Below are 72,089 nucleotides of genomic sequence, written 5' to 3' on the forward strand. Positions count from 1 at the left end.
CGTCACCTCTCCCTCTCCGCATCGACACCTCTCCGCATCGACACCTCTCCGCATCGCCACCTCTCCGCATAGCCACATCTCCCTCTCCGCATCGACACCCCTCCCTCTCCGCATCGCCACCTCTCCCTCTCCGCATCGCCACCTCTCCCTCTCCGCATCGCCACCTCTCCCTCTCCGCATCGCCACCTCTCCCTCTCCGCATCGCCACCTCTCCGCATCGTCATCTCTCCCTCTCCGCATCGACACCTCTCCGCATCGACACCTCTCCGCATCGCCACCTCTCCGCATCGCCACCTCTCCCTCTCCGCATCGCCACCTCTCCGCATCGCCACCTCTCCCTCTGTCTCCCCTCCCTCTCCGTCTCGCCACCTCTCCCTCTCCGTCTCGCCACCTCTCAGCATCGCCACCTCTCCCTCTCCGCATCGCCACCGCTCCCTCTCCGCATCGCCACCGCTCCCTCTCCGCATCGCCACCGCTCCCTCTCCGCATCGCCACCGCTCCCTCTCCGCATCGCCACCGCTCCCTTTCCGCATCGCCACCTCTCCCTCTCCGCATCGCCACCTCTCCGCATCGTCACCTCTCCCTCTCCGCATCGACACCTCTCCGCATCGACACCTCTCCGCATCGCCACCTCTCCGCATCGCCACCTCTCCCTCTCCGCATCAACACCCCTCCCTCTCCGCATCGACACCCCTCCCTCTCCGCATCGCCACCTCTCCCTCTCCGCATCGCCACCTCTCCCTCTCCGCATCGCCACCTCTCCCTCTCCGCATCGCCACCTCTCCCTCTCCGCATCGCCACCTCTCCGCATCGTCACCTCTCCCTCTCCGCATCGACACCTCTCCGCATCGACACCTCTCCGCATCGCCACCTCTCCCTCTCCGCATCGACACCCCTCCCTCTCCGCATCGACACCCCTCCCTCTCCGCATCGCCACCTCTCCCTCTCCGCATCGCCACCTCTCCCTCTCCGCATCGCCACCTCTCCCTCTCCGCATCGCCACCTCTCCGCATCGTCACCTCTCCCTCTCCGCATCGACACCTCTCCGCATCGACACCTCTCCGCATCGCCACCTCTCCGCATCGCCACCTCTCCCTCTCCGCATCGACACCCCTCCCTCTCCTCATCGACACCCCTCCCTCTCCGCATCGACACCCCTCCCTCTCCGCATCGCCACCTCTCCCTCTCCGCATCGCCACCTCTCCCTCTCCGCATCGCCACCTCTCCCTCTCCGCATCGCCACCTCTCCCTCTGTCTCCCCTCCCTCTCCGCCTCGCCCCCTCTCTCCCTCTCCGTCTCGCCACCTCTCCGCATCGCCACCTCTCCCTCTCCGCATCGCCACCTCTCCCTCTCCGCATCGCCACCTCTCCGCATCGCCACCACTCCCTCTCCGCATCGCCACCTCTCCCTCTCCGCATCGCCACCGCTCCCTCTCCGCATCGCCACCTCTCCCTCTCCGCATCGCCACCTCTCCCTCTCTGCATCGCCACCTCTCCCTCTCCGCATCGACACCCCTCCCTCTCCGCATCGCCACCTCTCCGTCTCGCCACCTCTCCCTCTGTCTCGCCACCTCTCCCTCTGTCTCGCCACCTCTCCCTCTGTCTCGCCACCTCTCCCTCTGTCTCGCCACCTCTCCCTCTGTCTCGCCACCTCTCCCTCTCCGCATCGCCACCTCTCCCTCTCCGCATCGCCACCTCTCCCTCTCCGCATCGCCACCTCTCCGCATCGCCACCACTCCCTCTCCGCATCGCCACCTCTCCCTCTCCGCATCGCCACCTCTCCCTCTCCGCATCGCCACCGCTCCCTCTCCGCATCGCCACCGCTCCCTCTCCGCATCGCCACCTCTCCCTCTCCGCATCGCCACCTCTCCCTCTCCGCATCGACACCCCTCCCTCTCCGCATCGCCACCTCTCCGTCTCGCCACCTCTCCCTCTGTCTCGCCACCTCTCCCTCTGTCTCGCCACCTCTCCCTCTGTCTCGCCACCTCTCCCTCTGTCTCGCCACCTCTCCCTCTGTCTCGCCACCTCTCCCTCTGTCTCGCCACCTCTCCCTCTGTCTCGCCACCTCTCCCTCTCCGCATCGCCACCTCTCCCTCTCCGCATCGCCACCTCTCCCTCTCCGCATCGCCACCTCTCCCTCTCCGCATCGCCACCTCTCCCTCTCCGCATCGCCACCTCTCCCTCTCCGCATCGCCACCTCTCCCTCTCCGCATCGCCACCTCTCCCTCTCCGCATCGACACCCCTCCCTCTCCGCATCGCCACCTCTCCGTCTCGCCACCTCTCCCTCTGTCTCGCCACCTCTCCCTCTGTCTCGCCACCTCTCCCTCTGTCTCGCCACCTCTCCCTCTGTCTCGCCACCTCGCCCTCTCCGCATCGCCACCTCTCCCTCTCCGCATCGCCACCTCTCCCTCTCCGCATCGCCACCTCTCCCTCTCCGCATCGCCACCTCTCCGCATCGCCACCACTCCCTCTCCGCATCGCCACCTCTCCCTCTCCGCATCGCCACCTCTCCCTCTCCGCATCGCCACCGCTCCCTCTCCGCATCGCCACCGCTCCCTCTCCGCATCGCCACCTCTCCCTCTCCGCATCGCCACCTCTCCCTCTCCGCATCGACACCCCTCCCTCTCCGCATCGCCACCTCTCCCTCTGTCTCGCCACCTCTCCCTCTGTCTCGCCACCTCTCCCTCTGTCTCGCCACCTCTCCCTCTGTCTCGCCACCTCTCCCTCTGTCTCGCCACCTCTCCCTCTGTCTCGCCACCTCTCCCTCTCCGCATCGCCACCTCTCCCTCTCCGCATCGCCACCTCTCCCTCTCCGCATCGCCACCTCTCCCTCTCCGCATCGCCACCTCTCCCTCTCCGCATCGCCACCTCTCCCTCTCCGCATCGCCACCTCTCCGCATCGTCACCTCTCCCTCTCCGCATCGACACCTCTCCGCATCGACACCTCTCCGCATTGCCACCTCTCCGCATCGCCACCTCTCCGCATCGCCACCTCTCCCTCTCCGCATCGCCACCTCTCCCTCTCCGCATCGCCACCTCTCCCTCTGTCTCCCCTCCCTCTCCGTCTCGCCACCTCTCAGCATCGCCACCTCTCCCTCTCCGCATCGCCACCTCTCCCTCTCCGCATCGCCACCGCTCCCTCTCCGCATCGCCACCGCTCCCTCTCCGCATCGCCACCGCTCCCTCTCCGCATCGCCACCGCTCCCTCTCCGCATCGCCACCGCTCCCTCTCCGCATCGCCACCGCTCCCTTTCCCCATCGCCACCTCTCCCTCTCCGCATCGCCACCTCTCCGCATCGTCACCTCTCCCTCTCCGCATCGACACCTCTCCGCATCGCCACCTCTCCGCATCGCCACCTCTCCCTCTCCGCATCGACACCCCTCCCTCTCCGCATCGACACCCCTCCCTCTCCGCATCGACACCCCTCCCTCTCCGCATCGCCACCTCTCCCTCTCCGCATCGCCACCTCTCCCTCTCCGCATCGCCACCTCTCCCTCCCCGCATCGCCACCTCTCCCTCTCCGCATCGCCACCTCTCCGCATCGTCACCTCTCCCTCTCCGCATCGACACCTCTCCGCATCGACACCTCTCCGCATCGCCACCTCTCCCTCTCCGCATCGACACCTCTCCCTCTCCGCATCGACACCCCTCCCTCTCCGCATCGCCACCTCTCCCTCTCCGCATCGCCACCTCTCCCTCTCCGCATCGCCACCTCTCCCTCTGTCTCCCCTCCCTCTCCGCCTCGCCACCTCTCCCTCTCCGCCTCGCCACCTCTCCGCATCGCCACCTCTCCCTCTCCGCATCGCCACCACTCCCTCTCCGCATCGCCACCTCTCCCTCTCCGCATCGCCACCGCTCCCTCTCCGCATCGCCACCTCTCCCTCTCCGCATCGCCACCTCTCCCTCTCCGCATCGCCACCTCTCCCTCTCCGCATCGACACCCCTCCCTCTCCGCATCGCCACCTCTCCCTCTGTCTCGCCACCTCTCCCTCTGTCTCGCCACCTCTCCCTCTGTCTCGCCACCTCTCCCTCTGTCTCGCCACCTCTCCCTCTGTCTCGCCACCTCTCCCTCTGTCTCGCCACCTCTCCCTCTGTCTCGCCACCTCTCCCTCTGTCTCGCCACCTCTCCCTCTGTCTCGCCACCTCTCCCTCTGTCTCGCCACCTCTCCCTCTGTCTCCCCTCCCTCTCCGTCTCGCTATTGAACCAGGTTTAAGAATGGGGAAAATGGTGGGAGGTATAGAACCAATCATTGTGGGTGGTCGATGAACCAGTTGCGGACCAGAGCAGCCCGGTGGAAACTCACATTGTCCCAGATGACAACATACCTGGGCTGCTCTGGTCCACCCCTCTGCTCAGCTGGAAGGAGGAAGCCATGTAGTGTCCAGGAATGTGAAGAGAAAGGCGGTGTTGTAGGGACCAAGGTTGGCATGGTGAAGGAGGACGCCTCGCTGGCTAACGGCTGCGCACATGGTGATATTCCCTCCACGCTGTCCAGGGACATTCGCAATGGCACTGTGGCCAATAAGGTTCTGTCCTCGTCCCCTTCTTTTGGCAAGATTGAAGCCAGCCTCATCAATGTAAATATAAACGTGCTGAATTTCAGCGGCATCCAGCTCCAAGACACTCTGAAACAGACAAGACAATATGTGACATAGACCCAGAGCAGTCAATATGGTGAGGCACAATACACTGGATTACAGTACTGTGATGTGTCTATACAGTGCTGATATGATAGTAGATTCACAGTATAGTACTTACTTGCACATATTCATAGTGCTGTTCTTTAACCCTCTCTGAGTTCAAATGGCACCCTGTACACCTGTTTCATCTGGCTTCGGTTGCGCTGTAACACACGGCCCAATGTAGACAAGCTCACCTGGTGACTGTTATTGAATATTGTGTTGTCTGCAATTATGTGGTTCAGGATTTCTCCTAGTCTAATGGTATAGTTTGCCACCATCATGTTCACCATTAGCCGGTCTCCTGTTCTGGTGCGAACGGTGTCTTCCACCACGGCCTGGCCGTCTCTCAGTTCTGCAGAAGATCCACAATTAGGATATGATTGATTACTGTAAGCTAAAATAATCTATTTTCTTTCCATGTGAAATGACATTACTGTAACATTGGCCAACCATCACTGAGTAACAAAGGCCTACTGATATGTCAGACTGCAGTATACTACAGTATACATACATAAAGAGCATAGTGTAGATGGTAGGTAACTTACCGGTTCTCATTTCTGAATGTACAGATGATAGATGCAACCGTGTAGCGGCTCAGGTTGGGCTGAACTCTCTGCCCAGCCTCCCTCATACTCAATCCATGGTTGAGCACATGGTCAAACAATGTGGCCCTGATCTCATCTGAGACAACTGTCCTCGTCTCACTCCTTCACCTCTAGCTCTTGCTTCACCATTGACTTCCATTTTCCTCCAAAACAGGAGAGCTCATCTGTGGCCTTTTTATAGTGCTAAAACTCTGATTTCTAAGTGAACAATTCAGCAACTAGTGTTTACACCAGTGAGGAGTGGAGAGTTGGAATATGCAAGAAACACATTTTTTTTCCCTTTTTTTTAAAATACAAAACATACAAAGAAACAACAACATTATACAAACATCAACTACATCACACTTGCCCAGGCGCACGCGCACACACACACACACACACACACACACACACCAGCTCCACTTTCAGCCACATGGCCTGAATCTTGAACCATTTTGTTTCTCTCCGTAGCCCACACACTTTCAATATTAAATCATTAGATTTTTCCATTGTGTTAATGATGGCAGATTGATTGATTTCCATTATTTAGTATACATTTTTTCAAGATGAGCCCATTGGGTATCTCATTACAACCCCCCACATGCCATGTCTTGGAATATGCAGACAGACGGATTAAAAGTATGTTTACATTGTAATACTTCTGACAGACAACATTCTAGCTCCGCCCACAACTTCAGGATTTTATAGTGTTCCCAGAAAGCATGGATTATGGAGTCTTTATTAGTTGTATACTGCCGTTGTGCTATAGAATGTGTGAATTTAGTCTTGTCTCATTAATGCTATACATTAGCTGATACTGGAAGAAACACATTTCCAATACACACTTTTACAAATATAACAACGTCACCAAATTATATTAAAAGCCTGTAGTGGTCAGTCTTGCCACAGTAGAGCAGGACAATGTCTCCCCCTGCTGTCTGTCTGCTTGAATTGCACTCCTGAACTCTCTTCTAACATATATATATATAATTATAGGCAAGTCAGTTAAGAACAAATTCTTATTTTCAATGACGGCCTAGGAACGGTGTGTTAACTGCCTTGTTCAGGGGCAGAACGACAGATTTTTACTTTGTCAGCTTGGGGATTTGATCTTGCAACCTTTCAGTTACTAGTCCAACACGCTAACCACTAGGCTACCTGCCGCCCCAATAGGTCCACAGACGATGCAATCGCCATCACACTGCCCTATTCAACCTATATAGTCTACATTTCCATATAGTTGACATTTCCAGTAGCTAGCTCACAAAGGACATTTTCAATTAGTGTATTTCGAAAGTGAGTAATTTGCATGCACCGAGACGGTAGCGTTACAAGCTTACATCTGACTTGCTGTGGCTAATATTAGCATAGCTATCCTAAAAAAAAATCATGGAACTACAGTCTGCCACACTGATTCCAGACCTGCTCTTTTAGTTGTACATAGAGGATATGGGGAGGGACGGTAGGGTAAGTAACTGATCTTGACACAGGTCTTGGTTGTGGTGGTCAGCTAGTGAAGAGGTCCCTACATAATCACGTCACGTAGCCTAGTCGTCTCCCTACTGAATTTGAATCTTGGGAAAGACACAAAAATGGATAAGAAACTGCAATCGAGTTTGACATTTTTCAAGTCCAAAAATCCAGAGAAAGATGGTGAATCGAACCCAGAACGAGCCAGAGACTGTCAGTGACGGAGGAGAGGAGTGTGGGGCAAACTGTTCCTGATGGCAATGCCTTAGCTAGCAGCGCTGCTAATCCCACCAGTTCAACATCACCACCTCCACTAGCTAGTAGGTCTACTGGTGAGTCAGACTCAGCGGGAGGGAGTCGGGGAGCTGGGGGGGGGGGGGGGGGCAGTGCATCCACCAACAAAGTGCTCGGAGCAGGTGCAATTTGCAGCTCAAGAACAAGCAAACGTTTGGCTTGTCATGCAGAATTTAAAGTTGGGCTGTACAACATGTAAAAAGGTCGGGAGTTTGGGTCTAGAAACGACTGGAGGGATTAAACTAGCAAAAGAGTGGGTGGAATGTACATTAAATTAACATCCTATGATTGAGATGTAAAAAAACCAACAAAGAGCTCTCAGAAAAAAAACTGGTTTTTGAACATGCGTGAACCAAGGCGCATTTGGTGGCAACAAGCCTGGTAGACAAGGCTAAAGAAGACACCCAGGTTAACACTCAAAATGAAGAAAAACATAGATACTTTTTATTTTTTACACTACAGCCAGTCTTCAGAACAGCTTTAGAAGGAGGCTAATCACAGCCACATGCCCAGTCAGTCTTCAGAACAGCCTTAGGAGGCTAATCACAGCCACATGCCCAGCCAGTCTTCAGAACAGCCTTAGAAGGAGGCTAATCACAGCCACATGCCCAGCCAGTCTTCAGAACAGCCTTAGAAGGAGGCTAATCACAGCCACATGCCCAGTCAGTCTTCAGAACAGCTTTAGAAGGAGGCTAAACATCACAGCCACATGCCCAGCCAGTCTTCAGAACAGCCTTAGGAGGCTAATCACAGCCACATGCCCAGTCAGTCTTCAGAACAGCCTTAGAAGGAGGCTAATCACAGCCACATGCCCAGTCAGTCTTCAGAACAGCCTTAGAAGGAGGCTAATCACAGCCACATGCCCAGTCAGTCTTCAGAACAACCTTAGAAGGAGGCTAATCACAGCCACATGCCCAGCCAGTCTTCAGAACAGCCTTAGAAGGAGGCTAATCACAGCCACATGCCCAGTCATGGCTTTGAGCAAGAAGTTGACTCTCAGGAGTTAAATTGACTTTACATGGCGAGAGTCATTGGGGGAGGTTTATTTTAGGACATTTTTTTCTTTCTTTACCTTCACAGAACAAGTTTGTAATCTGAAAATGTGCTTCATATTATCACATAGGCAGGAGGTTTATATATTCTCATGTGTGTGTTCTGCTGTAGCCTACATTGATTTATTTTATTTCAAGTTATATCCCGAAACTGTGATATTTGCTCTACTGTTACATTGTCTTGAAAATGACATAAAATGTGGGTCTTGTAAACCCCACAGCTGAGTATGTGTGCATATGGCAGGTGTTCTGCAGTGTCGTCTAAAATTGCTGTTGTACATTGATGTCTAGAAAATGAAGCTATGAGAAATTCAGACTTGTGTAAAGCCCTGCAGCTATACTTAAGCATGTGGGCATACTGCAGTGATGTCTAAAATGTTTTGAATTAATCAGCACCTTGGAGAGTGCTGTCCGGTTCACCACCATAGATGGTAGGCTACTGGGCTGTTATGTTGTGATGGACACTTTTTTTCCCCTCAATGTGTTCCGATATCTCAGAGCTCAGACCCCGGATAGACCCCCCCCCCCCCCCCCCCTCCCCCTCTCCCGCCCATTGTGTGTTCCGGATGGATACACTTTCTGACTGTGGGCCTGATTGTTCATGCCGTGAAACTGCAGGAGCAAACCAGCTGGGTACAGGAATATACATCATTTTTTTTACATGGTATTCTGATTGCATAGAGAGTTTGATTTTTGAAATCAGCCTAAATTTAACTTCCTAGTTGCTTTGTTCCTTCTGAGTGCTAATCAGGCACATTTCTGGGGTACAGCTCTAGCCAGGGAAAGGTCACCAGAAATCAGGGATGTCTGGTCACCTTACCCGCCTACCCAAAACTCGTGATTTGTTGGGAGAGTTGACTGTCTGAAAAGGACCCTCTCCAAACTGGCCATGGAAATCAGACATGATTCCCAGATCTAGTGTCGTTGCCCTCGGTCTGGGATTTCACCGTCATTCTAAAGCCCTAGTTATTTTTTATGAAGATTGATTTATTTCATCTGATTAGTGATTCATTTACATCTGCCCCTCATTTTAAGGTCAACGCTTACATGAACTGAACTCTTCTTAATGGTGAAACTATTCCTTTTTTACATAATTTTTTTCAAAGGAAACAAACATCTAATTATCCAAATCCTAGTGTAAAAGCAGATCAGTTCCTTCTACTTAGATATATATCTATCTATCTATCTATCTATCTATCTATCTATCTATAAAGGCATTTACAAAATAAATCCTCAAAATACTTACTTTGGCACAACTCCCATTGTTAGGGTGGAGACAAGACCATCTCATCATTAAATATTGTAACGTTCGTCGTTGGGAGAAAGAGAGAAGGACCAAGGTGCAGCGTGGAAAGTGTTCATCTTGTTTTAATAAGAAATACTGAACAAAACAATAAAACGACAAAACGAACAGTCCTGAACGGTGAAACAAAACACAGAACAGAAAATAAACACCTACGAAAACAAAGTGTGGGAAAAGACTACCTAAGTATGATTCTCAATCAGAGACAAGTAACGACACCTGCCTCTGATTGAGAACCATACCAGGCCAAACACAAAACACAACATAGAAAACAGAACATAGACAACCCACCCAACTCACACCCTGACCATACTGAAACAAAGACACATCAAAACTAACTAAGGTCAGAACGTGACAAATATAGTATCTCTGGTTAAGGAAGGATCACATAATTCCACCCAGGTCATCAGGAGGGCTAAGCTAATGGGCTTGTTGGACATTGCAGCCGACAGAGCAGCCGACGTTTCAGCCGACAGAGCAGCCAATGTTTCACCCGACAGAGCATGCGACTGCCAACTGGCTGATCTTCAAATCACCTTACATCATCAATAAAGACTCGTTATAATTATTTGTAGATCAGTCAGCCACAATTTACCCATGATACATCACAGTTTTGATGCTCAAACATTCTATGGCTGCGGTTTAAACTCATTATTAAAGACACACCCTCGTCCACTTACCCTCGCCTTATGCCCTTGGGGAATCCCCATCACCATCTTGGAGGGTGGTCCAAATGATTAGCCAAGCAAGGGAAGTTTGCAACGTAAGGCCGTCAGCCCTCGTTTAGTCGGCGTTGCGAGTGTACAATTATGTTCACTTCGTGGCCTGAAACTCCCCCATGATTCAATTTGCGAGGATTGGCAGTAAGGATGCGTTCAGTTTGTTTACCAACTCATACAAGTAGTAGAAGAAGAAAATGGACTGCTTCAAAATGGCCGTGGCCTCAACACGGCTTCCAGTGTGCTCACAAACGCCATAATCTGACAGATGAATTTAGAATAAAGAAGAAGAAGAAGAATTTATTAACTAGGAAGGTATCTTGGCTGCGTAGATAACATTTTGATTTTGTAAAGCAAAGTTTGAAAAAAATTCTACACATTTTTTCATTGAACTGAGAGAACATTTTGCATTTTTAAAGCTAATTTCCAGTAATTCTATGCATTTTGCCATGGCTAATGCTGTGTTCCTCTGCTCAAACATTAGAACAAAATCAATGGGCATGTTTCCTGAATACCCAGGAATGTTCTATTCTCCCTGACTGTCTAGCTTATATTTTTATTTGTATTATTAAAATTATAATTTATTATTATTGATTGTTAGTTCTCAAAGATGGAATTATTACAAAATATATAGTTAAATATATTTTCTGCATGCTATCTATCTGGTTATAGTTGTTCATGTTAACACAAACTGTTTTTCCATCCTGAAAATGACCACTTAGACGACCATGCCGAATTTTCTACACAGAGAACACCCTGTAATGGGCTCCAATGACTGTAATTTCCTCCGTATTAAAGAGATAGTTCAAGTTTTTGGCAATGAAGCCATTTAACACACAAAAGTATGTGGACACCTGCTCGTTGAATATCTCCTTCCATTTGACTACTTAAAAATGGTGGAAGCATGGTGGGAGCCCTCAATGGCGCTGCCGTTGCTACAATGGCTTTTTGGCCACTAGAGCTATCTATCATTCTCTATGGCTAGAACATAACTTTAGCACACAGGTGAAACAGGTATACCTTTTTACAGATGGTCCCTCCCTATTGGAGCTCTGCTCCCTGACCCTGACAGACCCCAACTCTATACATCAGGTTAGTGCCTGGTCTTTCATCAATAACTAGGGTATGGGCAGGGCATCACTAAATTGATCACTAACATTTTGAAGCCGAGCCATTTGCTCGTGCTCTGCTGCGCAGTACAGTCATGTCTGACTAAGATCATAACATGGTGTCAGAAGTGCTTCAACATTGCCAGAGTTAACAGGAGAGATTATTTCACAGACAATAATAACACTCCTTGAGTTGTTGGTGTTCACAGTGACGAAAAGTAGCTAGCTAACAGTTAACTGCTCTCCTAAGTCCATCATTGAGTAGCCCAAGACAAAGCCATTGATACGCATACTCACCTCATTAACATCAGGATAGAATTCCGTTGGCCATACATCATTTTCAAGCAGTCTTGCTCCGCTACTGGTTGGACAATGTGAGACACGATGACCACGATGCCAGAGAAATAAATGTAATTTCATGTATAAAATGTCAACTTAATAATAATAAACTTTATTTGTATAGCGCTTTTCAATACAAGTATTAAAGGGCTTCACATCATAATAATTGTAAAAACTGTTCACAGATCAGGGGATGCTAACATGTCGCTGTTAGGGTGGGCACCAACAACACGCTCAGTTGTCTTGAACATCATTATTTTGTTGTGGCAGATCTTAGAGATGAGGAAGACTCAAGAGCTTAAATATAGTTAGCTCTTGAGTCTTTAAAACTCTAGCGTCAATGTCATCACCTCTGGTGGAAGTCTAATTAGCATATTAAAACATTCCTGATCAAAATCTGTCTGTTTAAGCTATCGAAATCTGTCTGTTTAAGCTAAAGATATCTGGGTTTTGCATGGGCTGCATCTCATGGGTTCTCCCTGACCTCTGCCTTGTTCTTGATGACAGAGGAGAAGCGGACGAGTTTTATCTCCTTGGTGTCCCGTCCTCTAGCGTCGTCCCACACATATTCAGGTGACAGCAGCTTGGTGGGCTTATTCTTCACCAGGTACCAGTTCAGGTGACTCTCCTCCTGCCACACAGCCTCAACACCCACAGACTTATCCACCTAGAGGGGGGGTGGGGGTTGGGGGGGAGAAGGGCGGGTGGAGAGGAGGAGGAAGAGGGAGGGATGGGTGGATATAGGGGGAGAGAGTGAGTGACTGCATGTCTGCCTGCATGCGTGCATCTGTCTGTGCGTACGTCTCGGAATGCATGCCTTTCTGTCTGCATGACTGTCTGTCAGGTATGAATGTGTGAGTGTGCGTTTTGCCTGCCTGAGTGCCTACCTCCAGGTGCTCCCTGCACGTCTTGGTCAGCCTATGAACATCCTCCAGCACTCCTCCGAATATGTTGGCCTGGTAGTAGAAGTCTCCCTGGTCCTGAGGTACAGAGGCTGTGGACACAGCCCGCCGCTCGTAGGGGTACTGGCTCCGGGGGTACATATAGAACCTGCAAGATACAAGACCATTTTGTATTGTTACTTTATTTAACCAGGAACATACCCTTACTAAGGTCACGGTAAAACTTTATTTGGATAGTCTGTAGAGCATCTACAAATGTACTATCAGTAACATTTAAACTAACTAACCCTAACCCTGATCTTAGCCCTTACCCTCACCCTAAACATAACCCTTACCCTAACCTCAACCCTTGCTTAGCAACAGATTTTTTGATAGTTTGACCATCTGTAGAGCATCAACAGATCGAAAATCTTGTTGCCAATCCGTGTCACATTTTCTGGCCTTTTCCAGACAAAGAATCGATTTCAAACTGCCTCTGAGCGATGAGCCCAGCCTAGGAGACTGTATATTAAAGGGGACAGTCTAGCGAATTCAGCAATTGTGGTTCTATCTAGCTGTGGAATTCCCAGCTGGATTTAGAGCTCTCAACATGAAAAAAATCTGAAATAATTTAGTAGATTTGAAACACAACCACAATTCTCGTGGTCACAGAGGGACGAAAGCTGAAGTTGTAAGGAGTCTGCAGACATACAAATGGTGTTTCTGCGTCGCTCTGAGGACTCTGGGTAGAAAATGCTCTGTCGTCAGTTATATGAAATGGGGACTAATTTGTACTGTTACTAAATATGATCATATTTGTATATGCAGTAATAAGAATGATCTGAAGGGTTGTCCACATATGTTTGTATATACAGTTATAAGAATGATCTGAGGCGTTGTCCACATATGTTTGTATATACAGTACATTTGGAAATGATTCAGACCCCTTCCCTTTTTACACATTTTGTTACGTTACAGGGGGAAAAAATATATTTTTTAAATAAAATAAAAATTCCTCTTTAAGTAACTATTAAGTGTTTAAGTAAGTATTAACAGGTGTAGACGCTGGCCCTTTAAGTAAGTAAATAAGTAAGTAAGTAAGTAAATTTTACCAGGGGTGGATGCTGGCCCTTTAAGTTATTAAATTAGTAAGTAAATAAGTAAGTAAGTAAGTAAGTAAGTAAGTTTTACCAGGAGTGGATGGCGGCCCTTTAAGTAAGTAAGTAAGTAAATAAATAAGTAAGTATTACCAGGGGTGGATGCTGGCCCTTTAAGTAAGTAAGTATTACCAGGGGTGGATGGCAGCCACCAGTCTCCCCAGCGCCTCGGACCCCACACGGCCATGGAACCTCATGTCTACGTCCAGGCAGAAGATGTAGTGCGCCTCCTGGTGGATGTGATCCTCAATGGCAGTCTGCTTCCAAATAGATGGTTGGTGGATGTTCAGTAGAACTTCAAGCAATCAAACAAATCAATCAAAGTTGATTGTCCTCAGATGTAAATTTGGTTTGCAGGCAGGGTTAAAATTATTTAAAAAATACACAGTCCATACAATCTACTGTCAACAATATTTAAACTAACTGGTATGCACTAACCCTATAGGTATAACCTCTTAACTGTAACCCTAGAAATATGTTGCCTATTATCAACAGTTGATATTTTGTTGATAGTTGGGACATCTGTAGGGAGTTACTACTATATTTTCACATTTAGTCATTTAATGCCTAGTTAAATAAAGGTTCGAATTTTTATTAAAATAAACTTTAGCAGACGCTCTTATCCAGACCAACTTACAGGAGCAATTAGGGTTGTGTGCCTCGCTCAAAGGCACAGACAGATTTTTCATGTAGTCGGCTTGGGGATTCAAACCAGTGACCTTTCAGTTACTGGCCCAACGCTCTTAAACGCTAGGCTACCTGCCGCCCTACTACTACTAATAATAATAATAAATAATAATCTAATAATAATAATAATATTAATAGTTATTAATAATAAACTAAAGAACTCATAATGTAGTAATGATATGAATAAAGTGTGACCTGGATGAGCTCCATGCGGCGGAGGGATATCTCCTGCCAGCGGTCGAACTTCGGCACGCTCACGATGCTGAGCAGCCTGCCGACACCAAGAGTCACGTTGCTAGGCACATCGCCGGGCAGGTCGGTGAACACGTAGTAGTGCACATCCAGCCCCACCTGGAATCACATTTCACTTCAATTGAAAGGGATGGAATTTGTAATGAATTGAGTTACTTTTAGTACATTTAATGTAGTCAGCCAGCAATTGTACAAGTTCTCCCACTTAAAAAGATGAGGCCTGTAATTTTCATCATAGGTACCTTTCAACTATGACAGACAAAATGAGGGAAAAAAATCCAGAAAAATCACATTGTAGGATTTTTAATGCATTTATTTGCAAATGATGGTGAAAAACCATTAGTAACACAAGTCATGGATTAAAATCCTGCAGCGTATGCAAGGTCCCCCTGCTCAAGCCAACGCATGTCCAGGCCCGTCTGAAGTTTGCCAATGACCATCTGGATGATATAGAGGAGGAATGGGAGAAGGTCATGTGGTCTGATGAGACAAAAATAGAGCTTTTTGGTCTAAACTCCACTCGCTGTGTTTGGAGCATGGAGGTGGAAACATCATTCTTTGGGGATGCTTTTCTGCAAAGGGGACAGGACGACTGCACCGTATTGAGGGGAGGATGGATGGGGCCATGTATTGCGAGATCTTGGCCAACAACCTCCTTCCCTCAGTAAGAGCATTGAAGATGGGTCGTGGATGGGTCTTCCAGCATGACAACGACTAGAAACACAGCCAGGGCAACTAAGGAGTGGCTCCATAAGAAGCATCTCAAGACCCAGCCACAACCCATCTTCAATGCTCTTACTGAGGGAAGGAGGTTGTTGGCCAAGATCTCGCAACACATGGCCCCATCCATCCTCCCCTCAATACGGTGCAGTCGTCCTGTCCCCTTTGCAGAAATGCATCCCCAAAGAATGATGTTTCCACCTCCATGCTTCACGGTTGGGATGGTGTTCTTGGGGTTGTACTCATCCTTCTTCTTCCTCCAAACACAGCGAGTGGAGTTTAGACCAAAAAGCTCTATTTTTGTCTCATCAGACCACATGACCTTCTCCCATTTCTCCTCTAGATCATCCAGATGGTCATCGGCAAACTTCAGACGGGCCTGGACATGCGCCTGCTTGAGCAGGGCGACCTTGCGTGCGCTGCAGGATTTTAATCCATGACGGCGTAGTGTGTTACTAATGGTTTTCTTTGAGACTGTGGTCCCAGCTCTCTTCAGGTCATTGACCAGGTCCTGCCATGTAGTTCTGGGCTGATCCCTCACCTTCCTCATGATCATTGATGCCCCACAAGGTGAGATCTTGCATGGAGCCCGAGACCGAGGGTGATTGACCGTCAACTTAACCTTCTTCCATTTTCTAATAATTGCGCCAACAGTTGTTGCCTTCTCACCAAGCTGCTTGCCTATTGTCCTGTAGCCCATCCCAGCCTTGTGCAGGTCTACAATTGTATCCCTGATGTCCTTACACAGCTCTCTGGTCTTGGCCATTGTGGAGAGGTTGGAGTCTGTTTGATTGAATGTGTGGACAGGTGTCTTTTATACAGGTAACGAGTTCAAACAGGTGCAGTTAATATAGGTAATGAGTGGAGAACAGGAGGGATTCTTAAAGAAAAACTAACAGGTCTGTGAGAGCCGAAATTCTTACTGGTTGGTAGGTGATCAAATACTTATGTCATGCAATAAAATGCTAATTAATGACTTACAAATCATACAATGTGATTTTCTGGATTTTTCTCACGGTTGAAGGTGTACCTATGATGAAAATTACAAACCTCTACATGCTTTGTAAGTAGGAAAACCTGCAAAATTGGCAGTGTATCAACTACTTCTCCCCACTGTATAAACACACACACACACACACACAGACATTGTTATCCCTGGACCTTCTTTATATTATACCAGTCAATCCATTTGATAGATAGTTCTGGATTCTCACCATGAAGTGCTTCTCAGATGACTCTAAGAAGTCACGGAGAAAACGAGTGTATCTGTAAGGAAGAATAGAGATGAAATACATATACAGTACCAGTCAAAGGTTTGGACACACCTACTCTTTATTTATACTATTTTCTACATTGTAGAATAATAGTGAAGACATCAAAACTATAAAATAACACATATGGAATCATGTAGTAACCAAAAACATTCCCAGGACATAGACATATCTGATATTGGCAGAAAGCTTAAATTCTTGTTAATCTATCTGCACTGTCCAATATACAGTAGCTATTACAGTGAAAGAATACCATGCTATTGTTTGAGGAAAGTGTACACTAATGAACTTGAAAAGTTATTAATAAACCAATTATGCACATTTGGGCAGTCTTGATACAACAATGTGAACAGAAATACAATGGTTCATTTGATCAGTCTAAAACTTTGCACATACACTGCTGCCATCTAGTGGCCCAAATCTAAATTGCGCCTGGGCTGGAATAATACATTATGGCCTTTCTCCTGCATTTCAAAAATTATGGTACAAAAAAAATATTTTACAAAAACATGTTTTTTTCTTTGTATTATCTTTTACCATATCTAATGTGTTATATTCTCCTACATTCATTTCACATTTCCACAAACGTTAAAGTGTTTCCTGTAAAATGGTATCAACAAAATGCATATCCTTATTTCAGGTCCTGAGCTACAGGCAGTTAGATTTGGATATGTCAATTTAGGTAAAAATTGAAAAAAGGGACAGATCCTTAGACATGAAGGTTTGTCAATCCGTAAAATTTCAAGAACTTTGAAAGTTTCTTCAAGTGCAGTCACAAAAACCATCAAACGCTATGATGAAACTGGCTCTCATGAGGACCGCCACAGGAAAAGGAAGACCGAGTTCTCTGCTGCAGAGGATAAGTTCATTAGAGTTACCAGCCTCAGAAATTGCAGACAAAATAAATGCTTCACAGAGTTCAAGAAACAGACACATCTCAACATCAACTGTTCAGAGGAGACTGCGTGAATCAGGCCTTCATGGTCGAATTGCTGCAAGGAAACCACTACTAAAGGACACCAATAAGAAGAAGAGACTTGCTTGGGCCAAGAAACACGAGCAATGGACGTTAGACCAGTGGAAATCTGCCCTTTGATCTGATGAGTCCAAACTTTAGGCTTTAGGTTCCAACCGCCGTGTCTTCGTGAGATGCAGAGTAGGTGAACGAATGATCTCTGCATGTGTGGTTCCCAATGTGAAGCGTGGAGGAGGAGGAGGAGTGATGGTGTGGGGGTGCTTGTTGGTGACACTGTCAGGGATTTATTTAGAATTCAAGGCACATTTAACCAGCATGGCTACCACAGCATTCCGCAACGATACGCCATCCCATCTGGTTAGCACTTACAGGGACTGTCATTTGTTTTTCAACAGGACAATGACCCAACACACTTCCAGGCCGTCTAAGTGGCAATTTGATTAAGAAGGAGAGTGATGGAGTGCAGCATCAGATGACCTGGCCTCCACAATCACCCAACCTCAATCCAAATCAGATGGTTTTGGATGAGTTGGACCGCAGAGTGATGGAGTGCTGCATCAGATGACCTGGCCTCCACAATCACCCAACCTCAACCCAAAATCAGATGGTTTGGGATGAGTTGGACCGCAGAGTGATGGAGTGCTGCATCAGATGACCTGGCCTCCACAATCACCCAACCTCAATCCAAATCAGATGGTTTTGGATGAGTTGGACCGCAGAGTGATGGAGTGCTGCATCAGATGACCTGGCCTCCACAATCACCCAACCTCAACCCAAAATCAGATGGTTTGGGATGAGTTGGACCGCAGAGTGAAGGAAAAGCAGCCAACAAGTGCTCAGCATTTGTGGGAACTCCTTCAAGACTGTTGGAAAAGTATTCCTCATGAAGCGGTCATCAAGGCAAAGGGTGGCTACTTTGAAGAATGTCAAATATAAAATATATTTGGATTTGTTTAACCCTTTTTTTGTTACTACATGATTCCACATGTGTTATTTCATAGTTTTGATGTCGTCACTATTATTCTACAATGTAGAAAATAGTACAAATAAAGAAAAACCCTTGAATGAGTAAGTCTGTCCTAACTTTTGACTGGTACTGTACATCTATGTGAAACGACAGAACTAAAGTTACTATATCTTCAATGATGGATAAAAAAATTTGACATGGAGAAAACAAGAAGGTGAAACATTCAGGTTGTAAATAATTTATAATTTGAAAGGTTCAGGTAGGACAAGCAAGCGTGCCTGCAGGGGGAAATGTGTATGTAAAAAACACAGCTAGAGACAGACTGCATTCTTGTGACATGAGATGGCCTTATTCGGAAATATGAATTCCATGTTGAGTTGTAGTGTGTGTCCCAAACATTAACCTATTCTCTATATAGGACTCAGGTCAAAAGTAGTGCACTGCATAAGGAATAAGATGCCAGTTGAGACACAATCATAATCCCCACTTGCGAACGGTTTGAAAAATGGAGACAGGCAACATAAATGAGGTTATGATGTAGATAACATCAACCAAAGATATTAACACATGAGGTGAATGCATGTGGAGAGGTGCATGTTGAATATGCATGTGGAGAGGTGCATGTTGAATATGCATGTGGAGAGGGAGGTGCATGTTGAATATGCATGTGGAGAGGTGCATGGTGAAAGCATGTGGAGAGGTGCATGTTGAATATGCATGTGGAGAGGTGCATGTTGAATGCATGTGGAGAGGTGCACGGTGAATGCATGTGGAGAGGTGCATGTTGAATATGCATGTGGAGAGGTGCATGTTGAATGCATGTGGAGAGGTGCACGGTGAATGCATGTGGAGAGGTGCATGGTGAATGCATCTGGAGAGGTGCATGGTGAATGCATCTGGAGAGGTGCATGGTGAATGCATCTGGAGAGGTGCATGGTGAACACTTGTGGATAGGTGCATGCTTGTGTTAGTGGCAGCAGTCTTGACATTTCTTGTAGGTGATACATACACACAAAGGAAGTGATGTAAACATTGCCTTGGCAACAGGTTTCTACACATGGAATCTGTGACTTACTTCCCTACAGCAAACACAGTGGTGGCAATGGTGAGGTTGTGGGACCTGAAAGCCTCGTCTATGACCAGGGGGTCGAAGGTCCCCTCCCAGACTATAGGAGCCAGCCATGGGGTTACAGTCAGCACGTCAGTCCTCCTGAATAGTAATAATAATAATAATAATAATAGTAGTAGTAGTAATAACAGTAATAATAACTATAATATTACATTTCCTGAAGAAACTGTGTGTGCTTACTACCTTGTTTTAAATTATTTATGGTTTTCAGTTTTTATATTATTAATTGTGTGTCCCACATTAGGTGTTTTGTGGTTGAGAAATAATTCACCATACCCATATCTTCCAACAACAATTTATATTTTTTTGTTATTTCAAATAATATTTGTTTTATTGCCGTTTTAATTTTAAGAATGTGGAAGAACAGTATATCTCCAGTGATGATTTCAGTTTGTGGAAGAACAGTATATGTGACATTTTGCATGACTCTTGTAAGATGTCCTTTTTTAACATCTGATATGATGTTTTAAGTACTTTCAAGTACCGATGCCCTTCATGTAAATAACTTAAATGCAATATGCAGTTAATTCATTTGTATGGAGGTTCATTTAAAGGTGGTCTATCAACTTTAGCAATGATGACTTTTCTTAAAAGTTGAGTCATGAAATCTTAGTCTCATTTAAAATGAAGCCCTCAATGTGAACATACCATAGAACTACCAAAATAGAATACAATTAAATTAATTCAATCAAAACAAGCACAACTTGTAAATATCAAATAGGGATAAATGTGATGTGCCAATATGCATGTCCATTATGCAGGTCCCGAAAGTCAATATTACAAAACGTTCAGAAAACCATTCTCTTTGTGTTTAACACTATGATCAGCAATTAAGTTGTGAATTGCATTAAACCCATGCTAAAGGCAAGAAATGTCCTTCTGCACTGAGGTGACAGCAGTAAATAAGTATTAACTGCTTAGAGTTAATGCTAAATGTGGTGACAGAGAGACAGTGTATATTGTAATGAATAAAAAAAGGGAATCAAGATCAAATGAATACTCACATACTGTATGTGATGACTTATTTGTTTTTAATTCATTCAGATTAAAAAAGGTTCAAATGATCACACAAAATAATTATCAACAGAACACATTGTACATAACATTTTCTACACTAGGAACAACATCTTAAAATTAAATTAATTCAATATATTGTGCTGGTTCAAATCATACACAAATTGATTCACATAGAAAACACCTACGATACATTTAATTTCCTACAATAGGGGTGACATGTCTTCTGAAATGTATACAGATTCAACATACTACAGTATACAGGTTCAGGGGATCATAAACTCACAGAAAAAACGTTTAATTATGTAGCTTGGTTTAACAACAAATTATTCACTCTGCAGTGATTCATAAAAAGAGCGTGCAGCAGCTGGCAAGTAGTTGAGCATGGTCATCAGATCTTGGTACTTGTTTTTTTTGATGGGCAGAGGACTCTCATATGCTCTAGGGTAGTGGCTTGCAAAATAGGGAGGTTGAGGTGTAGCTCCTTGTTTTAGTTTGGAGATCAGCCACGACTTCCATCCCTCAAATAGACTGTGGCTCTGTTTGGCGTACAGATTCCAAGGATCCTCAACTGAAATTAGAACAGAAACATTTTAAGTTCCTGACATCAATAACAACTTTCACAGTCAAGCATTAGGATATTTTATTGTTAGAACAACATGTTGCGTGTTGATGGGATGTTAGTAAACTATTCTCTGTGCAATACCTGTGACTTTTAACCACCTCACTGAGGTGATCTGTAGTCCAGCTGGTCGCTTGAGGACAGAATCTGGGAGGTGCCTGAAGTCTTCACATTGCATCCTCATCACCTTGAATGGTTTTGCTGGTTGTGCTTCAAGTATCATCTTTGAAACATCATCAGGTGTATGAAGGACTGACACCTTGCGCCTCTTCTCGATGGTGGCAAAAGATCGATCACAAGGAAGAAAAGAATGACCAGAGACCATGAACTTCTGCTCAACTTGGGTAAAGTAACCCATAGAGACGAGCATCGACATCAGATTGAGCATCCGCCAGTTGTTATTCTGCCCACAGCATCTGTCAGCATCTGTACAGAGAATACAATATGTTTGTAATTGATATTCATATAGACATTAATTCATATTTTCACTTGCCTGAAGACAGCTGTTGGTTAGCTGGAACACAGACATGAAAGTAACCTTGCACACATTCAATCTCTGGCCTGCTTGCTGTACATGGTATTTGAAGGTTTGTTTCCGTCGTTTGTTCTCCTTTGTATCCTCAGGTTTACGTCTCTGTTTCACCTCACGCTGCAATAAAAATTGACAATGATGAATTCAGAATTTAATATACTGTAGCACATTCAGGATATTGCTTGATCAGGACCTCCATCTTTCACACACTCCCAATCTATACACAGAATGAGTTTGTATTGCACCATTGTGTAACACAGCACTTTTAGAGTTAACGTTAATGTACGTATCATTACTGTCAAAGTTAAACTATGCAAGTGTTCAATATAGCTATTATAATAATAGGCGTTTTGTCTTATTTCTAACCTGTTCTAAGCCGGAGAGAATCAACGCCTGTTGTTTCTCGTATGGGACAGTATAGAACCTGTTGAACAGATGCAGCTTGCGTTCATCAGTCAACTTTCCACAATCCTTTCTGCACGTCGTGGAACACGCTCTTCCCTGCAGGATACAGTGTAACTAGCTAGCTACTGTAGCCATGTCGAATCATCCGGTGGACGGAGAAAAAGTAGCTAGCTATGTTTCTTCTATAATCTAACAATAACATTTGTAACGATAATGTATGAGTTAGTAGCCAACAAACTTTAGCTAATATGTTTTCTCTATAGTTACAAATTAGACAACCCAGAACATACATGTTAGTTACTGTACTCTATAGCTAGCTAGCTTGATTGTTTGATATACGGTTCTTTGTTTTACGTTTCTTTCCCACATTTCTGCGATTTTCATCAGCAACAGAAAGGTTGTGCGCTTGTCCGTCCATTCTGAGTGGTGCACATAAACGGTTATTCCACGAGAGCCTATCTTTAAATTTAAAATTATTGTTAATTAGCGCGTGGAAAGCTTGTGAAACCGGTTCACTATAGAAAAATGGTGTCCAATAATGATTTTTCATGTATATCTAATTTTTTTTTTTAAATGTCACATATGGTTCTTCGTCTGTAGGATTCATTATTGATGGTGGGTTTATATGCTAATTTATGCACATTTAAATAGGTATAATTATATAGTTTTGAAAATGTTGAAATGGCAGCAGTAGCATTCAAAATGTCTACCACTGTGTTCTTATGTTTAGCATTGAATCCATGAAATGACATGATCATTTATGAAAATGTACATTGTTTATAATATTTAAAGGTTAGGATAGCCTGGATATTTTAAAGTTGGTGTTGTAGCTTAAATGGCCAAGGAGCATTTTAAATGGTTATATTTGAAAAGGTATAGATAGATGGAACGCTTGAACAGTGCAAGAGTTACCATTACCAGCGGGGTATTGAATGCAAATCTGAAGTTTGTTTGGAGCTTTTGGAGGTATAAAAATCTCATGCTTGATGTTTAGGTGGAGACTGGTTGAGCTGCTCAGTTAGATTGTATGGACAAAAACAAATTAACAGTTTCCCCCGCTTCAGATAATAACACATTCTTGAACAGGAACGGATGTTGCATTATCAAGGACCTCAGCCACCCGAGCCACGGCCTGTTCACCCCGCTATCATCCAGAAGGTGAGGTCAGTAAAGATGCATCAAAGCTGGGACCGAGAGACTGAGAGACTGGCCATCAGACTGTTAAATAGCCATCACTAGTCGGCATCCATCCAGTACCCTGCCCTGAACAAAGTCACTGTCACTAGCCGGCTACCACCCAGTTACTAAACACTGCACCTTAGGACAGGGTTCCCCAACTCGTGGCCCACGAGCCGAATTTGGCCCGCAGGTTTTCTGAGAAAAATAAATAAATAAATAAAATTATTTTTGACTTTCATTGTTGGACATAAAAAACAGGAAATCAGCTCGAAGTGATTTTAATTTAAGAAATCTGATCCCAGGTATTCCCATGCTTTAAACCTGTTGGGGCTAGGGGGCACAAGGAGTTCCCTAAAGGGAACACCACCTCCCATTCAGCTGAAAAAAATATTATTTTGAAATATTTAACTTTCACACATTAACAAGTCCAATACAGCAAATGAAAGATAAACATCTTGTTAATCTACCCATCGTGTCCGAATTTTAAAATGTTTTACAGCGAAAACGTATTTATGTTAGATGACCACCAAATTCAAAAGCACACACAGCGATTTTTCAGTCACAAAAGCATAAATATAGATAAAATGAATCACTAACCTTTGATTATCTCCATCGGAGGACACTCATAGGACATCATGTCATACATGTATTGTGTGTTTTGTTCGATAATGTGCATATATATATATATATCAAAAATCTCAGTTTACATTGGCGCATTACGTGCAGTAATGTTTTGATTCCAAAACATCCGGTGATTTTGCAGAAATACTCACAATAAACATTGATAAAAGATGCAAGTGTTATTCACAGAATTAAAGATAAATGTATCCTCTATGCAACCGCAGTGTCAGATTTTTTTTTTTTTTACTTTACGGAAAAAGAAGCATCAACGGAAGCTACAAAAAAACACTATAAATATTCACTTACCTTTGAATATCTTCATCAGAAGGCAGTTCCAGGAATCCAAGTTCGACAATAAATGACTGATTTGTTCCATAAAGCCCACCATTTAGCCACTTGTTGTTAGCTTGTTCAGCCCAGCATTCAATCCTCAAAAAGCACGAGCAATTCCTCCAGACAAACTCAAAAGGTTCCGTTACAGGTCGTAGAAACAAGTCAAATGATGTATGCAATCCATATTTAGGATGTTTTAAACATTAAATCAGCAATAAGGTTCCAACCGGAGAATTTCATTGTCTGAAGAAACGCATTGGAACGCAAGAACACTCTCTCGTGACCGCGCGTAATGAGACCGAGGCTTTCTGCCAGACCACCCACGCAAAGAGCTATTATGAGCCCCTCCTTTATAGTAGAATCATACAACCAGAATCTAAAGACGTTGACATCTTGTGGAAGCCCTAGGAAGTGCATGCTCATCCATATCTAAGATGGACATCAAATGGCACTGTTTTCAAAATTGAGTTCTCACTTCCTGTTTGGATTTCTTCGCAGGTTTTTGTCTGGCATGAGTTCTGTTATACTCACAGACATAATTCAAACAGTTTTAGAAACTTCAGAGTGTTTTCTATCCACCAGTAATAATAATATGCATATATTCCCATCTGGGAAAGAGTAGGAGGCAGTTAACTCTGGGCACACCTTTCATCCAAAAGTGAAAATGCTGCCCCCTAGCCCCAACAGGTTTTAATAGAGAGACACGTGATTGTATACAAATGTAAGCAAGGTTTGAAATTATTGTGTTTTAGTCAAACATGATATCTGCTTGGGCTTCTTGCAGTCAATTTGCAGTCTACAAATTATTTATTCCTCAGAAATCTACACACAATACCATATAATGACAAAGCAAAAACGTTTTTTTTTTTTTTTGCAAATGTATAAAAAAATATATATAAAACAGAACTATGTCATTTACATAATTATTCAGACCCTTGGCTATAAGACTCGAAATTGAGCTCAGGTGCATTCCGGTTTCCATTGATCATCCTTGAGATGTTTCTACAACTTGATTGGAGTCCACCTGTGGTAAATTCAATTGATTGGACATGATCTGGAAAGGCACACAACTGTCTATATAAAGGTCCCACAGTTGACAGTGCATGTCAGAGCAGAAACCAAGCCATGAGATCGAAGTAATTGTCCGTAGAGCTCCAAGAAAGGATTGTGTAAAAGGCACAGATCTGGGGAAGGGTACCAAAAAATGTCTGCAGCATTGAAGGTTCCGAAGAACACAATGGCCTCATTCTTAAATGGAAGCAGTTGGGAACCGCCAAGACTCTTCCTAGAGCTGGCCGCTCGGCCAAGCTGAGCAATAGGGGGAGAAGGGCCTTGGTTAGGGAGGTGACCAAGAACCCGATGTTCACTCTGACAGAGCTCCAGAGTTCCTTTGTGGAGATGAGAGAACCTTCCAGAAGGACAACCATCTCTGCTGCACTCCACCAATCAGGCCTTTATGGTAGAGTGGCCAGAAGGAAGCCACTCCTCAGTAAAAGGCACATGACAAACCGCTTGGAGTTTGACAAAAGGACTCTCAGACCATGAGAAACAAGATTCTCTGGTCTGATGAAGCCAAGATGGAAGATCTTTGGCCTGAATGCAAAGAGTCACCTGGTTTCCTCCAGATGTACCGCTCATCACCTGGCCAATACCATCCCTATGGTGAAGCATGTAGGGATGGTACAGCACAGCATTCAGCAGCAGGGACTGGGAGACTAGTCAGGATCGAGGGAAAGATGAACGCTTTCATCCTTGATGAAAACTTGCTCCAGAGCGCTCAGGACCTCAGACTGGGGCTCACCTTCCAACAGGACAACGACCCTAAGCACATTTTTATTTTACCTTTATTTAACTAGGCAAGTCAGTTAAGAACAAATTCTTATTTACAATGACAGCCTAGGAACAGTGCCTTGCCTTGACAGGTTTTTACCTTGTCTGTTCTGGGATTCGATCTAGCAACCTTTCGGTTACTGGCCCAACACTCTAACCACTACGCTACCTGCTGCCCCCATAGGCAAGATAATGCAGGAGTGGCTTCGAGAGGAGTCTCTGAATGTCCTTGAGTGGCCCAGCCAGAGCCCGGACTTGAACCCGTTCAAACATCTCTGGAGAGATGAAAAAAGTGAAGGGGTCTGAATACATTCTGAATGCACTATATATACAGTCATGTGATAAAGTAACTACACCCCTGGAAAGTGGTGTATTTTTTTTTTACATATTCCAAGCAATTCGAAGTACATCATCCCACCGTCTGACGGATCATCTATACATTGAGAAAATTCCAGACCACACGCAATCTACCTAGGACAGGTCATCCTACCAAATTCAGCCCCAGAGCTGACCGAAAGATGCTCACAGTAGTCTCCAAGAACCCCAGGGTAGCATTAAGTGATCTATAGACTATCTCTTGCCACAATCAATGTCGAGTCAACTGTCAGAAAGAGACTGCACAAACTTGGCCTACATGGGAGGTCAGAAAGGAAGAAGCCTCTTCTCTTCAAAAATAATATCAAGACAACTGGCGTTTGCCAGACAACACCTGGGTAAAGACAAACTACTGGAACAATCTGGACAGATGAGACAAAGGTGGTGTTTGGTCACAATGCCAGATGCCATGTTTGACGAAAATGAAACACTGCCTTTGAACAGAAGAAACTCATACCAATCGTAAAGCATGAAGGTTGTGGCAATATAGTTTGGGGCTGCTTTGCTACCTCAGGGCCTGGCCAACTTCCCATCATTGAGTCAGCCATAAATTATATATTGATTGATATGAGCAACTTTTCTTACTCCAATGAAATGAAATGAAATGTTATTGGTCACATATACATGGTTAGCAGATGTTAATGTGAGTGCAGCAAATTGCTTCTGCTTCTAGTTCCGACAGTGCAGTAATATCTAACAAGTATTCTAACAATTCCACAACAACTACCTAATACACACAAATATAAAAAGGGGTGAATGAGAATATGTACACTGCTGTTCAAAAATTTGGGGTCACTCAGAAATGTCATTGTTTTTGAAAGAAAAGCACATTTTTTTGTCCATTAAAATAACATGAAAATGATCAGAAATACAGTGTAGACATTGTTAATGTTGTCAATGACTATTGTAGCTGGAAACGGCTGATTTTTTATGGAATATCTACATAGGTGTACAGAGGCCCATTATTAGCAACCATCACTCCTGAGTTCCATATGTGTTAGCTAATCCAAGTTTATCATTTTAAAAAGGCTAATTGATCATTAGAAAACCCTTTTGCAATTATGTTAGCACAGCTGAAAACTGTTGTGGTAATTCAAGAAGCAATAAAACTGGCCTTCTATTTAATGAAGCTGCCAGTTGAGGACTTGTGAGGTGTCTGTTTCTCAAACTAGACACTAATGTACTTGTTCCCTTGCTCAGTTGTGGACTGGGGCCTCCCACTCCTCTTTCTATTCTGGTTATAGTCAGTTTGCACATTCAGGGCTCGAAGCACCCAGTTTATAATATAATATAGAATTCAAACAATAGAATACAGCTCTATTGTAATGCTGTATTCTGCATGTGCTGCCACTTACACTGGTTCCATAAGCTTGGCTTGATTGCTCTGTAATCTGAAAAACACGGAGAGCACGTTTACTTTTTGCAGAGAACAGACTGGCACTGATATAATAATACAAATGTTGAAGGCTAAGACTTGTTTGGGGTACCAGTCTGTTTGTGCCATCATGCCACTTCTTGTCATGTTTGGGATGAAAAGGAGTGGCACGATTGCACAAACAGATCACGGACCAGGCTGTGGTTGGTTGATGAAGTAATGAAATGTTATTAATAGTATAAAGAGTACAGTGCAGTATGGTGCAGTATGGTGCAGTACGGTGCAGTACGGTGCAGTATGGTGCAGTATGGTGCAGGTTCAACAGGTGTTTACAGTCAGTATCCACACGTACTCACTCACCTGTGATTCAGCACAACCTGGTGATTCACCTGGTGCCATGTTAACCCCTCCACATACTCACCGAGACCCTCACTGAAAGACAGACAGCAGAGAAAGGAGAGAGAGAGAGAGTGGTTCAGTTAGTAGAGCATGGCGCTTGCAACACCAGGGTTGTGGATTTCTCCCATTCGTCTCTGCAGATCCTCTTAAGCTCTGTCAGGTTGGATGGAGAGCATTGCTGCACAGCTATTTTCAGATCTATCCAGAGATGTTCGATTGGGTTCAAATCCGGGCTCTGGCTGGGCCACTCAAGGACATTGAGACTTGTTCCAAAGCCACTCCTGCTTTGTCTTGGCTGTGTGCTTGGGGTCATTGTTCTGTTGGAAGGTGAACCTTCAAACCAGTCTGAGGTCCTGAGCGTTCTGGATCAGGTTTCCATTAAGGATCTCTGTACTTTGCTCCGTTCATCTTTGAACTGAGGGTAATTACAATTACCCACCCTTGACATTGAGGGTTATGGTGTAGGGGTTACTGACCGACCATCATCAACATCGCTGACTGTGGAGTCAAGCAAAAGTGACTGAATGGAGGTGGCGATGCGAGTCAATGCAATGGAGCCTGAGGTAACGCTAACCAGTCATGACTGTTGTTGGACTAGGCTAGCGTTAGACACCGGACAACATTGTTTCAACTCTAGTTGAAGGTAACTAGCTAATTGCGTCTGAGGTGTTTTGTGTAACACCTCCCAGCAAATAACGTTGCTAACTGCAACACAATTTATCCGTGTACCCCTGTTATTAGGTAACATTAGTTTACAGATTTTTTTTTGTATTGTTTTGTTAACTCCACCTTGTTTAGTTAGACTGAAGTTGACATAGCTGTTTGCTGAAAAATAAATGAGCCTGTATTTGCTGTGTGTTGTGTGTGTGTGTGTGCAAAGCATACAACAGGTAGCCTGATATATTTGGGTTCAGTCGTCTTAACAAAACGTGTGTTTGTTTTCAGGATGACGTCTCCATCTCGGAAAATGTTTTCATCCTGGAGGAGACTGTGCAGGAGGCAGGTGATACATGCCAATCCATGTTATTTCTAAGACTATTGTTTATTTCAAGTATATGCCGTGATTATTGAATATAACTATAGCGTAATTGATGCCTTAATCGTGTTCTACCAACAGGAAAGAACGGTTAGTACAGCATGCCAAACTGACCCCTAGGTCCCAGAGTGTTCCTGTGCTGCAGTGGAGAAGAGGTCCACTTGGACCATCACTAAAGAGCTCAGGGCCCAGCTAGATTGCGCTCACGACCATCAGTATACAACCGAGTCCTGCCCCTATACGCCATAGATGGAGCTGACGGAGAGTGAGATCAGTGAAGACCAGAACTCGCTGTATGAACCTGAGAGCTCAGAATCACAATCACAGTTCGAGTCAAGATACACTATTGATCCCTTTGGGGGAGCGGGCTGGTGTTCCCAAAAATTGGAGAAGGAGCAGGTAATTCAACAGCGAAATCAAAGATTCACCCTCCCATAAAGGGAATCGGAGTGGAATGGTTTTTCCATAGATTTGTTTTTTTACCTGTTTTAATGCATGTCCTACCTTGTCCGGGTTCTGCTGTTTTAATGGATGTTCTACCTTGTCCCGGTTCTGCTGTTTCAATGGATGTTCTACCTTGTCCGGGTTCTGCTGTTTTAATAGATGTTCTACCTTGTCCGGGTTCTGCTGTTTCAATGGATGTTCTACCTTGTCCGGGTTCTGCTGTTTCAATGGATGTGCTACCTTGTCCGGGTTCTGCTGTTTCAATGCATGTGCTACCCTATCCCGGTCCTGGTGTTTTAACAGATGTGCTACCCTGTCCCGGTCCTGGTGTTTTAACAGATGTGCTACCCTGTCCTGGTGTTTTAACAGATGTGCTACCCTGTCCCGGTTCTGGTGTTTTTCGAATCTCTCTCAACCTATTAATGCTCAGCTATGAAAAGACAACTGACATTTTCTCCTGAGGTGTTGAACTGTTGCATCCTCTATAACCACTGTGGTTATTATTGTGATGTAAAAAGGGCTTTTGTAAAATACGATTGATTGTTTGCTGTGCTGGATGCTGTGTATTCACTAACTTTCTGAATGTTGGAAATGTTTATAGTATATGTAACATATTTTGGTGTGTATTTAATCTGCATCTTAACTTAAAGTGACAATCAGCAGTAGAAACAATAACAAGGTGTCTCCCTGCTCCTCTTTCGGTAAAAAGCTGAGGGATGGGCCTGGATAAATGTAACCACTCAAATTCATAGACTGAGATATAGATGCAAGGACTGACCATCCATAATATCAACATTGTATTCCTGTTTCTATGATCTGTTTCCGCTACCATGTACCCAATTCTCCTTGGATAAAGGTGTCTTCTAAATGGCATATTATTAAAGTCTACTTTGACTCTGCCAACTAGTTGCCCGTGTGTGTACCATTCCTTTCCAATAGATGGCAGCCAAAGCTAGTTGAAGTCACTACTCTAGCGACAGGGACATGGGATTAGTGCGCACCGAAAGTAGTTCACTTCGAAGCAAGTTTATCTGGTTACACGTGAACCTGTTGTAATAGTGGACAAGCTAACGAACACTATTTTTTACATAGATCAAATGCCTGGGTTGTATGTTTTAGGCTAGGCTAGATTTACTAAATAACTTTTATTCAGCGCCTTATGGAAGAAACGGCACACGCAGTGATGAGACGCCGCACACCTCGTCCAATTATCCCTTGTGCCGATAAGTTGAACTAGCGATAAACTGTCAGCCTGGATGCTTTGCAAAAAAAATCATAAGAAAAATGTGTCTGATACCGAAACTAAATCACAATGTATTTATAATGAGCACGCCCCACTATTGTTTAAAATGAGATTTCATTAATCATGATGCTGTCTGCGATTCCAACTCTGGTAACACATTTACGTTTAGACGACCAAAGTGCCAAACAGCGCTGACGATAAACATCTTTATATGATATATATAAAGATGTTTATGTTTGTACATAATATATATATATATCATATAAAGATGTTTATCGTCAGCGCTGTTTGGCACTTTGGTAACACATGTACGTTTAGACGACCAGAGTTGGAATCGCAGATAGCATCATGATTAATGAAATCTCATTTTAAACAATAATGGGGCGTGCTCATTATAAATACATTCCTAGGGCCTAGGAACAGTGGGTTAACTGCCTTGTTCAGGGACAGAACGACAGATTTGTACATTGTCAGCTCGGTGATTCAATCTAGCAACCTTTCGGTTACTAGTTCAAACAATAACATGTTCACCAATTATTTAACTGTCATATCGTCTGCTGACTGGTTGTGTAACCTCTTCTGCCAGGAAGTCCTTCATAAGGATTAGTAACACAATAAATCGCAAAACAGACTGACAGGAACCTCTGACTGGATGTAATACGGCTACCATCTCTCTCCAACACACACTCATACTCTAGCCATTACCTGGCAGTATCCCCACTCTCACCATTTTGTGTTTACCTATGCCAACCCTCTAGCTGAGGTGTTTCATGCGGCATATCTGTGTTGTGACTGCTAGGAGAACGAACTCTGATCTGGGGCAACGATCAAAAATGAACGGCTTCAGTAGGTTTATTGGCTCCCTAACTAACAATTCTTTCATTCTCTGTAATAAACTCATTCTCAAACTTGGAGCTACTTTGTAAATTCAGCCATTTTGTGGTGTTCCAAAATGCTCTCTCCTGCCAGTGACGCAACAATGCCAATATGGCGATGTACACTTACAGTTAGCTGGCGTTCTATATCATAGTGTTTCCATTCCCCTTTAAAGACTGTTTGTACATAGTCCCCCATTTTAGGGGAGAAAAAAATATTAGGACAAATTCACTTCTATGTATTTAAGCAGTATAAAGTTATGTATTTGGTCCCATATTCATAGCATGCAATGATTACATCAAGCTTGTGACTGGTAGCATCCACATTAATGTAGAAGTGTTTAGAAACAAATTATACTCTTATTTATCATAAAAGTGACTCCAAAATGACACAGCACATTATTTACCATTCATTTCTATTGGGCACAAAATAATCTGAAACACAATTTAAACAGCTAATGCATCCAGCAAATGTGTAGAACTTTAGCAACACATTACAGTCCAGCATCCACCCAGCTTCAGCCACACCTTACAGCACAGCATCCACCCAGCTTTAGCCACACCTTACAGCACAGCATCCACCCAGCTTTAGCCACACCTTACAGCACAGCATCCACCCAGCTTTAGCCACACCTTACAGCACAGCATCCACCCAGCATTGTAATACATGTTTTCTTACTTGAGAGAGAGATGCGCAGGGTGAGAAGACAAGCCTTTGATGAGGAGAATAAAAAAAATTAAACAATAGTGATGACAATAAAAAGTTCAAATGTAGGCTACAGCTTCTCAAATGTCATTACCAGCAGAGAACCATTCCCCCAGCGATTACTAAAGCAAGTAGCCAGTGTTCACGCTCTGGAGAAGAAAAAAAGACTGTCATTAACAACCAACAATATTAATTTCTGCTAAATAAGAAGTACTGTAACTACAGTACCAGTCAAAGTTTGGACACACCTACTCATTCCAGAGCTTTTCTTTATTTTTAATATTTCCTACATTGTAGAATAGTAGTGAAGACATCAACTATAAAATAACACGTATGGAATCATGTATGGAATCACATATGGAATCATGTAGGGAATCACTTCACATTTTTCAAAGCAGCCACCCTTTGCCTTGATGACAGCTTTGCAGCTTTAATAGTGAATTGGTGGAATTTATTTTCTTATTAATGCGTTTGAGCCAATCAGTTGTGTTGTGACAAGGTAGGGGTGGTATACAGAAGATAGCCCTATTTGGTAAAAGTCCAAGTCCGTATTATAGCAAGAACAGCTCAAATAAGCAAAGAGAAACGACAGTCCATCATTACTTTAAGACCGGTGAAACTCTGTCCTTTGGTCTGATGGGTCCAAATTTGAGATTTTTGCTTGCAACCACCCTGTCTTTGTGAGATGCAGAGTAGGTGAACAGATGATCTCCACATTCACCACAGTCAAGAGTGGATGATGGATTAATGTTACATGTCAGTTACAATACTAGCTCAGCACTGCGAATATACCCTAATTTAGTTGTTTTCTGTTAAGTTAAACAGCATTTATCTTGCCAGTTACATCTGTCATCTAAATAGTAGCCAGTTTCTGCTCTGCTTGCTTTTACAACTCAGTGATCGAATGCACTGTATCTGTTGCGTTCTGAAAGTATTCAGACCCATTGACATCTCAAATTTACTTACAGCCTTCTTTGTTTTTCCCCCTCATCAATCTACACACAATACCCCATATTGACAAAGCAAAAGCAGGTTTTTCTAAATGTTTGCAATTTATTTGATTTATAAAAACTGAAATATCACATTTACATATGAATTCAGACCCTTTACTCAGTACTTTGTTGAAGCACCTTTGGCAGCAATTACAACCTCAAGTCTTCTTGGGTATTTCCTATTTGTTTTATGTAACCTTTATTTAACTAGGCAAGTCAGTTAAGTACAAATTCTTATTTACAAAGACAGCCTACACCGGCCAATCCCGGACAACGCTGGGCCAATTGTGCACTGCCCTATGGGACTCACACTAACTACCGGATGTGATGCAGCCTGGATTCTAACCAGGGTGTCTGTAGTGACGCTTCTAACACTGAGAGGCAGTGCCTTAGACCACTGCGCCACGCAGGGGCCCCATGACGCTACACGCTTGGCACACCTATGTGGGCTGTCATGTGCCTTTTACTGAGAAGTGGCTTCAGTCTTGCCACTCTACCATAAAGGCCTGATTGGTGGCGTGCTGCAGATATGGTTGTCCTGATGGAAGTTTCTCCCATCTCCACAGAGGCACTCTGGAGCTCTGTCAGAGTGACCATTGGGTTCTTGGTCACCTCCCTGACCAAGGACCTTCTCCCCCGATTGATCGGTTTGGCACAGGCAGCCAGCTCTAGGAAGAGTCTTGGTGGTTCCAAACTTCTTCAATTTAAGAATTATGGAGGCCACTGTGTTCTTGGGGACCTTCAATGCAGCAGAAATATTTTGGTACCCTTCCCCAGATCCTGCCACAGAGCTCTACGGACAATTCCTTCGCAACATGACTTGTTTTTTCTCTGACATGCACTGTCAACGGTGGAACACTTTATAGACAGGTGTGTATCATATCCAATCAATTGAATTTACCACAGGTGGACCAATCAAGTTGCAGAAACATCAAGGATGATCAATGGAAACAGGATGCACATGAGCTCAATTTTGAGTCTTATAGCAAAGGGTCTGAATACTTACAGTACCAGTCAAGAGTTTGGACACACCTACTCATTCAAGGGTTTTTGTTAATTTTTTTGTATGTTATACATTGTGCAATAATAGTGAAGACATCAAAACTATGAAATAACACATATGGAATCATGTAGTAACCCAAAAAAGGGTTAAAGAAATCACAATATATTTTAGATTTGAGATTCTTCAAAGTAGCCTCCCTTAGCTTTGATGACAGCTTTGCACACTCTTGGCATTCTCTCAACCAGCTTCACCTGGAATGCTTTTCCAACAGTCTTGACAGAGTTCCCACATATGCTGAGCACTTGTCTACTTTTCCTTCACTCTGCAGCCCAACTCATCCCAAACAATATAAATTGGGTTGAAGTGGGGTGATTGTGGAGGCTAGGTCTTCTGATGGAGCACTCCATCACCCTCCTTCTTGGTCAAATAGCAAAGCCTTAGGTGTGTTGAGGTGTGTTGGGTCATTGTCCTGTTTGAAAAACAAAATGAACATCCCACTAAGCGCAAACCAGATGGGATGGTGTATCACTGCAGAATGCTGTGGTAGCCATGCTAGTTAAGTGTGCCTTATTCTATATAAATCACTGACAGGGTCGCAAACAAGCACCATCACCTCCATGCTTTACAGTGGGAACCACATATACGGAGTTCATCCGTTCACCTACTTTACGTCTCACAAAGACACGGCGGTTGTGACCCAAAATATCAAATTTGGACTCATCAGACCAAAGGACAGAATGTCCATTGCTTGTGTTTTTTGGCACAAGCAAGTCTCTTCTTATTATTGGTGTCCTTTAGAAGTGTTTTTTTTTTGCAGCAATCCGACCATCTATTCTTCCACCCTAGAAATCTGCTCATTTTACTCTCTATTCCGAACACACTAGACGACCAGTTCTTATAGCCTTTAGCCGTACCCTTATCCTACTCCTCCTCTGGTGATGTAGAGGTTAACCCAGGCCCTGAAGCCCCCAGTATTAATCCCATTCCCCAGGCGCTCTCATTTGTTGACTTCTGTAATGGTAAAAGTCTTGGGTTTCATGCATGTTAACTTCATTGGGATAGGGGGCAGCATTGGGAAGTTTGGATGAAAAGCGTGCCCAGAGTAAATTGCCTGTTACTCAGACACAGAAGCTAGGATATGCATATTCTTGGTAGATTTGGATAGAACACTCTAAAGTTTCCCAAACTGTTAAAATAATGTCTGAGTATAACAGAACTCATATGGCAGGCAAAAACCTGAGAAAAATCCAACCTGGAAGTGGGAAATCTGAGGTGTGTAGTTTTTTTGCCTATCCAATATCCTGTGTCTATGGGGTCAGATTGCACTTCCTAAGGCTTCCAGTAGATGTCAAGTCTTTAGCAGTTGTTTCAGGCTTGTATTGTGAAAGGGGTTCAAATAAGAGCTGTTTCAACAAGTGGTCAGGCTTAAAGCCTTTAGTCTCACACGACAGTCGTTTTCTTTCCTTTCTAATGACAGTGGAATTGTCCGGTTGGAATGTTATTGAAGACTTATGATAAAAACATCCTAAAGATTGATTGTATACATCGTTTGACATGTTTCTACGAACTTTAATGGAATTTTGACTTTGTGAGCGCTCTTTGTGCATTTGGATTACTGGACTAAACGCTCAAACAAACAGGAGGTATTTGGACATAAAGATTAACTTTATCGAACAAAAATAACATTTATTGTCTAACATGGAGACCTGGGAGTGCCATCAGATGAAGATCAAAGGTGATTCATTTTAACGCTATTTCTGACTTTTGTGACACCTCTCCTTGTTTGGAAAATGGCTGTATGGTTTTCTGTGGCTAAGCGCTGACCAAACATAATCGCATTGTGTGCTTTCACGGTAAAGCCTTTTTGAAATCGGACACTGTGGCTGGATTAACAAGAAGTTTGTCTTTAAAATGGTGTATCATACTTGTATGTTTGAGGAATTTAAAATTATGAGATTTCTGTTGTTTGAATTTGGCGCCCTGCAATTTCACTGGCTGTTGGCGAGGTGGGACGCTCACGTCCTGAACGATCTCAGAGAGGTTAACATTAGAAGCCTCCTACCTAAGTTTGCTTTATTCACTGCTTTAGCACACTCCGCCAACCTGGATGTCCTAGTCGTGTCTGAATCCTGGCTTAGGAAGGCCTGCACCCTCCCGCCCGCCTAACATCACTACTCTGGACGGTTCTGACTTAGAATATGTGGACAACTACAAATACCTAGGTGTCTGGTTAGACTGTAAACTCTCCTTCCAGACTCACGTTAAGCATCTCCAATCCAAAATTAAATCTAGAATCGGCTTCCTATTTCGCAACAAAGCCTCCTTCACTCATGTTGCCAAACATACCCTCGTAAAACTGACCATCCTACCGATCCTTTGTGTGTAACTCTGTGTTCTTGTTTTTGGTCGCACAGCTTTGCTTTATCTTGGTCAGGTCAAAGTTGTAAATGGGAACTTGTTCTCAACTGGCCTACCTGGTTAAATAAAGGTGAAATAAAATGAAATAATATATATATATTTTTTTTTTAATTAAGGTCTAATTCACGCAGTCAAATCAAATTGTATTTGTCACAAGTGTAGACCTTACAGTGAAATGCTTACAAGCCCTTAACCAACAATGCTTTTAGAAGTTAAGATGTATTTATTTTTTAAATTAAGTAAAAAAATAGATAAGAAAACATTTTAAAATAAAAGTAACAAATAATTAAACAGCAGCAGTAAAATAAAAAGTGAGGCTATATACACGGGATACCGGTACAGAGTCAATGTGCGGGGGCATCGGTTAGTTGAGTTAATATGTACATGTAGGTAGAGTTAAAGTGACTATGCATAGATGATAAACAGAGAGTAGCAGCAGCGTAATAGAGGGGTCTGGGTATCCCTTTGATTAGCTGTTCAGGAGTCTGATGGCTTGTGGGTAGAAGCTGTTTAGAAGCCTTTTGGACCTCGACTTGATGATCCGGTACCTCTTGCCGTGCGGTAGCAGAGAGAACAGTCTATGACCAGGGTGGCTGGAGTCTGACAATTTTTAGGGCCATCCTCTGATACAGCCTGATAGAGGTTCTGCATGGCAGGAAGCTTGGCCCCAGTGATGTACTGGCCTCTGTAATGCCTTGCGGTCGGAGGACGAGCAGTTGCCATACCAGGCAGTGATGCAACCAGTCAGAATGCTCTCAATGGTGCAGCTGTAGAACCTTTTGAGGATCTGAGGACCCATGCCAAATCTTTTCAGTCTTCTGAGGGGGAATAGCCTTTGTCGTTCCCTCTTCACGACGGTCTTGGTGTTGTTTTGGTGTGTTTGGACCATGATAGTTTGTTGGTGATGTAGACACCAAGGAACTTGAAGCTCTCAATCTTTTCCACTACAGCCTGATGAGAATGGGGGCGTGCTCGGTCCTCCTTGTCCTGTAGTCAACAATCATCTCCTTTGTCTTGATCACGTTGAGGGAGAGGGTGTTGTCCTGGCACCACATGACCAGGTCTCTGACCTCCTCCCTATAGGCTGTGTCATTGTTGTCGGTGATTAGGCCTACCACTGTCATTGGCAAACTTGATGGTGTTGGAGTCGTGCCTGGCCATGCAGTCATGAGTGAACAGGGAGTACAGGATGGGACTGAGAACGCACCCCTGAGGGGCCCCCGTGTTGAGGATCAGCATGGCGGATGTGTTGTTACCTACCCTTACCACCTGGGGGCGGCCTGTCAGGAAGTCCAGGATCCAGTTGCAGAGGGAGGTGTTCAGTCCCAGGGTCCTTAGCTTAGCGATGAGCTTTGAGGGCACTATGGTGTTGAACGCTGAGCCTGTAGTCAATGAATAGCATTCTCACATAGGTGTTCCTTTTGTCCAGGTGGGAAAGGGCAGTGTTGAGCCCGGAACATTTTCCAGTCAGTACTAGCCAAACCGTCCTGTAGCTTCGCATCTGCTTCATCTGACGACTTTCTTATTGACCAAGTCACTAGTGCTTCCTGCTTTTGCTTGTAAGCAGGAATCAGGAGAATATAATTATGGTCAGATTTGCCAAATGGAGGGCGAGGGAGAGCTTTGTACACATCTCTATGTGTGGAGTAAAGGTGGTCTAGAGTGTTATTCCCCTCTGGTTGCACATTTAAAATGGTGATAGAAATTAGGTAAAACTGATTGGAGTTTTCCTGCATTAAAGTCCCCGGCTGCTAGGAACGCCACCTCTGGATTAGCGTTTTCCTGTTTGCTTATGGCCGTATACAGCTCATTGAGTGCAGTCTTAGTGCCAGCATCGGTCTGCTGTGGTATACTGACAGCTACGAAAAATATAGATGTAAACTCTCTTGGTAAATAGTGTGGTCTACAGGTTATTATGAGATACTCTACCTCAGGTGAGCAAAACCTTGAGACATCCTTTGATTTCATGCACCAGTTGTTGTTTACAAATATACATAGACCCAGAAACGGGGACTGAAAAACTCCTTGCAATACCCTGCCGCGTTCTGGATTACTGTGAGGTTCACTACATCGATTCAGAGACCCAAAGAAGTGTGTCGCGGACAGCAATGAGGCCAAACAATCTGAGTAGTGTGGTAGGCTATGGAGGATCCACATGATGGCGGTGGTTCATCACGGATAGACCATTTCTCTAAGCTAATAGAACTTCCTATGTTGTGAGTAACAGTCTCACGGAGTGTTTATGCTACAAATGTTGCCTACAATTTATCTTTCTGGTTTACAGTTAATATCATTATCGTCCTAGATTGAGCAGATTTATAGTCCAAGTTTATCATTCTGTTTTCACTTTTATAACCGCAATAGTTGGTCATTATAGGCCTCAACAGGTGTGTTCGTGCCATGCGTGATGGGCACAACCCAAAGTGTTACTTTGGTATAAATCATAATAATGATGACACAAGCTGTCTCCCTTTGGTGTTTATTCTCTGCGTATATTCCTGCTTTGTGGAATTAGACAGTTCATGAGAAAAGGTAATCTCTTCTCTTTACGAGTATAATGATCAGCCTGTCTTTGATGTTTTTTGTTGCTCTGTCATGTATGACATGTCATCGCTGTCGTATCAAAATGTATATGGTCATGGCTATATTTGGCGTTGGTAAAACGTTCTTATTCTGGTTGGAGCGTCAGTGCTCGGAAGGACCTCGGGACACTTCACACGGATGAAGGCCTGGTTTAGGGAGGAGGGAGATTTTATTATTTGATCAACTTTGTTCTAAAGTTTAGTGTTCTATTTGGGGTGCACTACCAGCCGTTCACTTTATTTGATTCGATAAGCAAAGACTATACGAAACGCATTGATTTAAAATATTCTGACAGTCGTCACGTTTTGGTCATTGTATATTTAAAAGATTTCAGACATAATGTAAGTAAAATGACCTAGTAGAATGTGAACGGATTGGGTTCATGGTCTAAAAGACGGAAGGTATTGAATTATCTTAAAAACACTCAAACGTAATTATGCTCCAAGATACCCGCCTGTTGGAAAAGGAGGCTTCGTGGGTGGGAGACAGATAGGTATGCCGTACTTTCTATAAAACATAACAAAAAAAATAGGTGTATTCTATTTTCCAAAAGTATACATGTTCAAGTTGAAAAAGACTTAAGACAAATAGGGACCAATCTTGATTTTACTTGGAAAGGTTTCGGGACAAAATATAATATTTGGAAATATTTATGCTCCGAATGAAGAGGACCCAGACTTCTTCCTTCAATTTAACAAAATAATATTGGATTTCGGTTATTTTCCTTTGATTCCTTTGGTCCCTGATGCAATTTTAGATATATCATAAAGACAAGTTTTGGATCTATGGACTGATCAATCCAACCGCTGGTTATTTTCGAATAGGCACACTGTTTATTCACGCATCGAATATTGATATAAAAACCATCATATCATTATAGGGGCGGCTGGTAGCCTAGTGGTTAGGGTGTTAGGCCAGTAAACGAAAGGTAAAAATCTGTCGTTCTGCCCCTAAACAAGGCAGTTAACTCGCTGTTCCTAGGCCATCATTGTAAATAAGAATTTGTTCTTGCCTAGTTAAATAAAATAAAATATCGAAGTAAACTTGGAGTCACGCGATGATACGGTATTTGCTCCTCCCACTATGACTCGGGAAAACATGCAGTTTATTAGGCTACAGATCAAATAGTTATGATGAACTTTACAAGGCGGGAAAAGTGCACGGTGATCTTGATGCTCCTTTCCAATTAATATCGAGGGTGACATATTGTGACATGATGGTCAGTGCTTGACTGCCGTTTGACACTTAGCCATAATAATCTCATCATGTAGACTAGCCTACCCACACTGTATCTGCAAACTGTTGCACTCTAGTCATGTGCCAAGACCAGCGTGGGCACATTTGCTACTTAATTCAGTAGAAATTAAAATGCGACGGAAACCCATTGAATTTAAGATTTTTATTCGGTAGGCTACATGTTGTGTGCCACGTCATCAAGCGCTGATTTATATCCGCAACATGTCCATTTGGTGGAAACACACCACTAGTGGTATAATGGCAAGAACAACAAACGTATGCGGAATTTAGAATATTCGTATGAAAATATGTTGCCAATTGGATGGAAGCCTACCTACAGTCCCAATACTTTTGGAACTCACTGTATGACTCTGGTCGTGGCTAAATCTGGTGTAAACAATGCACGTTCATGAGATTTGATGCTTCATAATCATGGTTGCTTGCCAGCGACCTTTGCCAGGCTGTGTAGATTATTTTGCCCTTCTCACGTAGTAGCCTATCCCGACCAAAAGCCCTTCACCTGTCTAATCATCAATCAATGTGATTTTGTTTAACTGAATCAGTCTCCGTCGGTATATTTCGTTATTTGATCTCTGCCTGGGCAAATAAGTGAAAGTACGAGGTAGCTAATCTATTCGTTTGCTAATGCATCACTGATCAGACACATTTATCATGCTATATGTAGCATATATCAAGTATATTATTTTACTATTGATTTGCGCATAGACAACTCGAAAAGCCCCGGAACAAAATACTTAAATACTTTTGAAAATATAGATTGCAATTATTTTCGGTGCCCGTCACCCTACGCCTGATCCCTACTAAGCGTAGAATAGGCTATACGCCCAGGTGTAGCTCATTGAAAAGAGTTTACACCCAGATGGTTCCTATTTGCACCAAACCTGAAATATATTTACTTGTATAATATCTCAATTGTATTATGTACATTTAATAATATTATACGTGTTATTGATACCTAATTAGCAGACAATAGGGTTAACAGACATGGATTTCTGAAATAGCCTATTCACTGACCTCAATACATGAATGTAATATAGATTTAATAAAATACATTCAATTAAATAGATAAACACTCACTCATTAAACTTGTATTCACAAAGTTATCTACTCAAACGTATCATATCTACATGTAAGGACATTAAATATTTATTTTTCAATTAATTTATACTCACTTCGTATCATTTTTACTGTCTCTCCTGAGAATCACCTGGTCCCAGTTGTCTGTATAGTATAAGGTGCAGATCGCCATCTATACCTCACTTTATACAAACTCTATATTTCCATTGAGCTCCCACCGTCTCCAGGAGTGTGCACTTGTTCACGCCCCGTTATGCATTTAGAAGCATTGGATTAGTGCAAGCATGGCTGGAGGAAGGTTCCACCATATTCCTCAACTCTCACACCATTCAGTTAATTTAAAATTCATGGGGGGGAGGGGGAAGTGTGCAAAAGGATAGAATGTCGTTATAGAGCCTATGGTGCGGTCCGATGGTTACGGTCCAAACGCTTAAAAGACAACCTCGTCCACTTACCCTCGCCTTATGCCCTTGGGGAATCCCCGTCGCCAACTTGGAGGGTGGTCCAAATGATTAGCCAAGCAAGACAAATTTGCAACGTAAGCCCCTCAGCCCTAGTTTAGTCGGCTTTGCGAGTGATCAATTATGTTCACTCCGGGGCCTGAAACTCCCCATAAGAAAAGTCCGCGAAAACTTAAAAACGACATCAATGGAGAAGTCAACATACAAGTAAGTGTAAGTTAAAACGAATGCAAATAAATTAAAATGTTGCTACTACGTCAAAAGCAATTGTTTTTGTTTGGTTATCTTTTGGAAATTGTAGAAATACATTTTTTTCCTTCATCAGAAGTTCCAGCTAGGCAGGCTAACGTCAGCTAACTATCTATCATATATTAAATAATGTAAGTAGACATGCACTCATAATTGACTGTAGCACAAAGCGCCCACAAGCTACCGATGGCTGAAAACAGTCATCGCAGATTGAATGTGTGACGAATTTCCGACCAAAATCATTCCTTCCTCGTCGCTTTTTTTACTTGAAAATAATAATATTAACAACAAATATTTGTTAAATATATATATATATATAAATAATATACTAAGGACAATTGGGCTAGGGGGTACAATATCACATTACACAAGGACCATAAGGGACATACATACATACACGTATTATTCTAACAGCTTTTTTGTTAGTATTTGTCCTAAAATAGTTCAATTTATTTTGGTAAGGAAAGAAAATGTGGTGTTTTGTTTGTAAATTTACATTTGTGAATGTAAAATTTGGCCAAAAGAATAATGAAATTAATTACATACATTTTCAGCATATTTCGATCATAGGTAAAGAATCCATGCAGTACATCTCCCCACAATAGTGTAAAATCGTCGTAAATGTGTTCAATTATAAATCAACTGAGTCTTGCCACAGTTTCCTTACATGAATACAATGCCAAAAAAGATGCAACACCGTTTCTGGGTGGTCATTACAAAATCTACAATTTGAATTTGTTTTCCTTAAACTTCTTCATATAGTGGTTGGCAGGATAATATTTATGAACGATTTTAAAGGACACTTTAATTTTGTTAACAAGTAGGTATGTGTGTGGCAACATCCAAACTTTTTTCCTATAAGGCATGACATAGATACAAGGTTCATATTGCTCTGTTGTTGAATGGACCAAAAGAGAAACAAATCTTTCTTACTGATGAGTCAACAGGGTTAATGGAAGGTAGGGTCTGAGGGTCAGGTTCCTGAATAATAAAGCAACACCTGAGGGAATGGCATCTAAAACAATTGTAAAATCTTTAGGCGTTACAGGGACCTTGTAAAATGAATAGAATTCCTTATCCTTATAACTAAGTTTTAAAAAACTCTGCATTTACAAGTTGGCTCACCAATAGGATATTATTTCAGAACCAATATTCTAATAACAAATAAGTATTTTTATACAATATCTCGATTATTCCATATATAATATCTGTGTGGAGAAAAACCATATGATTATAAATTAAAAGGATCATGACAAGAAAACCTGCTGATGAAAAGCAGAAAGTTTCACTGGAAATTTGTCAATATTATAATTGCAAACCAACATGAAGTTAAGGTCACCGAAAGTAGAGAAGTCATGAGGAATAAAATTCCACATAGAAGTGTGTGTCGTCTTAGTAATTGTTTTATCCAATTGATCTTAAGTATTATTTGAGGTAGTAAAGTCCAGATAATTCAGCCCACCATACTCGTTCATTACAACAGTTTTCCTAATGTAATGGGTATGGTTTCTCCACAGCAAGGTGAAAAGCATCCGGTCTATCTCCTTGCTTATTTTACCGTCAAGATAAAGATAGAGCGCCATATGTTAGCCTAGAGATACCGTCAGCCTGTGTTTTGTTCAAAGAAATCACCCCAGCCAGTGGTTGAGCATTATGTATTACCTGTAGTTAAATCGGAAACAGCACGTTCGTTGTGCAGCGATTAATTATGTTGATGGCTGTCGATGGTCAAATCTGTAGCATGAAAACAACTGTGTTAGCAGTGAGTTTGTGACCACTAAGTCGGTGCATGCTAGCTAACACACTTATATACAGCAGTCATATACCAAAGCACATCCCAGAAAGCCCCTCAATCCCTAACATGTACCATCTACCCACACATGTATAAATCAGCAATGTACAGCAAATGTGTACACATTTTAAAATATAAACATAGAATACAGTATTCAGAACGTGACCTACCCCTTTGCATCACATTTTCATACTGGGGAGACCTGACCTTCGATCTCCCCCTTTCTGCAAGCGGGGCCAATAACAACACGCCTTAATGTCATGGGAATTGAACCAACCAATAAGAATGCTTGAACATGAAATACATTTCTTTAGAAGCAAGTGGAAACATAACCAACCATAAACAACCAGGCGCAGCGGAAGGACCTAAAAGTTGTCAAAGACCCCAGCCACCCCAGTCATTGACTGTTCATTCTACTACCACATGGCAAGCGGTCCTGGAGTGCCAAGTCTAGGACAAAAAGGCTTCTCAACAGTTTTTACCCCCAAGCCATAAGACTCCTAAACAGGTAACCAAATGGTTACCCGGACAATTTGCATTCTGTGCCTCCCCCAACCCTTATTTTACGCTGCTGCTACTCTCCGTTTATCTTATATGCATAGTCACTTTAACTATACATCCATGTACATACTACCTAAATTGCCCCGACCAACCAGGAACATCCGCCTTTAAATTTCAATCACGGTTGAAAAATCGACCTTTCGCAAAGCGGTTGGAATAGAGCCCTAATCTCTCCTCAGAAGCAACAGTGACGGTCAAAAACAACTTGATTGCCGTGGCAACATCAGGGAAACAGGGAAGGAGGGAGTGGTGCTTCAAATACAGCAGTTCAGCAACATCTTTAATTGCCGGTCACAACACATTATGGAAAGAGATTAACTGTATGAATCAAATGTTTAAATTGTCACATGCTTCGTAAACACGTGTAGACTGACAGTAAAATGCTCACTTACTGCCCTTCCCAACAATGCAGAGATAAAAATATAAACAATAGAAAAATAACACCAAGAATAAATACAGAATGAGTAACGATAAGTGTACCAGTACTGAGTCGATGTGCAAGGGTACGAGGCAATTGAGGTAGATATGTTCACTGAACAAAAATATAAAACGTAACATATGAAGTGCTGGTCCCATGTTTCATGAGCTGAAATAAAAGATCACAGAAATGTGGCACCTAGCAGTGCTATTTTGACAAGGCCTGGAATGTCATATGGTCATGGTCTTTCCGGGGTTCATCTTCATCCAGGCATCACGTTCAGCACTTTTGAAATGGACAGCAACAGAATTCAGAACATGGGCTATTCTTACAGTATTATTCCTGTACACCAAGTCAGAACAGTAGGATAAATGACAGCGGCTCATAAGAAAATGAATGCTCTCAATGAACAATATTCGATGACAGTTCTCTAAAACAGTCTATAGTCTACATGTGCACCCCCAAGTCAAAACAGTAGGCTAAGTTCTGAGGGGGAGACACACGGGCTACTAACAGCTTACTACACAACATACACTTAGTGTTAGTTTCTTAGCTACAGTATACACATCACCCTGGCACATCACTGTTGCAGAGGCATACAATACATATTTTGGAACATACCGGGGGAGGGCTAAGGCATTAATTAAGTCAGTTCTCATTTTATACATTCAATTACATTTCTCTGACATTGTGCTCGTGATTGACATTACATTTACATTTAAGTAGAGGCTCTTATCCAGAGCGACTTAAATACTGTACATGTTCATATTGTTTTGTATTTCATATTTCTCGAGATTTGATAAAGTAATACTGGGAATATAATTGAGATGCAACTTAATCAACCTATATGTAGACGTACATGGGTTCAGAGTGATCTCTTTATGGATAGTGATAAGGTTAAAGAATTATGACTGTCTACAGGATCTGGGAGATAGAAAAAGATTGGCATACATTAAAGCCACGAGGAGAGAGGAGCGGAAATAAATTCATATAAGAGGTACTAATAGCAAAGCCATAAAGACACTAAGAGAAAAGCACGAGCATTCTACCGATTCGGCTCAAATATGGGAATAAAATCTAATCATGGATACAATTCGGTTCTGCTGAAAGACACATTCCGATCTTAGAAAATTCAGGAAAGTAATTGTGACTTGGCACAATGATATAAAAGAAGAATCATTAACTCAATACACCAGCGTATTGATGTTAGAGTTCTATCCGCGTAATCGCACTGACCGTGCCATTTGTGAAGTAATTTGAGTATGGACGTTGTTAAATGGGGTACTTGGTAAATTCGCTCTGTCTTTTTCCGGCTGAATATGGCCGGTGTTGGTAAACGATAGGGAAATGCTGTTAATAATTACAATTACGTTAACAGCAACACAGTTAGTCACCATTGTTTTGAATAAACATGTAAAAAGCCTAACCACCTCTGCTACGTGAGTAGAATGGAGAGTGAAGAGGTGTTTCTTGTTTGTGTCTGGAAGTAGTGCTAGCTAGCAAGCTAGCCAATTTAAGCCAATTGGCTTGGGTGTGAGGCAGATAAAGTATTATATTCAGTTCATTTTCACAATTTGCAGTTTTTAGAATTTTAAACACTTGAGAGTTTGAAATTGGGATATTTTGCTAGAGACAAGGGCATTCCCGGACATAGATAGCCAACATAGAAATTAATATTAACATTTGGAAAATTCCCAAAACAAATATTTATCATTTTAAAATTCCCCTAACTATGGTTTTAGCTCAAATGCAACATTTTTTTTCAACAATTTATTTATTTATTTTTTAAATAAGTGTTGTCTCGACCTTCTTGCCCAATAATGTTTGAACCATGTTCTGTTCGGTTGCTGCCATGTTGTGTTGCTACCATGCTATGTTGTTGTCCTATGTCTCTCTTTTATGTAGAGTTATGGTGTCTCTTGTCGTGATGCGTGTTTTGTCCGATATTTTTATTTCAATTCCCAGCCCCCATCCCCGCAGGAGGCATTTGCCTTCTGGTAGGCCGTCAATATAAATACGAATTTGTTCTTAACTGACATGCCTAGTTAAATAAAAGGTTTAAAAAATAATTAAGGATTGTATTTACTTTCAATAATCCCTGAACTAAATTACTTCAGCTGCATTGCATGGCAAATCTCTAACATTACTACAGTAAAGAACAATGACAAGTGATTGACTTTGAAATCTATTTTTAAAACCTCTTAGATGTTAAATCCCCCATTTGGGACTTTGAGTGGTTCTGGAATGGTCCCTACTGATATTTTGGTGTACAAGGCACTTTAGGAGTGACACGTCACATTTTCAGGTCCAACCCAAAAAATAATACATTTTCTCTCCCTCTGAGTGACTGAACCCAACCTGGGATAAAAGCATATTAAAAAGGGGACAGTCTAGCGATTTCAGCAATCGTTGTTTCATCTCGCTGTGATACTCTGTCAAATTTAGAGCCCAGATAAAATGTATTTGAAATTATTCCAAATAGTATTTGAATCCAGGTATGACTTAAACAAGCAGCCTGTCTCATATATAAAAGGATGATTACAACAAAGCCCTATTAGTCATTAGCGACATGCTAACTTGGTCAGAAACGTTGGTTAGGCTGATAGATAGTCTTTCTTCAGGCAAATTTGTTATGATGACTAACTAGGCTAGTACTGATAGAGAGACAAGACCTGTCAGTATATACAGTATATAGGTGAATGGCAGTAGTTGACAAGATTGCTGTATACGGTAGCATGTAGGACACTAGATGTATATAACCACGCACCATGAGTCAGTATGCCCATGAACGATAACAGGGGGAAGATCAACCATAAAACTGGATATGTACCATGTATGCGGTGCCTCCACCTGGGGCTGCCACCTAATACGCATAATCACGTGAACGGTTAGATAGGCAGGCTTGTACTCCTTGTGACTAATCCATTTGTTCCATTGTGCCAGGCAAGCTCAATCAAGACCAGATAAAAGTATTTTAAATTATTCCAAGTAGTATTTGAACACAACCAGCTTCCTCCCATATATAAGGATGAGCCAGACTGCTCTGTGGTCCCCCGGCACACAAAGCTCAACTATTGATTAGGCCTAAACCTACGTTTTTAGACAAGAATATTATTTTACCTGGGCTACAGCAACACCGTGCAATAAGGAACGTTTTATTGTTATCAAGGGAGTACACGTGCATTGTCTATAGGCTGTAAACTGTGGTGATAAGATCATTTGAATAACCGCTCAAACTTCCTGTTTTGTTTCATGTCGAAATAACTGCATAGCCTACAGCCTAGGCCTGATCATGCAACCATTTGTATCAGTTTGAGTCTATTCGAAAGTTTCGAAAGTCCAGAAAGGCACATTATCAGTTCACTCATGGTGTATTTTGTCAGAATGTAGCCCGGTGTTAAGATAGGCAAATACTACAAATGTTTTGCCCCCCTCCCTACATCTACCCCTAATTTCTAATCTACGATGTTCATTTCTGTTAATGCATTCAATATAGTAGTCATTTACCGTTTGGTCTCATTGTCGGAGTGGATATGTGTCTTGCAGAACCCACAACTATGCTACACTTGTGAGAAACAAGTTGTTTTTCATTACATTTACGAGTTTTGTCCATTTATTCGTCGTCTTTCGTTTGAAGCGCTTCTGTCAATGTTTAGTAAGGACGCGAACCAGGATTACCGTATAGCAGTAGGACTAGTCTACCTGGTCTGCGCGCAAATGTAGACCTATAAAATATTCCCATTTGGGGGATAGCTGATTTAGTATTTCTGATTGTCTTAACTCACCACCACTAATGAGCTGTGGAGCTTCTCAAAGTGAATTCCCTTCACTTGAAACGGCAATTAAACAAAGTCTTTTTTTAAAAGAATCAATTGAGAAGGAAATTAGTTTCTCAAAGTATTTGAACAATATTTCCATCCCCCTCCCTTTCGATAACCACTCGGCCTGAAAGGGAACAATGCAATGCTCTAATCCAGTGGGAAAAAAACAGATTACTTCTTATCCCTTGCAACAACAAAACAAATTCTTCAGCGGTGTCTGTCCTGAGCTCATTGGCGTGGGAAACTGAGGGCCCAGAATATTTTATACAATAGTTCAAGTTGCTAGCAAGTTTTGGGGCGACTCAGTTGAGTTGATCAAATGTTTCAAGATCTTTGCCGACAGGCCATGCGTAGCCAATGTGATTTGTAGGATATTTATTTTTAATCAGTATATTTTCTACCTGCAGGCTTCAATGTTTTTATTGGTTGGCTTTATGCATGTTATTACATAGTTGGCATTAGTCACTTGTATAATTTAATTTAATTTAGAATGTAGATCAACCACAGACAATGAGTTAAAGACTATGAAATGACTGTTCCACTAAGATGTGCATATGAAAATCATAACTGGCACGCAGATTGGTAGAAGTGGTAAGATAAATTGGCACTAGGAATGGACAAAGTTTCCGAACCCTGGCTAATACCGGCAACTTCAGGAGCATAAAGGTAGAATCTGCGAAGGCCAGCAGAAGGAGGGTCAGGAACAGGTATTTTTCTTCTGGTTAGGCTCTCTTGAGCTCTGGCTCTGTAACGTGTACGCTAAGAATCGGGAAGCAAGTACAAGGAGTGAATTTAATAAATAATGGAATGAAACACGAGTAGCAAACAGACAATGGCTGCGTTTCAAACTCATCGGACACAACCTCGTCCACAACCTCGCCTTATGCCCTTGGGGGAATCCCCGCGGCCTCATTTGTCGACGGTCCAAATTATTAGCCACGCAAGGGAACTTTGCAACGTATGCCCCCCCAGCCCTGTTTTTTTTTAATGGAGTTTGTGAGTGTACAATTATGTTCACTTCAGGCCTGACAAATTACTCAAGGGCTGCATTCCAAACACTTAAAATACACACACACCCTATCCCTTCAGCCCTCAAATTAAGTGGACACTTCTGATGAAGTATCATTACGTCTGACGAGTATATACTTGCAGGGCAAGGGAGGAATGAATGCATTTTAAATGGACCGCCCTTGCCCGGAAATTCATCACTCGTTCGTCCCATGGCAATTGTGTTTTCAGGTACAGGTAGCATATTGTTGCTTTATATGCACTATACAGGCCACGAGGTGAATATAATTGTACAATCGTAAACGTTGCAAACGTTCCTTGCTTGGCTAATCATTTGGACCAACACAAATACAGTTGAAGTTGGAAGTTTACATACACCTTCGCCAAATACATTTAAAGTTTTTTTTTTTTTTTTTTTAACAATTCCTGACATTTAATTCTAGTAAACATTCCCTGTCTTAGGTCCGTTAGGATCACCACTTTATTTTAAGAATGTGAAATGTCAGAATAGTGATTTATTTTATATTTTATTTCTTTCATCACATTCCCAGTAGGTCATAAGTGTATTTACACTCAATTAGTATTTGGTAGCATTGCCTTTCAAATGTTTAACTTGGGTCAAATGTTTTGTGTAGCCTTCGACAACAAGTTAGGTAAATTTTTGGCCATTCCTCCTGACAGAGCTGGTGTAACTGAGTCAGGTTTGTAGGCCTCCTTGCACATGCTTTTTCAGTTCTGCCCACAGATTTTCTATAGGATTGAGGTCAGGGCTTTGTGATGGCCACTCCAATACCTTGACTTTGTTGTCCTTAAGCCATTTTGCCACAACTTTGGAAGAATGCTTGGGGTCATTGTCCATTTGGAAGACTAATTTGCGACCAAGCTTTAACTTCCTGTTTGATGTCTTGAGATGTTACTTCAATATATGCACATAATTGTCCTGCCTCATGGTGTCATCTATTTTGTGAAGTGCACCAGTCTCTCCTGCAGCAAAGCACCCCCACAACATGATGATGCCACCCCCGTGCTTCACGGGTTGGGATGGAGTTCTTCAGCTTGCAAGCCTCCCCCTTTTTCCTCCAAACATAACGATGGTCATTATGGCCAAACTGTTCTATTTTTGTTTCATCAGACCAGAGGACATTTCTCCAAAAAGTACGATCTTTGTCCCCATGTGCAGTTGCAAACCATAGTCTGAATATTTTATGGCGGTTTTGGAGCAGAGGCTGCTTCCTTGCTGAGCGGCCTTTCATGTTATGTCAATATAGGACTCGTTTTACTGTGGATATAGATACTTTTATACGTGTTTCCTCCAGCATCTTCACAAGGTCCTTTGCTGTTGTTCTGGGATTGATTTGCACTTTTCTCACCAAAGTACGTTCATCTCTAGGACACAGAACACGTGTCCTTCCTGAGCGGTATGATGGCTGCGTGGTCCCATGGTGTTTATACTTGTTCATCTGTGCAAACAATAGTAAGCGTGGTACCTTCAGGCGTTCGTTGATTTCTTTTGATTTTCATATGATGTCAAGCAAAGAGGCATCCAAGTTTGAAGGTAGGCCTTGAAATACATCCACAGGTACACCTCCAATTGACTCAAATGATGTCAATTAGCCTATAAGAAGCTTCTAAACCCATGACATCATTTTCTGGAATTTTCCAAGCTGTTTAAAGGCACAGTCAACATAGTGTATGTAAACTTCTGACCAACTGGAATTGTGATACAGTGAATTATAAATGAAATAATCTGTAGGTAAACAATAGTTGGAAAAAGCAGCCCTAGTAGAAAGCAGGAAATGAGCTTTAGAAGCGCAAAATATATGAGTGAGGACCCCCTGCCAGGTTAAGTTGGTTGCGCCCCTGTATTTTACATTCAGCAAACAAAGAGCAAGCCTACATCTCACAAGCTATTAGTAATTAAAATATATCGAAATAAGTGTCCAACAAGTTTTTGTAGTATGGCTTTTCCTGGGACTCCACAACATTTAAGAGGAATAGCCGAGGCAGCGGAGAGACCAGGTTCCTATACAAAGTGGAAATGTAGTTTCCATCAACCTCACTCATGCTGCGCGCAATGTAATTTCAGAGAACGCCGTTCGTAGGCAGAGTAGTGAGTGAAACCATTCAGAAACGGGTGTGATGTTTATTTTCCTTATGTGTTTAATATTGACTACCATTGTACTAAGGTTGGCAATACCTAAAGTCTTCAGACTTTTTTTTTTGATTATTTTCCCAGTGATTCATTTGTAAATTGGTCGGTGCCGGAACAAAAAGTGAGCCGTTAAGGGGGTGACCTGGGAGGCTATGAGGTAGACTACCTGAATGCATATAAAATATATATATTATAATAAAGCATTGCATGCATTATCATTGCTTTTGTGTACTGGCATAGAGCAGTAGAGTAGAGAGAGAGGCGCTTGCAGAAGTTGCGCGCGCACACACAGGTGGGACATTTCTTTCAGCCTATGGTCCTGGAAGAAAATGTTGCCTTTGGAAACGCATTTCATGCAATTCTAAATACTTTTAGATGACTGGAGACTTTAGCAGAATATTTTAATACCTCACAAATTGTCTAAATGACAGGCTATACTTTGACACTGACAAACTGAGATCAATAAACACGACCTTGTCTTGAATCCATCAATAGCCCAGACCTAGGTGTGTGGAGAAACACATATTGTACAATATGAGGAGGAAGTTATAGTCCTAAAAAAGCTTTTCAGTTTCACTGACTCACCCAATGATGCCCATGCCACCTTTCGGCGATGACCGATGCGCTCATGCAAAAACCTTTAAAAACAACGCTGTTCGCTCAATTGGCCTATTTGGAAGTTGATAGCTTCGTATCCTATAGACAGACTCGTGACCTCTTTTCAACAGGATCTGTGTTTTCCCACGATTGTATTTGAAACCACGCGAAAGGCCTGGATTGGCTGCATGCTGTTCGCTGACAGATTTGACGCACCTTCATGACTGTAGCCATGCCTTGTGATTGGGCTACAGACAATCCACAGCTAGGCAATTAACAAAAATAAGTATAGGCCTACTCCAGGTGTATTATTCGGAATTATTTAATTTATTTCTAAACAGACAGCTGCAATTCTATAACTTTGGCAAATGTATTCACATTAATAAAGGATGCTGCGGCACCTCCATCACGCTTTCCGCGGCTTGGATTCTATAAGAAAATCCATGATGACGTGCAACGCTGGAGAGATGAAGGTTGCACGCTCATGTCTATCAGAGCCGGGAGCGAGAGAGATCATAGAAAGTGAACCCCATTATAGTTCTGTGATAGTTACCGGCGCGCTTCTGGTTGGTCTATATAGGCTCAAATATTCCGCAAACCATTTACTCGGGCCAGTACAATACGAATACATTTGAAGAAAATCAGGCACTGTTTTCAAATTACGTTTTTTAAGGGGCAGCCAGGAGAATTAAAGAGGAGTCAACTTGAATTAACTCGGATTGCTTTTATTATAATTTTTACATTGCAAACATTGACAATTATTTTTCATGCCACTTTAAAATAACAATTAGTGGGTTCTGAGTGCTTCGACCCTATGAGCTGCACTTCCAAACCTCCTGCCAAATGTTATTGCTAGCAGGTGATTTATTTGTAATTCAAGCCTTCTTTAATGAATTATTAAGTGAATGTTTATTTTCTTACTACCTTAAAAGCTTTATATAAAAAGGGTTGTACTTGAGCTCTGTGTTTATGGATTGATGTCGCTTCACATTAAGGGCATGTATCATTACTGTTGCTCCTATCTAACCAGTGAACGTGTGGCTCTGACCATCCTGTCAATGCCTGTCGTCAGTTTTTGGTATTTTTTTTACTGCGGGTATGCTTTACTGTAATTTTGTTATTTTTTGTTATTTTTCTAATTGTGTTATTCTGAGACAAGTGAATGTCATGTCATCACTGTTTGATAGCTTTTACTGCAGATAACAAAACAACCAAGTCAACCTGAAGGGTGGGTGTCCGTGTGCCGTTCTTCTGGGTTGCTACAGGAAGTTGGTTACACGTCATTGCGCAACAGAACAATAAACGTTTCTTCACTTATCTACTAAATCATATCACTTATATGTACATGTAGTGACATTAAATTAGTATTTTTTTTAATTGACTTGTAACCATTGTGTAGAGTTTTGACTGCTGTTTCTGAAAATCACCTGGTCCCAGTTGTCTGTACAGTATAATGTGCACCTACAGTAGCTGTCTATGCCTGTCACTTTCTACAACATGTTTCCATTTAGCTCCAACACCCCTCTGCATGCAAAAGCACTGGAACAACAGCACAGTAACACCTGTCTGCCTCTCCCTCTCCTGCTGCTGCTTTGTCTCTAAGGAAATATTACATCCACTGTGTTCCCAACCAACCACTCCCAGTCCCTGCATGCAAATCCACAAGATGCAATTCCTCCCCTACCAACCAACCACATCTCCTACCAACACAACAACAACACCCGCCTCCCTGATCTCAAAACCCAGAACCAAATCTTGCAGACGTTGGGAGTGGGCGACTACTGCCTCCCCATGGACACGCTGCAGGCAGGGCCTCTGTTTATCAGTCTCATCTTCTTGTCTTCTACTTTTTGTTTCTTCTTTAAACTGCTCCAATGATTATTCCTCTATGATGGTGTTCTCCATGCTGTACATCTGCATAGCCCTTGAAAGGGGTTCACCTAGGGGTCATGATAGGGGCTGTAGCAAATGTGTGATGTATTATAATAACTGATTATGCTTATGTGGATTAATAGAAGGGGAGGGGTCATAAGACCCATCCCTCCTTACATTTATAGGGTCCTAGACTACAGATGAACAATATATATATACACTATGGGGTTTAATATTGTTCCACAGTACTTTTCTAGGCTCTCTGCCTCTTATGAAGAAACTGTCTGAGCAATGTGTGACTGTGAAGACAGAACTCTGCAGGGGAGTATAAGAGATAGGAGACTAGTTAGACATTCCACTACAAATCAACTTGAACATTTACTGCTAAGCGTTTAGATGACACAGTAAAAGCCTTGTTTATATAGCTTTGTAGGCAGGGTTTGGTCTCATGAGTAAAAGACAATGACGTAGGCAGTGACATCACTAGGGCTGGACTTTGGGTTTAATAAAATAACATGGGACCTTTGCTTTGATGCAGAACTTACTCGGAAACATGCGTGCCATGTTCCTGTTGTCAACTTCTGTCTGCAATTGCATTAATAAAGGTTTTTGAATGATTTAATTAAAGATATTGTCATAATGCCAATTTCACCAAATGAGCCAATGATTGACAAGGAACAAGGAAACGAACACCAATACCCTTTATGTCATATTTCCTTGTGCTACAGGCTACTGCTGTATAAATAGACTATTGTTGATCTGTTTTACTTCCTCTACACTGAATGAATTTAGTCAACAATCAACATGTTCTGCGTTCCTTCATAAGACTGCGGTGTATTCACTAGGAACCAAACGGAAGCAAACAGCCAAAACAAGGAGGGATTCATCTAAACTTGTCCAATAAGAAACACTTGTTTTCGTTCCAAAAAAATGTTTTACTACAGTGTGCACTAATGAATACACCCCTGCTGTAATATGACCCAAATATAGAGTTTGGATGACCTATTTCCCTTTAAAGATTTGTGGGGTTCAGTCCGAGTAGAGCAGGACAACATCTCCCCCTACTGTAGGTCTGTGTGAACTGCTTGCTCTCCTGGACTGTCCTCAACCACTGTTATCGTTATACCACTCTAGGACTAGGGATAGTTTCCCAGACACAGTCACAGGTTAAACCTAGTCCAGGTCAAAAAAGCGTTCTCCATGGAGATTCTGTATTGAAAGAGCTATTTAGTCCAGGACTAGGCTTATTCTGTGTCTGGGAAACCATCCCATTGAGAATAAAACCAGGATACATTTAAATGTCAGACGCCACGACCACAGATGTAAAAGAAGTATCCTCATTTTAATGTCTAAAATGTAAACTGATGTAAAACACGGCCAAGGTTTTAAACCGGGGATGGACAACTGGTGGACCGCGGGCCTCCTTTTGAAGGACTTCGGATCAATTTCAACTAAATTTTTTAGATTTTTAGGAAGTCAGTAGGGGTCTCAAGTTACTGTTGTGAGTTAGAATAGTAGAATACACAAAGTGCAATTTCAAAATGTGGTTGTGCATCAGCAGTTTCTCCTCTTATGTCAGTCACTGATAGTCAATCAATTAGCCCATGTCAGCATATTTTTGTTAATATATATTGCTATCTTAGCTGGACCCTAAATTATCTAAACTTGTTAACATGGTCAAATTAACGGCCCCGGGGTCCCCAGTGATTTTTGTTAGTCAATCACTCAGATATAATATTAAAAACTGCAAACATTTCTCTCTAAAATGTGTAGAGATGCAGGAAATTAGTCATGTGGGGCCACAGTTGCTTGGGTCTGCATGATGAGTGAATGGTTTGTGTCCCCCACCCCCATCAAAGTTGCCCTTCACTGTTTTAAACAACGCAGCAACACCGAATTACACTAGAATGCCATAGCACACTTTACAGACAGATACAGCAACCGTCTGAGCGGTTGGCTTCTGAGTCCTCACCCGCTACGGACTTATACCGACTCTACTTTAGTCTGACCCACTACAGGCGGTCCGGCAAGAACCAGGCAGACGTGTTCACATCCAGAGTTTTGTCCTCTGGTTTAATTCACACATTACCACACACATAGAGGAAGTGATCTTTGTGATACCTAGGATGGACTTGAGGTTCTAAAGGTATTAAACATATACACATGACAGTATTAATATACTTGTACATGCAATAGAAATATATATAACAGGAATGAAAAGGACATTCACATAGCAGCATATACACATCAACATATGTATATCACAGGAGATTGGGGAGAACGGCCTGGTGGTAATGATTGGAGCGGAATCAGTGGAATGGTATCCAATACAAACACATGGTTTAATGCCATTCCATACGCTCCGTTCCAGAGATTGTTTTGAGCAGTCCTCCCCTCAGCAGCCTCCAGTGATGGAGAGAGAGAGAGACAGACTGACTAATTACTTTGACAGGCTAGTGGTATGATCCTCTCTCCAGCCTGGTGGTTATCTGATCTGTGTCTGGTGCCACCCAGGAGTACATCTTACTGTGCATGCTAGAGCTCAGAGGACCATCTCCAAGACTTCTAGCAGGTTCTAGACCGCACCATGTCATAACAGTAGAGGCTAAACAAATAACCGCCTCCAAATAATATCTACTGTGCAAATAAATACTCATGCAATTAATTAAGGTAATGCTGACACAAGACAATATTAACAACATGCACAATCTAAAATATACACAAACCTGCAAGATAACAGTACCATCAACAATACAGTTACACTTGTAGGAAAGTAGCAACAAGTACTATTAGTAACTAAGCAACGTTTAGCAGCACAAACACCCCAACTGTAGACCCCACAACTCACACTCTTAGATGCATGCACAATCTTCCTAGTAAACACAATCAATTTGGTCACCAGCCAAAACTTGCGTCTTCTTCTTCTGACCAATAGGACACTCTGACCTGGGGTGGAAGGGTCAGAGTCCAAATGCCCATTTGGGCACGCTGGTTGGTGAAAACCAAGACGTTAATGAAACGGAAAATGGAAATAAAAAACATTAAGATGAGATATGGAAATCAGAATCAAAGCAGTTCTTTGCTTGGGAGGCAGTGAGATCTCTTGTTACAGCCAGGTAGTAGATGTAATAAGGTCCTGGTCAGTTCTTTACTTGGGAAGGAGTAGGATCTCTGTTACAGCCAGGTAGTAGATGTAATATGGTCCTGGTCAGTTCTTTACTTGGGAAGGAGTAGGATCTCTGTTACAGCCAGGTAGTAGATGTAATATGGTCCTGATCAGTTCTTTACTTGGGAAGGAGTAGGATCTCTGTTACAGCCAGGTAGTAGATGTAATATGGTCCTGGTCAGTTCTTTACTTGGGAAGGAGTAGGATCTCTGTTACAGCCAGGTAGTAGATGTAATATGGTCCTGATCAGTTCTTTACTTGGGAAGGAGTAGGATCTCTGTTACAGCCAGGTAGTAGATGTAATATGGTCCTGATCAGTTCTTTACTTGGGAAGGAGTAGGATCTCTGTTACAGCCAGGTAGTAGATGTAATATGGTCCTGATCAGTTCTTTACTTGGGAAGGAGTAGGATCTCTGTTACAGCCAGGTAGTAGATGTAATATGGTCCTGATCAGTTCTTTACTTGGGAAGGAGTAGGATCTCTGTTACAGCCAGGTAGTAGATGTAATAAGGTCCTGATCAGTTCTTTACTTGGGAAGGAGTAGGATCTCTGTTACAGCCAGGTAGTAGATGTAATATGGTCCTGATCAGTTCTTTACTTGGGAAGGAGTAGGATCTCTGTTACAGCCAGGTAGTAGATGTAATAAGGTCCTGGTCAGTTCTTTACTTGGGAAGGAGTAGGATCTCTTGTTACAGCCAGGTAGTAGATGTAAAAAGGTCCTGGTCAACATTAGTGACCCCTCCTGTCTCAGCCTCCAGTATTTATGCTGCAGTAGTTTGTGTCGGGGGGCTAGGGTCAGTTTGTTATATCTGGAGTACTTCTCCTGTCCTATTCGGTGTCCTGTGTGAATTTAAGTGTGCTCTCGCTAATTCTCTCTTTCTCTCTTTCTTTCTCTCTCTCGGAGGACCTGAGCCCTAGGACCATGCCCCAGGACTACCTGACATGATGACTCCTTGCTGTCCCCAGTCCACCTGGCCGTGCTGCTGCTCCAGTTTCAACTGTTCTGCCTTATTATTATTCGACCATGCTGGTCATTTATGAACATTTGAACATCTTGGCCATGTTCTGTTATAATCTCCACCCGGCACAGCCAGAAGAGGACTGGCCACCCCACATAGCCTGGTTCCTCTCTAGGTTTCTTCCTAGGTTTTGGCCTTTCTAGGGAGTTTTTCCTAGCCACCGTGCTTCAACACCTACATTGCTTGCTGTTTGGGGTTTTAGGCTGGGTTTCTGTACAGCACTTTGAGATATCAGCTGATGTACGAAGGGCTATATAAATACATTTGATTTGATTTGATTAGTGCACTATATAGTGCGTCTTACTGTGTGTCTTACTTCCGCAAACAACTTCCTCTTTCGGTTTTATGGCGACAAAAGGTGTACTATCGCCACCAACTGGACGGAGGTAAAAAAATATTTCGAAATAAAAATAAATTCCTTACAGGGAAGGGGAATTTAACATGAATCCCCAAACACTAAAAACACATTTTTACATATATACATGCCCACTCCCTCAGTCCTTCAAAACCTCAAATAACTTGCTCAGGCACTGGGGCTTTATTCTTTAGAGATATATATACATATATATATATAAAGAAACATGACATTTACATAAGTATTCAGACCCTTTACTCAGTACTTTGTTGAAGCACCTTTGGCAGCAATTACAGCCTCGAGTCTTCTTGGGTATGACTCTACAAATTACGTTTTTGCAAGAAGACTGATTTTCGGAATGTCCAATGGTCTGACAAACATCGCTCTAGCTCTGCCACCTTTCACCGCAGATGCGGAAGTGCGACATCGGCGGATGGGGTCGATAGAGAAGCATCCAAAGCAGATATCTCTATCTTAAACTGACAGACTTTGAAGGCGATTGTTAAATAATGTGAATTCGATTGATGCTCCAATCGACTCTAGGGTGGGACCGCACGAGACAGTACTCCATGAAGCTCTCCAGATGTAAAGTATTTTAATCCCAGAAAGATCTTTCTTGACTTCCTTTCAATTTGTCCAGTTCCATTTATCACCATTGCTATAAAGGATACACTTTCTTCACATGCATAATTTCTGTCCTGCTGTTGATACTCAGGCTGTGGTGGAGGCTACATTGTAGGACTACTGGTCTTCACTACCACTGGACCTTCAAAGCTATTCGATCGGTCTACCGACAGACAAACTCTTCTCCTTCCTGACATTTACCAAATGATTCATCATTCGTGCATCGACCACTCCTCAAATTTCCTTTAATAGAGCAATGTCAACATCCTCAGAGACTCCAGAAATCTCACTTGACAGGGGCCCTGCTCTGTAGCTCAAAGCATGATCCATTATATCCATCAACTCGATTGATATCCAACACACATTTTTTCTGATCCGCAAACACAAGAAATCAGAACTATCGCACTTCTCGTGATTTTCACTGATTTTACTTTAGCCAAAACTTTCTCCATAACTGTGGATGTTTCGAACGGGTTCCACAAGGGCTGTAAACATTTTGGCCAAATTGTTTTCCAAAATAAACTTTAAATAAATTATAATATAATTATAAAATATATATATATTGCAAAAACTGAAAAAAAAGCTTGCGTCATAGTTCTCGTTATTGCAAGTTAATCCAAAAAAACAACTTCATATTTCGATTTTCAGAAGTAGTTGGGATTAAATGTGGAATGCCTGCGTCACGAACTGGCTCAAAGTCCGTAACAAAAGGGAGACAACGTGGAGATAAGAAGTAACAAAATATATAAAGCAAATAAAGCAACTTAAATACAATAGTGTGTGTAATCAGTAGTGTGAGTGTTTTGCATGAATGTGATAACGCAGGGTGTTGAAAGGGGCTAAAGCAAACAACCAAAAAGCCACCAAGAACCACAACATCTATAAAGGTGTCTGCATGGAGAGAGTCTCCTCCATGAATGGGGAAGTGGTGTATTTATCCTGGGAGACAGCGGGCCCAGTTGTTTCCCATGTAGCTGACGACCCTCCCAACTCCACCAGCATCCTAATAAGGAAACAAGAACAAAGAGAGAATACGGCAGACAGAGTGGGAGGGTCGTCACACATTGGCCAAATGCACAACCAATACTTCCTGTCCCTTCAAAGTAGAAGTTCACCATTCACACTTAATTGTATACTATGTCATCTGTTAATAACTATTAATTAATCTATTAATTCCCAGATGGTGATATTTTTCCACTTATACTTTACATTTTAAATTATAAGTGACAAAAAATATGTTTATTGACCTATTAATGAAATATTCCTGTAAATTGCTAAACTGATATCCTAGCTCCCTAGTTAACCATTTGTAATCTGAGCATCGTAGACTATATCTTTTCTGAAGAGTTGTCATTTCAGAATGAGGGATGCTGTAGCTCTGCTGGTGTTGCTATTCTGTCTGTTGAGGGCATGAGCTCAGGAAAGGAGGAGTGGTCAGAGAACGACATCCTTCAACAGAGAGACAGTGAAGAGGTAGAGAGCAGGATGAGTTTCAGATTAAGAGCTAAAGGACTGAGGCTACAGAGACGCTCCACAAATGACTGGCCAGGCCACCACAAACACCTTCAGTACACTCCTCTCCCCACCCGCCACCTACTCACACACACCTACAATTTAGGGAAGATCTAAACCCGTATTCACAGTGTCTCAGAGTAGCATTGCTGATCTAGGATTACTGATCAGGGCCCCCTTGTCCATGTGATTAGCAGCAAGCCTATCAGAGGGTAAGGTGGTGCCCTCACCATGTCACCACCCATCAATCACTCTCAGGCTCGGAGTTGTCTGGGCAGGTCTTGCGTATCACTGATACTCACTCGTACATATCCATAAAACCATGGGGTAACATCAGAACTATATGTTTATTATATTTGCCCAGGGTCTGGCTATGACAGACGACATCCAAGCAGAATCCTAGATCTGTAACACAGAACAGACAATGACTCCCCCTGCTGCCTGTCTGTGTAAACTGAACTCAGTCCTCCACTACTGCTGCCTGTCTGTGTGAACTGAACTCAGTCCTCCACTACTGCTGCCTGTCTGTATGAACTGAACTCAGTCCTCCACTACTGCTGCCTGTCTGTGTGAACTGAACTCAGTCCTCCACTACTGCTGCCTGTCTGTATGAACTGAACTCAGTCCTCCACTACTACTGCCTGTCTGTATGAACTGAACTCAGTCCTCCACTTCTACTGCCCGTCTGTATGAACTGAACTCAGTCCTCCACTACTGCTGCCTGTCTGTATGAACTGAACTCAGTCCTCTACTATTGCTGCCTGTCTGTATGAACTGAACTCAGTCCTCCACTACTACTGCCTGTCTGTGTGAACTGAACTCAGTCCTCCACTACTGCTGCATGTCTGTATGAACTGAACTCAGTCCTCTACTATTGCTGCCTGTCTGTGTGAACTGAACTCAGTCCTCTACTATTGCTGCCTGTCTGTATGAACTGAACTCAGTCCTCCACTACTGCTGCTGTTATACCGTTCTAAAGGGCTGGTTTCCCAGACACAGGTTAAACCTAGACCAGGACTAAAAGTCATTCTCCATGGAGATTCTTCACTGAAAGAGCGTTTTAGTCCAGGACTAGGGTTAATCTGTGCACGGGACACCGACCCATTGAGCACAACACACCGTTAGATTTAAATCTGGAAGTCCCATTTGGCTCCGTTGGTAAAGCAGGGCACTTGTCACGCCAGGGTTGGGGGGGGGTTTCGATTCCCAGAGGACCAGTACAAAAAAAAAGTTTGAATAATGATTCATTCACTACTGTAAGTCTCTCTGGATGAGGATGACTGAAATGTAATGTCAGACACACAGATTTAAATGTAATTTGATGTACGTCCCATACATGAGAGAGGCTGTAAAACATGACCATGGTATTAAACACAGCAGCAATTACTCAACTTACATTACATAGAATTACACTAGAATGGAGAAGCACACTTCACAGACAGGAAGACCATTACCGATAGAGAAGAAACCTCAAAGCGCTTAAAAAGGCTAAATAACGAAACAGTAAATAAAAAACCAGAAGGATGAATTCAGGAAGTGAGAGGGAGTCAGATCTTTGGAGAGGAAGTGGGAGAGAGAGGGGGAGTGGGATCTCAGTCACAGCCAGGCTGAGTCAAAGGTAGTGTTGCATCAACTAATTAATGCATGTCATTGACTGACAGATTGCTGTATCATACTCGGTTAGCGGATACTTCACTAGAAGATTAACTGAACAACAGTAACATTTCCCTAGACAAACTGTTCAAAAGGCCAACGAGGATATCTGTGTTCAGTACACCTGGCATTCAAAATGGAACCCCCCCCCCCCCCCCCCCCCGATATATTCCAAATCTGTCCCATTAAGTCGATGTTGAATGAGATTCAGCAGCAGGCACAATCACTGAAAAACAGCAAACAGAACTAAACCTGCAGTTATCATGTCTATCAGACAAGGGTTTACTGATATTAAGACACATTATAATTAACAAACTGATTCGTTTCAATTAATGCATTTTGAAAATTGGTCAACAATGTTCCGACAGCAATCGTTTGTGTCCATTGCCTTTTAGCCTGTAGTTTTATTTTCACAGGAACCCCGACTTGTGTAATTATCAGCTCTCACTGTGCTATACTGTTACAGAGGCCTTCACTGGCATAACCCTGACATAGTCCCCCCCACTGAGGAACGGAAAAATGCTCTCAGTGAAACTATTTGAGTGTTTTTGAAGAAACACCCAATGCGTTGGTTATTGACAGGATCAGAAAGTGACAGCGTTTCTTTGTCCCAGTCCAGCTGCACTCGGATCCTCTGGGGTTTCACTTTAACGGGTTCAAGACAGTAACATGCATTCGGTGACACTTGGTCAATATAGTCACTCCCTTCTCTTGAGAGTACATACCAGACTCCACTAATATGCCACCGAGACGTCTCCTTCCTATCGCAAGACTCTATGGCTACACCTACTGCCCACTCTTTGCTGTCACCAACCTCTACGTCCCAACTGTGTGTCCCCGAGCTGAAGCCCTCGGAGCCCAGGACAGCATAGCGGTGTTTAAACCTCTCTGGGTTGTCAGGAAGCTGCTGTTGGTCATCACTGAGTCTGCATGTGAAGCTGGTCAGGTCACCAGACAGGATGAGATCTGGGTGAGCAGTGTTGGGATCCAGAATCACAGGAGCTGAGAGGAGAGAGAACACAGATTATTTTAAAGTGGGAACTCGTAGGAGCAGGTCATGTTTATACAAAACAGATGACTTTTTTTCCCCTTCAGTGTTGCATCCCGTGATTTACACATATTGAAATAAGTGTGATATTGTTAATTTGTTTTTTTACCTTGTATATTTTATTCTATACAATTGTAAAGCGTCTTTGGATCCTTGAAAAGCTGTAAGTCCTATGTATGTATTATTATCATCATAAAATAGTACTCACTGTACTCAACAATTTCCTGCATGTTCTCCCAGACTCTGAACTGCAGGTTGCCAAGGTGTCTGGCCACATCAATCAGCGCCCCTGAAACCCTCTCTGGATCTGGCAATATGCACTGAACTCTGGGAGAACATTAAGGAGTCAGTGCTGCTGTAGGGTTGGGTTCAGAACCACAGAGGGGAGAGAACATGAAATCAAATCAAACTTTATTTGTCAAGTGCACCAAATACAACAGGTGAAGAAGACATTACCATGAAATGCTGAATACAAGCCCTTAACCAACAGTGTTGTTCAATAAGAGTTAAGAAAATATTTACCAAATAAACAAAAGTAAAAAAACAAAAAGTAACAATAACGAGGCTATGTACATGGGGTACCGGTACCGAATCAGTGAGCGGGGGTACAGGTTAGAGGTAGTCAGTGCTGCTGTAGGGTTGGGTTCAGAACCACAGAGAGGATAGAAACAAGAGGAAGATTCCTTACCTTTTCTTGATGACCTCGTAGTCCTGCAGGAGAACAAAGTGTCAGATTAGACATGACATTATCAAGATGTAGACGTTTCATCTCTACTTAAAACAGAGGGAGATCTTTCTTTTTTGTTTCTTACCTGTAGCAAAGAGATGTTTTCAGCCCCTAGCTCTTCCTCTAGGGTTTGGATGGTGTCAGAAAGGGACGATATCTCTCTGTTCATCTCCTTAATCTTCCTCATCATCGTTTGACTCTTGTTGTCTTCGTCCTGCTTCAGGGCAGCTATCCTGACTACCGTTTCATTCCGTAGAAACTGGTGAAGCTCCTCAAACTGTTCCCTTATTTTCCTCTCTGTGGACAGGGCCTGGCTCTGAAGACAAACATCCAGAGCTTGAATGAGTTTTAAAGTTTATTCACCATGTGCACAGGATACAACAGGTGTTATACAGCACAATGAAATTCGTACGTTGAGAGCTCTTTCCCAACAATGCAGTGATGATGATAATAATAATAATTTAGATACTAATATAAAACTACTAATAAAATAGATAAGACAATAATTTAGATACTAATAATATAAATAAAGATAAAAGATAATAATTTAGATGCTAATAATATAAATATTAACGATAATAATAAAGATAATAATTTAGATGCTAATAATAAAAATACAGATATGGAGATAAATAATTTAGATAATTTAAATAGATAATACATAAAATACTAATAGATAATAATGAAGATGATTAGATATGCGAGTTAAAGAAACAAGAATGCAAGTATATACACCTTATTCAATGTTCAGGGGAACTGGAGTGGTTGTGTATACATACTGGTAGACTGGTGGGATATACATGTAAACAGGGCTGAATAGTGACTGGTAACAGGAATATATACACGCACACTTGAAGTTGGAGGTTTTCATTCACTAATTTTGGAGTCATTAAAACTCGTTTTTCAAACACGTCACAATTTTCTTGTTAACAAACTATAGTTTGGGCATGTCGGTTAGGACATCTACTTTGTGTATAACAAGTTATTTTTCCAACAATTGCTTACAGACAGATCTTTTCACTGTATCACAATTCCAGTGGGTCAGAAGTTTACATACCCTATGTTTACTGCCTTTAAACAGCTTGGAAAACTCCAGAAAATCATGTCACGGCATTAAAAGTTTCTGATAGGCTAATTGACATCATTTGAGTCAATTGACGGTGTACCTGTGGATGTATTTCAAGGCCTACCTTCAAACTTGGATGCCTCTTTGCTTGACATCATATGAAAATCAAAAGAAATCAGCCAAGACCTCAGAATAAAAATGTAAAAAAGTAAAACGAGTCCTATATCGACATAACCCGAAAGGCCGCTCACAAGGAAGAAGCCACTGCTCCAAACCGCCATAAAAAAAGCCAGACTACGGTTTGCAACTGCACATGGGGACAAAGATCATACTTTTTGGAGAAATGTCCTCTGGTCTGATGAAACAAAAATAGAACTGTTTGGCCATAATGACCATCTTTATGTTTGGAGGAAAAAGTGGGAGGCTTGCAAGCCGAAGAACACCATCCCAACCGTGAAGCACATGGGAGGCAGCATCATGTTGTGGGGGTGCTTTGCTACAGGAGGGAGTGGTGCACTTCACAAAATAGATGGCTTCAAGAAGCAGGAAAATTTGGTGGATATATTGAAGCAACATCTCAAAACATCAGTTAGTTAAGTTAAAGCTTGGTCGCAAGTCGGTCTTCCAAATGGACAATGACCCCAAGCATACTTCCAAAGTTGTGGCAAAATGACTTAAGGACAACAAAGTCAAGGTATTGGAGTGGCCATCACAAAGTCCTGACATCAATCCCATAGAAAATTTGTGGGCAGAACTGAAAAAGTGCATGCGAGCAAGGAGGCCTACAAACCTGACTCAGTTACACCAGCTCTGTCAGGAGGAATGGGCCAAAGTTCACCTAACTTATTGTGGGAAACTTGTGGAAGGATACCCAAAACATTTGACCCAAGTTAAACAATTTAAAGGCAATGCTACAAAATACTAATTGAGTGTATGTAAACTTCTGACCCACTGGGAATATGATGAAAGTAATAAAAGCTGAAATAAATTGGTTGTGACACAGCCTGGGATCGACCCCGGGTCTGTAGTGACGCCTTAGACCACTATGCCACTCGGGAGGCCTGGCTCTGCGGTGTCTTAATCTATACAGGAAGCCTGTCTGACCGTTGCACAGAAAGTCAGTTATTCAGTTATTTTTTTATTTCACCTTTATTTAACCAGGCAAGTCAGTTAAGAACAAATTCTTATTTTCAATAACGGCCTAGGAACAGTGGGTTAACTGCCTGTTCAGGGGCAAAACGACAGATTTGTACCTTGTCAATCTTACCGTGATAGTATCTGCCTCCCAGCTCTTACCGTGATAGTATCTACCGTTTGAACACAATTTCGACTGTCCGCCTCAAGGACCTCCAGTTTGTTCTGTAGGAGCTTCAGCACAGACTCCTGGAATGAAACAGTAACATTTTAAATATATCAGGTTACTGAGAGAACATTTTCTCTAAAGGGCATCAGCACCTACACTAAGCAGTGGTGTTCAGTAATTGTTGCTTGTTGTAGGAAAAAGCTAAATGTAACAGGCATTTATTCTATTGCCACACAGTTATTATTTCTCACTCACCTTATATTCTTTGGCAGCTTCGTCCATGGGGCAGAACTTGTGGTTTGTGTGTAACTCAGAAGTCTGGCACACCAGGCAAGCAGGTTGTCCGTGGTCACGACAGAAAAGTTTGTTTTTCTCCCCATGCAGACTGCAGAGGACACCTGCAGATGCTTTCTCCTTTGAGTAGGCCTCACAGAGGTTCTTCAAAGCCCGGTTGAGGGGTGCATCACTGAGTTTTGATCTTTTCCTACAAACTGGACATTCCTTCACTTCTCTCTCCCTCCAGTAGCCATGTATACAGTCTTTACAGAAGCTGTGGCTACACAACAGGATGACTGGGTCTCTGAAGATGTCTCGGCATACAGGACAGGTGAGGTCCTCCTCTGGAAGAGAAGACGTGGTGGCCATTTCCCCCCTCAAATCCCACGTCTTCCTTCGGGAAAAAGAACAACCGTCCTGGCAAACTTTCACGTGAGTTTCGCTGCTAACTCAAACAAGCACTTACTTGCTGCTTCGTTATTGTTTCTTGACGTATTGTTTATAACACATGTAGCTTACACTTGCAACGCATTGAGTAATACAATAAAGTGAACTTCTTTGCTGTGAAGGCAAGTAAGCTGTGTTGTTATTGTGACTCTTCTTCTATAATGTTATGGCCATCCGCAAACAAACGATAGGAGTGTTATCTCATACTGCCGTGACGCATGCAAGAATAACAAAGTACTTCCGGTTCGCGGATTTTTGGAATCCTTCAGAATAAGACTTTTTCTTCTACGGTATATTGACGATCACACATCCCGCTATCTACTATGCGGGATAGAAACATGATTCATTCAAAAAAACGTACCTACCAACAACAACAAAAAATGTATGTTAAAAACAAATAAAACAGATCTGATCCATACACAGGCTCCAGGTGAACCTGGGAGTGCGGGTTTTCCGACGCCAGTACTCCTTGTAGGTCTTCATTTTCAAAAACGTTTCTGCCACAGCCACAATAATGTCCAGTTTCTTCGACCTCTTTGAGATTTGTGCTGTACAGTTTATAACTGTGGCAATGAACGCAACAAAATCCAACTTTTTAACACGCATTGTATTTTTTGTCTGGCGGCAAACATTTACTACATGCTGCGGTGTATCCACCACCATATATCTTCACTAGCATCACTTGCTTTCTCAAATATTTTAATTGCCTCGGCATAGGAGATTCGATTGACCGCGGTAACTTTTGCCACCTCAATTTCACCCTTACAGGGCACTCCATGAACTCAGGATCATGATCCCCACCACAATTGCAACTGTCCTTCTACATACGGTTCTTCCGTGAACTCTGTTCGTCTTCAAATAGGCACATTCTTCTCTGCTTCCCTGGGTCCTTAAAGTGTACAAGACAGTGGTCCACTGTTTTCTGTCATTAATACCTGCTAAAATAATGGTTAATAAACAACTAAGTGGGGGCTCTATAAAATGTGATTTCTTCCCCAAATTATGTTGAATATTTTCCCCCAATTTTATTTTTTCTGTTTTTAGATTTTTGGGGGGTTTTCACTCTCAAATTCCAATTGTTTGTAGAGAAACAGCACAATTGGATGTTCTGAGTCAATGTCAATGCTTAAATCACATCAGAAGACCATGGAAGAAAAATAACACTTTTAGATTTTGGACTAATTCCACTTTAATTGTGCATCTAGCAAGTGAGGAATTTTCCATCTAATGTGCAGGTCTAGTGATGTTTCTGTACTGCTGCTGCTCATTTCATAGCAAAGTTTGCAAATAACAAATAATAGAAACCGATGATATACTTATTATATACGTCCACCTGGTAAGACAACTTTGCAGTTAACATTTACTTGAGAAGGTTTTAGGGAAAGTATTTCTGTCAACCCACAAGACAGTTATAACGTCAACTGGCATCAGTCTTTACTGTGAGACGTCGATGAATCAAATGTTATTTGTCACAATGCAACAGGTATAGTACACTTTAGTTTGAAATGAACCACAGGTCTTCATGCCATGCATTACATAACACTTAGATTTACATTTTGGTAAGTGATGGCAGGGTTGGTGTTGGTGAGCGGATACAATTATCAAGAATCTTGTCATAGAATGCAACACAATCAGGCAAAATAAATGTCAATGTTTATTGGAATTTATTTTTCAACAAAAATGTTATACCCCCCCCTGAGAATGACAATAGAATTGTTATGGAGTCATTTTGTTACTGTGGTAGCCTTACTAACATTGTATGAAAATTAAAGACACTTTCCAATAAAATATTTTTACAATTTCTGGATACACAAGATAACTGTGTTAACTTAAAATCAACATTTTCGTTACTTGCCGTCTTTGGATGAGCAACATCCACATGAAGTTATGCTCTCCATTTTCAGACATTTACCTCCTCTGAAACTTCTAGGATGGAATAGTTTCCATGCTTCTCCTTCCCCTACTGAAACCTCTTGAGAAACTCCTGATAGGTCTGTCTGTGTGCCGAGGCCGCTGGCACAAAATGGCCACCAGGATGAGTCAGCACCTGAGGCTCCTGGAACAGGGGAAGGAGCTCCCGGCTCATCCTATCAGAAATGACCTGGTCTTCCTGTCCGAAGACGTGCAGGGACGGGATGGCGAGTGGAGCAGGGCTGCCGTAGAACCCCTGGTGTTCCAAACAAGCACTCCGGAACCCGGCCACCAGGATAGCGAAGCGGAACTGGAATTGTGGTTCTAGATTCTGCTCCTGTATAGAACAGAGCATGGCAACTAGAGCAGCGCCCTGGCTGAACCCCAGCACGCCGTCAAACGGGCCCAGGTCCTTCACTGCTGTCCTCACAGCCTCCACACTCTCCTCAAGCCCCAGGCTCGCCTGACACTGCTGCCCGGCGTCAAAGCTCCGAGCCTGGGTGTCAGAGAACCACCATCCCCTGGGGGTCTCGTCACCTCCAGGGCCCGCTTCATTCTCCTTCCCTTGGGCTGCTGGAGTCAGAGAGAAGAGAGAGAGAGAAAAGAGAGAGAGGTAGAAGGGCGAGAAAGAGAGTATTAAACTAAGTTGATATTGCATTTAGTTGAAATCTGTATGTGATCACCCTGATAGGTGCCAGTCAAAAAGCCATGCATTACCAAAGGTTGGTAACGCAACAATCCCTATCCTCACAGCACTGTTCAGTCAGAATGTTCACGGAGTATCCAAACATTAAGAACACCAGCTCTTTCCATGACATAGATTGACCAGTGAATAAAGCTATGATCCCTTATTGATGTCACTTGTTAAATACACTTCAAATCAGTTTAGATGAAGGGGAGGAGACGGGTTAAAGAAGAATTGAGACAGTGTGTGTGTGCTGTTCAGAGGGTGAATGGGCAAGACAATAGATGCTGGGTTTTTCACGCTCAACAGTTTCCCGTGTGTATCAAGAATGGTCCACCACCCAAAGGACATCAAGGCAACTTGACACAACTTCGGGAAGCATTGGAGTCCACATGGGCCAGCATCCCCGTAGAATGCTTTCCACTCCTTGTAGAGTCCGTCCCCCTGATTAATTGAGGCTGTTCTGAGGGCAAATGGGGGGGGGTGCAACTCAATATTAGGAAGGTGTTCCTAATGTTTGGTTTACTCAGTGTGCTTTCAGAAACTATTCATACCCCTTGACTAAATGTTGTTGTGTAACAGACTGAATTTAAAATTGATTTAAGTGTTTTATTTATTTATTGTCACTGGCCTACACAATACCCCATAATGTTAAAGTGCACTGGCCTACACAATACCCCATAATGTTAAAGTGGAAACATATTGAGTCAATAAGTTCAGGAGTAAAAATGTCACATATGTTGGACACGTGCAATAATAGTGTTGAACATGATTGAATGACTACCTCATCTCTTATCACATGCGACTCAGTTGGCGATTGCAACGCCAGGGTTGTGGGTTCGATTCCCACGGGGGACCTGTACAAAAAGGTATGCACTCACTACTGCAAGTCGCTAAATTACTCAAATGTAAAGACCACGCAAAGAAGGGCACCTATTGGTAGACGGGTAAAAAATAAATAAAAAAAGATATTGAAAATCCCATTGATAATGGTGAAGTTATTCATTCAAATTAATTGTTATTTGTCACATGCGCCGAATACAACCTTACATTGAAATGCTTACTTACAAGCCCTTAACCAGCAATGCAGTTAAGAAAATACCCCCCAAAAAAGTAAGAGATAAGAATAACAAATAGTTAAAGAGCAGCAGTAAATAACAATGTACTGAGACTGAGGTAATATGTACATGTAGGTAGAGCTATTAAAGTGATTACGCATAGATAAGAGAATAGCAGCAGTGTAGAAGATTACACTTTGGTTGGTGTATCAATACACCCAGTCACTACAACGATACAGGCGTCCTTCCTAACTCAGATGCCAGAGAGGAAGGAAACCGCTCAGGGATTTCACCATGAGGCCAATGGTGACTGTAAAACAGTTACAGAGTGTAATGACTATGGTAGGAGAAAACTGAGGATGGATCAACAACATTGTAGTTAAGCCACAATAGTA

The 72,089-nt window shown here is 42.6% G+C and overlaps 3 protein-coding genes across 5 annotated transcripts in view; all 3 read right to left on the reverse strand.

The window, feature by feature from the left end:
* Window positions 1–11,645: 11,645 nt before the first annotated feature.
* LOC110510239 (globoside alpha-1,3-N-acetylgalactosaminyltransferase 1) lies at window positions 11,646–32,772 on the reverse strand. 2 transcript variants are annotated; one of them, XM_090226487.1, is made up of 11 exons: window positions 32,678–32,772; window positions 32,557–32,590; window positions 32,111–32,112; window positions 28,241–28,312; window positions 27,861–27,896; window positions 19,541–19,675; window positions 16,466–16,517; window positions 14,475–14,630; window positions 13,725–13,849; window positions 12,442–12,604; window positions 11,646–12,221 (listed from the first exon to the last, which is right to left on the reverse strand). In XM_090226487.1, the coding sequence occupies exons 1-11, from the start codon at window positions 32,755–32,757 to the stop codon at window positions 12,021–12,023; spliced, it is 1,056 nt and encodes a 351-aa protein (XP_090082613.1). In that variant the 5' UTR covers window positions 32,758–32,772; the 3' UTR covers window positions 11,646–12,020. The 2 variants fall into 2 exon arrangements, with proteins under 2 accessions (XP_090082613.1, XP_090082612.1); XM_090226486.1 differs by lacking the exons at window positions 16,466–16,517; window positions 32,111–32,112; window positions 32,557–32,590; window positions 32,678–32,772 and having other exon boundaries at window positions 28,241–28,313.
* Window positions 32,773–63,426: 30,654 nt separating this feature from the next.
* LOC110510237 (zinc-binding protein A33) lies at window positions 63,427–68,893 on the reverse strand. The gene is given in 7 exon segments (XM_021591626.3): window positions 63,427–63,721; window positions 63,724–64,175; window positions 64,430–64,548; window positions 64,910–64,932; window positions 65,034–65,264; window positions 67,311–67,397; window positions 67,573–68,893. Coding segments are annotated over 7 exon segments (1,398 nt in total). The 5' UTR covers window positions 67,963–68,893; the 3' UTR covers window positions 63,427–63,625.
* A 788-nt stretch (window positions 68,894–69,681) lies between these two features.
* Window positions 69,682–72,089, reverse strand: part of ovca2 (OVCA2 serine hydrolase domain containing) — a 4,189-nt gene continuing 1,781 nt past the window's right edge. The window contains exon 2 of one of the 2 annotated variants that reach the window (XM_021591627.3): window positions 69,682–70,524. In XM_021591627.3, coding sequence (XP_021447302.3) covers window positions 70,001–70,524 — 524 coding nt within the window. In that variant the 3' untranslated portion in view covers window positions 69,682–70,000. The remainder of the gene's footprint in view (window positions 70,525–72,089) is intronic. The other variant, XM_021591628.3, reaches the window with a different exon arrangement.

The sequence above is a fragment of the Oncorhynchus mykiss genome, chromosome 29 (genome assembly GCF_057628025.1).
Source record: "Oncorhynchus mykiss isolate SJ-2025 chromosome 29, ASM5762802v1, whole genome shotgun sequence".
Lineage (NCBI taxonomy): Eukaryota > Metazoa > Chordata > Actinopteri > Salmoniformes > Salmonidae > Oncorhynchus > Oncorhynchus mykiss.

Excerpts from the sequence above, each read along its gene's own strand:
- LOC110510239 (XM_090226487.1), bottom strand. The coding sequence starts at position 32,757 with ATGACAGTCTTTTTTTCTTCTCCAGAGCGTGAACACTGGCTACTTGCT. Across the intron at positions 12,605-13,724 it reads GTGGCTGCCATCCACCCCTG|GTTCTATATGTACCCCCGGA; the intron begins GTAATACTTACT and ends TGTATCTTGCAG. Across the intron at positions 12,222-12,441 it reads CGTGCAGGGAGCACCTGGAG|GTGGATAAGTCTGTGGGTGT; the intron begins GTAGGCACTCAG and ends CCCCCCCTCTAG.